This window comes from Rattus rattus, chromosome 5 (genome assembly GCF_011064425.1).
Source record: "Rattus rattus isolate New Zealand chromosome 5, Rrattus_CSIRO_v1, whole genome shotgun sequence".
NCBI classification, from domain to species: domain Eukaryota; kingdom Metazoa; phylum Chordata; class Mammalia; order Rodentia; family Muridae; genus Rattus; species Rattus rattus.
In genome coordinates this window covers 8,811,918-8,884,006 of record NC_046158.1, presented here as the reverse complement: position 1 = coordinate 8,884,006, position 72,089 = coordinate 8,811,918, and positions in this window count along the sequence as shown.

The following is a 72,089-nucleotide window of genomic DNA, read 5'->3' as shown; positions in this document are numbered from 1 at the left end:
GAGGGGGGATTAGGGGATGTTGGCCCGGAAACTGGGAAAGGGAATAACACTTGAAATGTATATAAGAAATACTCAAGTTAATAAAAAAAATAAAAAAAAAATAAATAAAAAAAAAAAAAAAAAGAGCTTTGGTTGCTCTATGAGAGGACCCAGGTTCAATTCCCAGCACCACAAGTGCTCTCACACGCCTCTGTAACTTCAGCTGGAGGGGAGCCAACATCGTCTGGTGCACAGACATACATGCAGGCAAATCGCATAAAATAAAATAAAATAAAAACATTAAACAGACCAAAACCCAAAACCTAAGACTATGTGTGGGTTCCTCTGCACCTACATTCTATAGTCTCTTCATTTTAAAGCTTGTCAGGCATGTGACCTCGTCACGTCTGCAGGTCCTTAGTCATTTCACCTTTGAACTCTTAGTTTGGGTGTGTGTGGGGTTAGACAGCAGTGCTTGGGTGGTGTCGTGGCTCATGTAGCAGGCATCAGCAGTGGGCTAGGGTTTTCTGTTCATTTGTAGTGTTTTCAGTGCACTTTTGTGTGTGTGTGTGTGTGTGTGTGTGTGTGTGTGTGTGAGTGTGACTTGTGTGTGGTGTGTGTGAGATGTGTGTGTGTGTGTGTGTGTGTGTGTGTGTGTGTGTTTCATTTGGGACTATGAACCATTGGGTAGTGAACCTGCTGCCAGAATTTATTAATTTATAATTATTTCAACAATGGTGGGATGGGATTGGCAGTTTCAGGCTCCGACTGTCATGTCTTCCCCGCCATGATAGACTGTACCCTCTAACAGTGAGCCAAAACCAACCGGTCCTTCCTTAAGCTGCTCTGTGAGGTATCATGCTACTGCCCTCCACACCCCCCGCAGTCCCCCTCCCGATTTGACACAAGTTAGAGTCATCTGGGAAGAGGAAAATTCACTTGAAAAATGCTCCCGTTAGTCTGGCCTGTAGGCAAGCTTATGAGACATTTTCTTGATTAATAATAGTGGGTCAATAATGTGGGAGAGCCCAGCCCGCTGTGGGTGGCGCCATCCCTGGGCAAGTGGTTCCCAGTGCTAAGAGCCAGAAAGCAGCACTGTGCCGTGCGGTCTTTTCTTTAGTTCCTGCCTTGGCTTCTCTCCCCAAGTTGGTTTTGCTCACTACAGCGGACAGCAAACTAGGACAGGTATTTCATCCCAGCACCTGGGAAGGAAACTAATACGAGTGGGGTCCAGGGCTGATGAGGTGAGGAGTACGAATACCGCAGGACGGGCCAGCCCTGTATGTTGCGCACTCTGTGAGATGTAGAGAAGCTGAGAGACACCACTCAGCGGCGGCTGTTGAGACTGAATGCGCTGCCTGCTGCCGCCTGGCATTTTCTCCCAGGGAAGCCACTCATGCCCACAGGCTGTGCACGTATGTGTCTGCACGATGATATTCTAGATAGCTCACACCTAGAACCCAGCTGTGCACCCACAGGAAGGTAGATGGGTTCACAGAGGCCAAACAGCATGAAGAGGAGTTCTTTACCTATGGACAGACACGTGAGACTTTAGCTCATGCGCAGAATCATGGAGGAACACAGAAAGGTTCTGCCAGTCACATGAGCTTCAAATTGCCCACTGTAAGTCCTGGGCTCTCGGGGGAGAACACTGCGGGGAAAGCTAAAGGAAGCTCATAGGACACCACAGAGTCTGGTCTCTGGTGAGAAGCTCCAATCTGCACTGCCTTGTGGCCGTCCTGTTCCACAAGAGCCACCCGGTGTTGAGGCTGTTCCAAAGAGACACATGGCTCTCCCTTTGCCTATCAGACTATTGGAATATGGTTGTATTAGTCAGGGTTCTCTAGAGTCACAGAACTTATGAATGTTTCCATATATTGAGGGAATTTATAGTAATGGCTTACAGTCTGTAGTCTGACTAACCCAACCATGGGCAGCTGTGAATGGGAAGTCCAAAAATATGGTAGTTGCTCAGTCCCACGAAGTAGATGTTTTACCTGATCTTCTGTATAAGCTGGAATCCTGAAGAAGTAGGTCCCAACGGATGCTCTGGCAGGAAGTAAGTGCAAGCAGGTGAAAAGGAGTGAGTCTTCCGGGGTTGGGGATTTGGCTCAGTGGTAGAGCACTTGCCTAGCAATCGCAAGGCCCTGGGTTCGGTCCCCAGCTAAGGTTTTCATGGCCTCTGTGCCTCAAGATCTCTACATCCAGCTCCAGATCAGAAGCTGTGTCTTCCAGCCTCAGGATCTGGATCACAGGTGCGCCCTCCATTTCTAGGTTGTAGTTCATTCCAGATGTAGTCAAGGTGACCACCAGGAATAGTCATCACAATTGCCAATAAGGCATTGACACGTCCTTGGTGGAAGTTTGAATCAGGCCACTGGAGAGGCTGGAGCTGAGACTGTGACAAGGCAGCCCAGGAAGAGCTGGGCCACACTTTGACTGGCACTGTCTAGCTATGCGTGATCCAATTGAAACCTAAACCACACGCCAGGACCCTAAAGACGGACTTGGTCTGTGTGTGTGTTCGCTGAATTACTTTGTCCCCTTTCCCAGTGCAGCTACATCAAATACATCTCCTTTTTCTGCTTTTCACTGCTTTAAGCGGTTTATTAAGCATAGGTGGTTGAGTCTGGCTTATCAGGGCTGCCAGAGTAACTCAGCAAAATCCTTACAGAGGACAGGAGTGCCTGTTCATCAAACCATTGCGGGGAAGCGGTACGGACAGCCTTCCCCAAAGCTCTTTGTGCTAAATGGAGACCACAGCCACCGCGTGGAACACGCAGAAGTGCGCACGACACAGTGCTCCCCACTCTTAAATGCCCACTACCATACTTCCCTCCCTCCTCCCCCACTGCTTGCTGAGTGGATGGGGATGCTTAGGGTGACAGCAAGGCCTTCAGCTTGTCCTGGAGTCCCATGCCACACCTCAAGGTTCCCTGGCTTTGTCACCAAGACTTTGGGTTGTATAGGGTAGGAGGGGCCAGAAAACTGTAGGAGAACCGTATCTGGTCAGTTTCTGTGTGCTGTGTGAAGTAAACCCAAAATCTCTTTCATATTCATTCTCTCTCTTTGTCTCTGCCATTCTCTTCCCCCTTTCCCTTCTCCTCTGCTATTCTCATTCCTCCCCCCTCCCCACCCCGATCATAGGAGTCAAACCCAGGGTCTTTATTTTTTAAAGATGTAAGATATATTTATTTTTATATATTTGAATGTAACGTAGCTGTCTTCAGACACACAGAAGAAGGCATCGGATCCCATTACAGATGGTTGTGAGCCACCATGTGGTTGCTAGGAATTGAACTCAGGACCTCTGGAAGAGCATCCATTGTTCTTAACTGCTGAGCCACCTCTCCAGCCCAAACCCAGGGTCTTGCACATGGCAGACAAGCGCATCACCAATAAGCAACATCATTAGCCCCTCTTTTACTTTTTATCTTGAGATGATGTCTCATCAAGTCGAGAAGTCACTCTGCAGCGGGCAATCAAGGTCTGGAACTTGAGATCATCCTGTTTCAGTCTCTCCAGTAGCTAGGTCACAGGTCTGTGCCACCAGACACAGCTGTTTTTCATGGCTTCCAAGGAGTGCATTTCCAGCATCTCTGGGCATGCAGCTCCCCATGCTTCTCTGTCTGGGCAGGGAGAAGCCGGCAGCAGTGGTGTGACTAATTTAGGCGGAGTTCCCACCCAGGAGGCTCTGAGGGAGTGAAGACAAGCACGTATAGTTTGAGAAGATATGGAAGGAGGGTGAGAGGCACCATGGGCATGTCCGAGTCCAGTCACGGGGACATTAGAATGGGGATTCAAATGCCCCCTGGGGTCCCATCCAAGGACAGAGGAAGCTGTGATATTTACCCTCTAAGTTTCCCTTGATGGTCCAAGGATGCTTCTGAAGTACTGACTACCCTGTTCTTCTGACCTGGTTCTGTGGCAGGGGCTGAGTCAAGTCCAGGAAAAAAGTCCATCCTAGGCTCTGGGGACGGAGAGCAATAAAGGAAAAGACAGTTTTGAACTTCTGGGTGTTAGGAGTGAGCCGGGGCTACAGAGGCAAGAGGAAGATACAGAATCCAGCCCTGTTCAGCTGCAGGTTCATGGTGCCCAGTCCTCACACTCTGTGGCCTTGCTGAAGTCCTGCTGGTCCCAGGGTGGGGCAGTCATGGGAGAGTCTGGTCTCTCAGTGATAGAGATCTCTTGTGGCCAGCCAGGGCTTTGCTCCTCAAAGCTGAGAGACTTATCATTAGTTCAGGGGTAAACTCCCTGGCCTTGGACTTCATTATACTCTATCCAGACCCAGGGCCAGAGCCTAATGCATCCCAGATGATCAGAAGAGGCCTTCAGACGTGGATTTTCCATGTAAGGTCGGGCAGTCACAGCATCGTGCCAGGCCTGGCTGGCTGGCGCTGTGGGTGTGTGCATCACGTCTCCGCGGGGCTTCTTGGTTTTGGAACTCACTTCTTGGTCCACTGTGTTGGGAGCCGCAGAGTTTATCCAGGGATAATGACCATTGCACATGAAATCATAAGGTTTCTGGGGCTGGGCAGGACCTCAGAGAGCTCTCTATCTTCTTATTGGGCAGATAGGGAGAGAGCCATGGGAAGGGAATGGCACACCAGACGCCCGCATCCTCCGGTTCCTTTCAGGTGGAACTGAGACTCACTCACCACAGCCAGATCCCTTCCCCTGGGAGATTCCCCTCTGGAGTAAGACCAGGCTACCGGTGCCTATGGCATGTTGCCTCTAGCATCTTGTTGAAGACTCCTTCCGTGCTCATCATGGTCAGCTTGTCTACAGAAGCAGATGTCCTCATCATAGACAATCCATACATCTGGAACAGGTTTTCAAAGGATAAAGTGTGGCCCCCAATCATGGCCTGTTTGTGTGCATGAGTTCGGTAGCCATATCTGCTGTCTAAGGTAGGCACATCTCCACCCCATTCCTAGGTCCCCTTTCCAGCTCGATGGAGTGGTATTTGGGGGGTGGGGTGGGTAGGAGTGAGGTCTCTGATGTTCTCTCCTACTTTATAGAGACAGTGGGAAGCTGAACTGGACGGCCTTTCTGGACTTGGCCATCTCCCTGTGTTTTCTGCCTTGTGTTCAAGCACGCCAACCAGGCCTCTGCTTCAAGTTCCAGGAGCCTCTGGATGGTGGACCATCTCCAAGGCGAGGAGCCTGGGACGGTGGCTCCATTTTGGTATGCTATTACTTCTTCCATCGGATGGATGAAACTGTTACTAGTCCGCCATCTGGGGTCCACCCCATAGCTGCTGTGGGTAGGCAAGGTGAAGCTCTTTGAGTGTTGGTCCTTGGGAGCTTCTTCATCTCTCTGTTTGACAGCGGTGAAGGGTGTCAGTAGGCAGGCGGGAGCAGATGCAGGCGGTGCCCTTGTAGTGTATGGCAGCTGCCATGCAGGTCGTGGATATCCAAACTCTTAGCTTTGCAAGCGTTAACGTAAGTCTGGGAAAGAGGGGTTCCTCAGACCCAACACCAATCAGCGTTGTAGTTCCTGGCCTGGGTGGCTGAAATATTTGGCCCTAAAGACTTGACAGGTCTCTGGAGGATCTTTGGAAGACCGGGCACTTTTCCAGTGACCAGGGTCACTTTTCTCTGGGTCTTCACAGTTTTTCTCTGCCTCTCTTACAGCCAAGTCCTCCACCTCTGCTTCTTTCTCCTTCCTGCCCCACCTCTCACACTGTTCAGCTATTTCTTTGGCTCTCACATAGCCGCTTGCCCTGTCCTTTGTGGCTAGGCCTGTTGACAGGGCAGCCTCATTACCGCTGCTACTTTCTTCATATCACCGGCTTAGCCCACACTGCTGAAGGTAGGCAAGAGAAGCCATTTGTAGCATCTGATGTTGCAACAAAAGGAGAGCTAGCGCCACAGTGTCTTCCACGTATTGGAGGAATAAGCTCAGTGTCCTACAAAGGAACACACAGAGGGAGAATAGCATGGCAAGGCATTTTTCCCCTTACAGGGCTGTACTAGAGCCCAAACGGGGCTCACAAACAGCACACTTGGCTAAAGTGGCCTCTGTCTTTTATACCTGACACAGGTGGGAAGCTGGGTCTCATCCCGTTGGTGGCAGTGTTTGTCTTTATACTCCGATGCAATCAGCTAATGATTGTTCAAGGGAAGGGTGGGGTAGATCTTGGGAATGTTTAGGGGTTGGGTAAACAGGTACATCACGAGGGGTGTGTGTGTGTGTGTGTGTGTGTGTGTGTGGTTTTACAGATTTTGGCCCTTGTCCAGTTAGCCACCTTTGATAGAAAAAAAATTCTCACACACCAGACTCGTTCATTGAACCTAAACAACCTGCCTGATCGATCACAACATGTAAATTTGTTTGGACCAATCCTAGCAGTTATTTGGTTTGCCATCAGGAAGGGACCCTCTGGCTTAGGTGAAAATGGTTTCAGAGCATGGGACTTTGAAAGAGAATGTCCCCTACAGGCTCAGTTTATCTGGCCAGGTGGTTCCTGTTGGAGGTGCTGTTTAGGGTCTGGTGTGGTTCACCGAGTGGACTTCGAGAGGGCACAGCCTCACCCTGCCTCCAGCTCACTCTTTCAGCTTCCCACTCATCGGGGACCCAAGTTCTCAGCTTCTAACTCCTGCCACCATGCAAACTGCTTTTGGCCGTGCCTGTGCACCACAGTGAACTTATCCCTCTGCACCCACAAACTACAAGAAATTCTCTCTTCCCTAAGCTGTCTTTGGTCAAGGTGTTTTACCACAGAAAAGGGAAAGTAACTAACACATGGGTCAGGTAGAGTTTGTGGAGGCTCGTGCTAGCAAAAAGGTCTTGGAAGAACTGCTTGGAACAGCCTTGGCTGAGGTTGCACCTCCAGGAATTGGGGTGGGGAGCTGCAACTGTGGGCTTCCTCAAGACACCTGGTAATTCCTGTTCAAGTCAGCTGGTGAAATAAAGGTGTCAAAGAACTGCGACTGTGGAGTCTGGTGGCCATAGCCCCCAACTGCTGCTTATTTCAGGAAAAAAAATACACAGGAAGGGAATTATAGTAAGAATCTAAAGAACACAGCGTTGAAGTATACAGCAGTTCAGTGTTGTTGAATAGTGTTTATCGTCTTCCCAGTGCTCCAGGGTGATGTGGGTCTGTGCCATCTGCCTCAGAACCAAAGCCAGACTAGAAACAGGCACACAGAACCTCACCGGCTTTGCACCTTAGGGTCCTCTCCTTCCGGGAGGTGGGGTGAGAAGCTGGACTGGACTTGGATGTGTCTATTCTCCCGTGTATCAGTTTGCTTTCCGTTGCTGTGAGAAACATCATGATCACAACTAGTCAGGAAGGTTTTTGCCTCATACTTTCCCATCACAGTTGACCATCGAGGTAGGAATGGAAGCCACGGCCGTGGAAGATGCTTCCCATGGATTGCTGCTTTTGCTCTTTTATGTACCTGGAATTACCCGCCCAGTAGTGGTACCACCTAAAGTGGCCTGGGCCCTCCCAAATAGTCATTAACCAAGAACATGCCCACAGACTTGCCTACAGAACAGCCTAGTGGAGGTGTTTTCCCAATTGAGGTTCCCTCTTCTAAAACGATCCCAGCCCCACGCAGAACCCGACCGATGCCCTTTGCAGACATTCACCTTCCATCTATTACTCTGATCCCAGCTCGCTATGTCCAGGGCTTCCCCAAGTCCTTTCTGAGGAGAGGAAAAGGCACCCATGCCTCCCAGAAGCACTTTGACCTGGAGATGCTCCATAACACTTCCTCTGTCTTCTGCCCTTTGGTCTTGGGAAGCTCCCCGTTAGGTCCTACACCATGAACTGAACACCACTGCCACAGATCCAGCTCCTGGATTCCCAACCTGGTAGCGCTTCTTCCTGGAGGTGTGAGTTACCTGTCTCCTTTGCGTTGGCTTCATAGTCAGACGGTTTGAATTCTGGGACATCCACCTCTTTCCTCTCATCCCAGTGCAGGCTGAAAGGGGTATGGGAAACTCCAGAGAACTGGCCTGTCTTCTTGCCTTGATGCTGTGAGTGAGTGAACATTCCACCTCCCCTCTTTAGATATTGTACAGGACTGAGCCAAACGACCACTATCTTTGAGTATTCAGCTGTGTCCTCCTGGAAAAGATCATCCCAACTAACTGGGTCACTGGAGGGTGTGCCTTGGGGCTATACCTTAAGTGTGTGTGTGCGTGTACATGTATTTGTGTGTGCATGTGTGTGTATGCTTGTGTGTGTATATGTGCATGTGTGTGCGTGTGTGTGTGTGCATGTGTGTGTGTATGTGTGTGTGTGTATGTGCATGTGTGTGCGTGTGTGTGTGTGTGTGCATGTGTGTATGTGTGTGTGTGTGTGTGTGTGTGTGTGTGTGTGTGTGTGTGGTCTGTCTGTGTCAGTCTATTCATGTGGAGGCCTGAGTTTGATATCAGGTATGTCCCTTGATTGTGCTTTAGTTTATTCATCTAGGCAGGCTTTTCTCATTGAACTTGAGCTCACACACTAGGCCAGTCTGGCTAGCCCACGTGTCCTGGGACTCCTTGTCTCTGTTTCCTGCACCCTGAGATTACAGGTCGGCTGCCGTTCCCGTGTGGCTTTTCCACAGGTTCTGGGGATCTGATGTGATCAGGTATGTTCAGGGTGGTGTGGTGGCAGAGGTTTTTGGGGATCTGAATCCAAGTTTGCAAGTTTATGCAGAAACTGCTTTACCCACCTGGGCCGTGTCCCACCCTTTTATCTTCTTGTGGGTTCCTGTCTGCCAAGGAGTGAACATCTTCTTCGACTTCATGATCCCACCACCACGATGCTCTCTCTAAGCCCATGGGGCCAAGCACTCATGGACCAAACTCTTTGAAACCAGGAGCCAAAATCAATTTTTCCTCCCTTAATTGTGATAGAATTTGGTCATTTGGTCACAGTGAGACAGACAGACAGACAGACAGACAGACACACACACACACCCCCAAACACCTCCTCTGTGACAATAAAGTCACTTCTTCCACTGACTTGGCCCTCCAGTCTCTCCCACTGTGGCAAAAATAAGCACAGAAAGTTTGTGGAAGGTTTTTGTTGAGAATAACTCATGAGCAGTTTGTATGAATTTCTGTGAGTTCTGAGTTGGGAGAAAGGGCCAGGGCTAAGGGTGTCATAGAAGGTTCTGGGTCACATCTGAGCCACTTCCTGCTGTCCCTACTGTGAGAGCTGGTACATAAGGAGGAAGGACTCCAAGGAAACCCCTGGCTCAATGAGAGGAGAAGGCTCCCAGCTGAGGCCTGAGCAGCCGAGCCCAGAGTTGCCTTTGGAGAATTCCCCGTAGCTTTAACTTGCTGTTGGCTGACGCCCTGCCAGGCATTTGCTGTTGGAGCAGAGTCAACTACAGCTGTCCAGCATTCCCAGGGTGCAAGGGCTCTGAGTCAGGATGAAGGCACTTCCCAGGGGCCTGCACAGTCTCTTCAGATAAGCAAAGCACCTGGGATCTGGAGCAGAATTCCCGAGTCAACGTGGTTTCCCAGAGGCATGCGCCAGAGCGCAGTCATGCTTCGCACTCCTGCCTGCTGCACACCATACTTGGGCAGGAAGCTGTTGGGAGAACCAGACCAGCAGAGGATTCTATTTCTGCCTTCATTTGTGCCCTGGGGCCTTCAGGGTTCCCTTCTCACTTCCTTCCGGGCTAGTGTGCACTGCAAGCAAACAGGTGAGACCAAACAGACAGACAAACAAAAAGTCAAACAAAACCCAGGTGAAAGGGTAGACTCCTGGTAGCCCAGGGACCCAGGACTCCCTGGGAGGCTGCAGGTGGCTCTACCACAGTGACTGACACTGAGTGGGAGAAGCCTGGGAGCCCCTCTCTGTTGTGGGAGGGAGTAGCTGCCCCTTACTTGCTGAGCACCCTGTCCCTTGGCTGTGTTCATAGCAGTACCCAGCCCAAATCCTGGCGAAGGCCAGCACCCTGGACCCACCCTCTCAGGTCATTAGCATCTCTCCCTAAGCCTTCCATAGCCAGCTTCCCAGTCTTTCTGCCCAGACTGCCGACCTCCTTTCAGTCTCTTGTCTGTATCCAGGGTCCTTGCAGATCCAAATATCTGTGACTACTTCTCCTTTCCCCTCAGACCTCGTGGTTGGCACATGTCCTTCCAGGTCCAGTTCCAGGGCCACCTCTGGGAAGTGCAGCTGAACTGTAGTTGGTGCTGTGGCCTTTGGGGCACATGTCACTAATCGGAAGCTGGTGGGCAGGGCCTGTGGATTTATGTAGTAGGAAGACACAGAAAGATTTAAGGTGGGGAGATTTAAGGTAGGACAATCTCAGCTTCTTCTGTGGACTTTTCACTTATTGGCTGCTCTAAACTCATAAATATACTTTCCTTCAGTAATGCGTCTTTAATTTTGCAAGAACTCCACCATTCAGTAGCAGGCAGCAGAGCATGTCATGCTTAAAGGTGAGGTAGAGTTCCTGTTTTTCTCTGCGTGAGTCATGTGCATGTGTGTACACTGTGCGTGCACAGGTGTGCTTACGTGTGCATGGTGTGTGTGCATAGGTCAGCCAGCAGTTGATCTTTATCCTTCTCTGCTTTGTCAACATGTATTTTTATTTGTGTGTAGGTTTGTGTGCTTGTATGTGTATGTGCCTGGTGATGCCTGCGGAAGCCAGAAGAGGGCACCAGAGTCCCTGGACCTGGAGTTAGAGCAGTTGTGAGCCACCCGATGTGGCTTCTGGGATCTGAACTCTGGTCCTCTTCAAGGAAAGCGCGTGCCCTTACCTGAACATCTCTTCAGCCTGCTACCTTATTTCCTTTGAGAGAGACTGTCCCTCACCTGGTGTGGAGTCGCTGTTCTGGTTGGCTAGGTTGGCTGGCTGATCATCACACCCCAGGGGCCCTCCCGTCTCTGCCTCCCCAATGCTGGGGTTACAGAAGCACACTGCCGTGTCTTTCCTTCAGTGTGGGTGCTGGAGACCTCGAGCCTTCTGATTCCTGTGTGGCAAGCGCCTTACTGTCTGCGCCATCACCCCGGCTCCTCCGTGAATGTTTGGATGTGCTGCAGACGCATTTACAGTCAGAAGCTGACTGGAACGGAATTGAGACCGCTCTTCAAATGAATATGTGGAGACAGCTCGTGTCCCCAGCCCCACTCTGCTTACCCTGTCACCTGCTCCTGAGGGGCAACTTGGCCTGTGGATTCTAGGAATTCTTCTGGGGCGTTAGACAGGGCTTGCTGAAGGCATTTAAAGGACTGATCTAACAGAAATCAAACATTCAGTCTCCCAGCTTCCATCTTTGTTCTCACATTCCCTACTGTTAGGTCCCAGAGACAGCTAGGGCAAATGGCTGAGGTACCTATTACCATATCAAAGCAGGCTCTGGCTGCAAGTCTCTTCCAGCATCTCAAGTACCACACAGCTAGAGTCCTGGCTCCTCCAGCACTTCACACTCCTACCCCTAAACCTTTCCAGCCCCGAGCTCCCTTTCCTCCAGCTTTTCATTCCTATATAACATCTATTTTTACTCCCCCTTGTTTCTCTTCCCCTCTTGCCCCGCCCCCTTAACCGTCTACTGGGCCATGTTCAGTCTGGACCCTTACAGCTGCCTCTGGCTGTGCTCTCCCTCATATCTGCAATAAAACCTTCTTCCCAATCCAACCACAGAGCCATCATGTCCACACACAAGGGCTGGCAGGGTAGGGCAAGCATTTGAGCTAGATGAATGAAGAAGGTTGTCTCTGTCCCCCCACCCTCCTACCTCTGTTTTCCCCAAGTATGGGAGAAGAGGTCTAGGGAAAGAGCCCCAGGGGTCCTTGGATGGGATGCGTGCCTGCTTCTCATCTCACCGGTTGGTGCTCTGTGATGGGGGCAGTATGGAGGTTAAGACTGTTACACACCCTGAGTTCTCATAGTACATCCTATTGTCTTGTGAGCATTACCGAGGAAGACCCTGGGAACTCAAGGCTCTGTCAAGGTTTTTAAGCTGCTATGGGTGTTGGAGAGGTGATTCAGTAGGTAAAGGCTCTTGCTGTTGGGCTGACAGCTTGAGTTTAATACGCAGTGTTTTTAGTTAAGGTTTTACTGCTGTGAGCAGACACGTGACCAAAAGGCAACTCTTACAGGAACGACATTTAATTGGGGCTGGCTTACAGGTTCAGAGGTTCAGTCCAGTATCATCAAGATGGGAGCATGGCAGCATCCAGGCAGGCATGGTGCAGGAGGAGCTGAGAGTCCTACATCTTCATCTGAAGGCTGCCAGCAGAAATACTGACTTCTGGGTAACTAGGATGAGGGTCTTAAAACCCACAGTGACACACCTACTCCAACAAAGCCACACCCACTCCGACAGGGCCACTTCTAAGAGTGCCACACCCTGGGCCGAGCATATACAAACTGTCACACGCAAGACCGCGGGATGGAAAGAGAACAGACTCTAGCTAATTGCTATCTGGTCTCCACATGTGCACCGTGGCACACACCCTCTTCCTCCAACTAAAGAAAGTCAATAAAAATGTAAAACGTTCAATCCCGTGCTTAAAAATAAATAAATAAAAGCCACCACGGAGCCAGCACACACAAATGTGTCCTTAGCAGTGTGGCCTCCATCCCCCGCTACACAGGACACCACCTGGGCCTCTTCTGTCTGGTATGACCCAGTTTCTACTCCGCATGCTCCTTCACCTCACCAGGAGAAGCCATGGCTCTTCCCAGGCCCTTGAGGAACTGTGGAGGGCTGAGCCTTGGGCTGTGGTAGACAAAGGGGTGGTGAGCTCAGTCCCTCTGGGAGAGCTTTGTGTCCCACCATGTGCACATGGCCATTCACTCTAGGGCAGACTTTTCTCTGGAGGTTTGAGTAGGCTAGCCGCAGCCCTGAGGTTATTCATGGGCTGCCTCAGAGTAAGACTGGCTCACCTATGCAGGCAACCATCGACTATTCCATGTGGGCATGTCTGTGGATAAGCCCTTAGAGGGGATGGACAAAGTGTCATGGACAGACGTGGCTGCATGCCTCTGGGACTCAGCCTTCCTCTTAGGCCCTGGGTTGACCTTTCAGGGGCTCCTTTGCTCCTGCTGTTGCTGGGTACTGGGCCCCGCTGAGGACAGACGCCATCTTTGGATGACGGGGTGGTCCTCAGGCAGCCACAGACTGGGGATGAGGACGTGGCATGTGTACTCTCGCTGGCCAGCCTCGCCTGTGGGAGGCCCGGCTGGCTGACTCATCGACAGCAGAGCTCAGAGCAAAAGGGCGCAGCTGTCTGCAGAGCTTCAGGGAGCTGGTGTGTTACTGCAGTGGGGTGGGGAAGGAGAGAAAGGGCCACGGCTCACAGCGGCCCCCAGTCTGGCAGTGTCTGTCCAGCTGCACTAACTGTGCTAGAGTGGCCATTGCCCTCCCTAGCCTGGGACTGAGGGGCCTCGCAAGTCAGGGGCTTTTTAATACAAAAAGAAGTCCTGGGCAAGCCATAACAGCTGTCTCCCAGTGGGGGGCAGTCGCTACCTTGCCAGATGCAACAGCCTGGGGTGGGGAAACTGAGGCTCACAGGAACATTGGGGGCACCCCCTAAGTTTTTATTCTCACCAGCAAGATGGAACCGCCTTTGGAATATTCTGGTCGGGTCCTGACAGTCACTTCTATGTGACAGGGACTGGAGGACATGACAGTGTTGAGGGCAGACAGCGTACTTCCACCTCAGGGGTTCCAGGCCCTACCTTCATTGGAAGGGCACCCTCTCAGCCCTTCTGGGAGCCCTTCTCCTCACATTCTGGGAGTCTGTTACTAAGTCCAATCTACTTACACAAGTCTCTTCCCTCAGATCTCTCTCTTCCTTCAGACAGGCAGCTATCTGGCCAATTCATGCTAAGGTACCTTCTTCCTTCCACGGTCTTCCCTGCCTTGGTTTCTTCATCCCTGTAAGCAGCAAACAGATACCAGTCACCCCAGGTACTGTGACCATGTTTCCCCATCCGCCTCAGAGGTGGGGGGTAGGGGGGTTCCCTCCCACACCCACTCTATCATGGACTTCCAGCCATGGTCCCATCTTGACAGGCCTCACCCTCTGTCCCAGGCAGTCAACACTGTCTCTGCTTTTCCTTCGGACTGCTCTGCAGTTCCTCCTGTCAGGAGCAAGGACTGCAAAACCAGATGGTCTCTGGTCTAACTCTTGCCCTGATGCTTCCACATCAAATAGCAAGGTCGCAGGTGGCCCCTGTTGTTCTGTTCACTGTCCCGTGAGACACCAGGCATGCCTCGCCTTTACTGCATCACCTTCAGACGGCCTTACAGAAGCAAATTATCTGTCTTCCCATTTCCAAGCCAGGAAACTGAGAACCAGAAACGGGAGGAGAGACATCTCCCTAGTCAATCTCAGGGCAAACTCTTGTTTCCAGAAGTAATCTACAGGCACATACGTATTCCCCACCAGACTCCTTGCGGTGTCTCAGAACACCTGTGAGGCTGGCTGCAGGGCTTCCTCAGTAGCCTCTCTATTATGTGGGACGTCATGTTTCTCAGCCTGGAGACCCAGTTTTCACCCCACATCTGCTTTGGGCCAGCTTCTGTAGGAGAGGAGTTGTTGACTGTAGGCTGGAGACAGTGGTGACCATTGTGGTCTCTGAAGTTCCAGCTCATGTTTCCCTATTTTCTTAAGTAGTATTATTTTTCTCCTTTAAGCACAGTCTGGTAGTGAAAGTCTGGGATTTGAACCTTGGGGGAGAATGTTTTCCTGCCAGACCCTAATTTAGCCACTTCTCAATTTAAATCTCCCTGAACCCCTGACCTGTGAATCCAGGGTGACCTTTCCATGTAGGTGTCGGACAGACCCCCAAGGGCACGTCCCTCTTAAACTCTGTGTCTGTCCCATTCCCAATGGCCAAAGTTACCAGGCAGCTAAGTAGCAGCCAAAGGCCTGAGTCACTTTTTACCCTTCCTGGGCTTGTGGGCGACTAGATGTTACTTGATTTCTTACTCATTTCCTGCATCGGTGGGGAGCCACCATCCTGAGGGCCAGGCGAGCTGAGAGCCAGGGATGTAGAGATGGATTCTATATTCTCTGGCATCTTGAATGGCTGATGGGGCAGTAGAATCTGGTGCGTGCGTGCATGCGTGCGTGCGTGTGTGCGTGCGTGCGTGTGTGTGTGTGTGTGTGTGTGTGTGTGTTTGTTTGGACAAGGTCTCTCCATGAAGTCTTGACTGTCCGAGAGCTTGCTGTGTAGACCAGACTGGACTCAGACTCAGAGAGATCCTCCTGCCTCTGCCTCTGCCTCCCGAGTGCCGGGATTGGTGTGTGTTAATGCCTGGGCCGGGATAGAATAATCTGGAACCTTGGATATTTTCTCTTTGTATCATGGAGGGCCACGGTGTGTGTGTGTGTGTGTGTGTGTGTGTGTGTGTGTGTTGTATGTTCATGTGTGTGTACATCTGTGTTTGTGGTTGCTTGTCCATGTGTGAGCAAGTGTGTGGAGGGTGTAGGCTAATGCTGGGTTTTTCTCTATTGCTCTTCACCTTTGCATCTTTAGATTTATTTCTGATTATTTATGCGCGGGTGTGTGTCCTTGTGTGAGTCTGTGTATTACGTGTGTGTTATGTGCCCACGAGATCCCCTAGGACTAAAGTTGCTGGCCGTTGCGAGCTGCTGGATGAGGGGGTGGGAACCGAACCCACGTGCTTTACTTTGCAAGGGCAGTAGGCATGCGTCAGCTCTAGCCCGAGGCAGGGTCTCTTACTGGATCTGGAGTTCATCAATTCTTCCAGCTCTAAGGACCTGCTCATCTCCCACACCTCCACCCCAGAACTCAGTTACGGATACATGCCACCGCCTCTGGCTTTTCCGTGGTTCAGAAGATCCAGACTCAGTTATCATGCTTCACCCACTCAGCCATCACCCCAGACCCAGCGCCCATCTTTTAGAAAAGAGTTGAGCAGTGACTAATGCATTCTGATTTCAATGCACGTCACGCTTAGGATAGAGTGTATAAATACATGGACTTTAAAGCTCAGATGACCTCGAACTCATGACTTGATTTTCAGCCTTTCAACTAGACCATGGCTCAATCCCTCTTTCATTCCATAGGACCCCTCCTGTGAAGTGGTTCGCTTTGCAACCACTCAGGGTGCAAGGGGTATCTGCCGCAGCACCAGGACCCCACCATTGCCCGAGGAATGACCTATAATCTTCAGCACACTGTTCCTAATCTACGAAGTGTGCCAGGTTGGGAATAACAAATACATTAGTAACTACAATACTTTAAACTCACTCCCGGCTCACTGGAAACTCCGTTGTAAACTGAGGACTATTTGGACTGGCAAAGTGAAAAATCCCAGCAGCCAGTAGCTCAAGAAAGCTACTGTGAGAACACTGCTTATCTCAGAGGCAAGCCTCCCCTCCCAACACACGGTCCTGTCACTGCCCAGTCCTGTCACTGCCCAGAGCAGCTGACCTCTTGTCTTGAGTGATGACTGTATTTTGTTTTTTTTACCTTTTATTCACAGGCAATTTTACATGACCAATGTCCAGTTAAGGTATGTACAGAATAATAGGGCTCTAAGGACTCTTGGCGTATCATTGCTTCTTTAGAAAATGTGTAGCATACATGGACACACAGTATGCATATGTGTGCGTGGGTGGCAGGTGAGTGTGCAGGTGAGTGTGCAGGTGAGTATGCACACTTAACTGCGTGTCTGGCATTAGGTGGCCTCCTCAGCCATTTCCCGCCTTATTCTTTGAGGCAAGGCCTTTCACTGAACCGGACGCTCACTGGTTGTCTAGGATGGCTGGCCAGCAAACCCCTGGGGTCCCCCTGTCTCCTTATCTGAGTGACACACACGATTGGACCTGGCTTATACATGGCTTCGTGGGATTCGAACTCAAGTCTTCATGCTTGTATGGCATGAACTTTACCCAACGAGCCACCTTCCTGGCCCCTTACTGCTTCCTTTGCTTGACCTTTTTATTCATTCACTTACTTTGCAAGGGTGTATGTATGCATGTATATATATATATATATGTATATTTTATTTATGTATTGAGCATGTATGTCTATCTGTGCTTGTATGCCAGAGACGGTGTGGAGGGAGGTCAGAAGATAACGTTCAAGAGCTAGGTTTCTTCTTCCATGATTGTAGGTCCTGGGATCAAATTCCAGTCAACAGCTTGGCAGCAAGCTCCCTTATCCACTGAGGCATCTCGCCCGAGGCCTCGTTCTGGGTAGGATTGTCTGACACGTTTTAGTGTGACTCAGCCATGCAGTCCCGTGCTTTCTGGCACACTACTTTTCTTTGCTGGGTAGCGTTTCATGCTATGACTGTCCTTGACTTCACCTGGCTTATTTTCATTGTGGGACACAGTGAAATAGCCTAACAGTGCTATACAGACTGCAGTTGCAGATGTAAGGGGTGTCCAGGATTTGAGAGACTCCAACAGGAGAGGGCCCATCCAGTTGTTCCAGTATGCATGTATAAACACACTGGTGCTCGAATCATCGGTGAGATCTCCCGCGGCTATGAAATCTTACTGAATCGATATTTATTTATTTTTGTCAACCTAGCGGTGGGTATTAGAATTCTGTAGTTTGAATATTAAGTTTCTTTGCTCAGTGTGATAGTTCTATCTGAGGTGTTTTTTAAGTCGTTAGAGAGTTTGTTTGACAAGGTCGTTGTTCAATTATTACTCATTTTTACATTGCTACCTTTTCCTTCCAAAAGTCTTGGCTTGGGCTACAGATGTAGCTGAGGTGATAGACCCCTTGGCTCACTACACAAAGCCCGAGTTCCATCCCAAGCACCACCTAAGTCATGTATGGGGTCACATGTCTGTAACCCTAGCAACTTGGGAGGCAAAGGTGGGAGGAACAGGAGTTCAAGGCCAGCTTCAGCTACACAGTGAGTCTGAAGGTAGCCGGGGAAACATAAGAGACCATGTTTCAAAAAATATATAACTAGAGGGGGCCAGAGAGATGGCTCAGTGGTTAAGAGCTGCTCATCTCTGGACCTGAGCTTGGATCTCTGGGCAGGTCACCCACATTGGCAGCTCACAACTGCCTATGATTCTTCCTCCAGGGACGAAATCTCCTCTTCGGGCCTCTTTGGGCATCCCCCATGCTCCAGACATATGCATGCATAAGAACATAACACATCTTTAAAAATACAGAATAAGCTAATGCAGTAACAAAATGAAGGAAAATGTTGACTCTTTGCCGAGTCTGGTGCTGTGGTTACGTCTATAGTCCCTTCTCCGTCCCTGGTCTTGGCCTTAATTTTCCTCATGGTTTTTTGATATTGCTGTCCCATGGTTTCTTGCTTGAGAAGAGCAGGTGATTTTCTAACTCACCATCTTAACATTTCAGGGCCGCCTGGAGTGGATTTTCATATCCTGTGACAGATAGGGTACATGCATTGGTGAGCTGTCAGTTATGGGCAGGTTTGTTCATGGTGTCTCTTTCCTGTTGAGCCCAGTGGTGGCATGGGGAATATTGCTTCTCTTCTTGAGTTTTCTGTTTTGTTTCTTTAGAGTTTCATCTGTTCTTGCTCTGGTTTCACACCTCCATGGTTATTAAAGTTTAGGGCCTCATTTTAGTGATTAGAAGGAAGCATATACTCTTTTTATCTTGCATGTCTTCAAATAGAAGTTAATTTGATGTCTGATCTTATAATCACCTGTTGTGATTGCATATTGACAAGGCCTAAAATCAGTTGGGAAGAAAGGCATAGTAAGGGATTGTCTACATCAGGTTGGCCTCCAGAAAGGTCTGTGAAGGAGTCTTGTATGCCTTAATTGATGTAGGTAGACTATGGGTGGCACCATTCCCTAGGCAGAATTTCCTGAGCTACATAAAAGTAGAAAAAATCAAGCTGAGCACAAACACACAAAAGAGTAAGCATAAACAAGAGTGAGCATATACAGGAGTGAGCATACTGAAGAGTGAGCATACACAAGAGTGAGCATACACAAGGGTGAGCATACACTGGAATGAGCATACACAAGAGTGAGTATACACAGGCGTGAGCATACACAGGAGTGAGTATACACAGGAGTGAGTATACACAGGAGTGAGCATACACAAGAGTGAGCATACACAAGAGTGAGCATACACAGGAGTGAGCATACACAGGAGTGATTATACACAGGAGTGAGCATACACAGGAGTGAGCATACACAAGAGTGAGCATACACAGGAGTGAGTATACACAAGAGTGAGCATACTCAAGAGTGAGCATATACACATTCACTTATCTCTGCTCTTAGCTGTGGGTGTGATGTGACAAAGTGACTAAGTTCCTGCCTTGACTTCCACACACTAATGGACTATCTACAATCTAGAACCAGCAGCTGAAATCAACCCTTTCTCCTCTAAGTTGCTCTCTGTCAGGGTGTTCTGTCACAGCAACAGAAATGAAACTAGGGCATCTTCCAATTCCTCAGGTGACCAATCTCAATCTATCCACTTTTTAGGGGACAATTCACATATTTATAATATGGAGTCCTCCAAACCATTAGCACATAGTAGGATATATTTACATATCCTGCATATACAGTTAAAAGGCTTATCATATTTTCCAAGTTTCTTACTAAATATGTCTTTGGCCAGTGCATTCTCCTGTGCTTTGTTTTTTGATGCTCCTGTGGTAGCACCTTTAGTCTTTCTTTGTTTATAAGTTGCTATTATACGGAAATTTCAGCTAAGTCGTGTGCATTAAATCTGTCAGTGTCCTACTACTCTGCTAAACTTACTTTCCATTCTCCTCAAACACCCATAAGATCTACATGTCGCAGTATCAACACGTGGTGACTGTCTTTTCAGCGATTGTTTCAAAGTCTCATTAGTAAGCAGGCTCTTGCCGAAGAGGTTTGATCAACACTGTGTTGGGTTAAAGGCCTTTCCCTCTGTTCTCTCTGTGTGTTTTATTAAAGAGAACTTTCATTTAAAAATATTTCTATTTTAAGTGTGGGGGACACTCAAGTGCCATGGTGTGCACACGGCAGTCAGAGAACAAGATCGGGAAGGTTTTTCCTCCCACCTTATCATGGGTCCTGGAGATTGAACTCAAGTAACTCGTCTCACTGGCTCTAAAAAATAAATCACATTAAATATATGCTAAATCCAGAGAATTCTTTTCATACACAGAGAAAAGCCACCCTGTCTGAGTGTATGAGGGGGTTATGCACATGTGTGATAATATATGCTATACATGCACATTAGGGGGACAGAGTTCAGCATCAAATCTTTATCACTTCCTACCTTTATTTATCTATCAATTATCATCTATCTATCAATGTATTTATCTGTGTATCTATGTATCTATACATCTAGTTATGTATCTATGTACCTATCTATGTATCTATTTACCTATATAGCTACATGTATGTATATATGTATCTACCTACCTATCTATCTATGAATCTATCAATGTATCGATTTAGCTATCTCTGTCTCTATGTTCATGTATATATGTGTGTATATATGTATCTATCATCTATCTATCTATCTATCTATCTATCTATCTATCTATCTATCTATCTATCTATCTATCTATCTATGGAGACACCTGGTATCCAGCTGGCAGGAGGTTTCTCTGAAGTTTGGGTTACAGGTACTGTCATTCCTGGCTTCTACATGGATTGTTGGGGACCTGAACTTGGGTTCTCACGTTTGTACAGCAAATCCTTTCCCCACTGAACCCCCTCCCCCAAGCCCAGGATTGGGCCTGCGTTTTTTATCTATAGCTGTCAACATAGCAGATAGCAGGCTGTCTTCTGATCGTTAATCCAGCCAGCTTTGCATTCCTTAGTTAATCCCATCGTGGTCATGGCGTGTTGACCTCTATACGTGGTTGGTCTTAGCTGATTAAATTCCGTGTGTACTTGTGTTCCTTGGTAAATCTGGCATGTAATGGCCATGGACGTGTTGCTCTTGTCTTGCCTGTTACATAGTGAGTAGCACTCCCTTTTTTCTGATTATTTATGAGAGATGACTGTTGACTCTGATTCTTCTCATCCTTGAGGCTTCAATTGTGGAAGGATTCTTGGCTGATGATTCAGTTTCTTGGGCGATTATGGAACCATTTAGATCTTTCCTTCTTGAGTCAGTCTAGGAATGAGTCCATTTGTTGAAAATTTAAATTTATTAGCACTCATTCCATGATGTCACCTCATTTATATATATCTCCTTATTATAATATGCATAGTGATATTTCTGTTTCCTTATTCATGGTTAAGTGATTCATAGCCACCATTATTTTTCTTCTTATTAGTCTTGTCAGAAGTGTATAATTTTGTTACTTATATCTTCTCACTTTGGTTTTTATTCTCTTTTAAAATATACTTTGTGTGTGTGTGAGTGTGTGAATATGTATGTGTATTAGGATGAATGTATGTGTGTGGTGTATGCGAGAGTGTGTGTGAGGGAAAAAGAATGTGTGTGTGTGTGTGTGTATGAGGGTATATATGTGTATATGTGAATGTGTGTGTACATGTGTGTATGTGTGTATGTGTGTATGTATATATGTGGTGTGTATGTATGTGTGTATGTGGTGTGTGTACAAACATGTGTATGTGAGTATGAGTGTGTGTGTGTGTGTGTGTGTGTGTGTGTGTGTGTATGTGTTCATGTCACCTGCCTTGGAGGCCAGAGGCATTGGATGGCCTTGGATTGCAGGCGAGTGTGAGCCACCTGATGTGGGTACTATAAATGAACTTTGACCCTCTGCTAGAGCAGTACATGCTCTTAACTGCTGAGCCATCTCTTTTGCCCCTGCCCACCCCCTTTTTGAGACAGGGTCTAAGCTGAGAAGATCCTGCCTCAGGCTCCTGAGCATTGGGAACGCAGGACTGCACTCCAGGCCTGGCCTCTCTCACTTCTTCAGATCTGGACTCAGCCTTGGTCACAGCTAACCTCTCTTACTGTTACATTCCCTGGTAGAACTCAGCAGACTGCCTTGCGTGGGGGTTGATGTAAAGTGTTTTACATATGGTATATTCCTGGGCATGGTCTTTGGTAAGACTGTACTTGAATTTTCATGTGTGGTTTTCTTGAAAGCAAGCTGTGTCACAGTGCATGTGAACTCCAGCCATAGGGGCCCCCTCTAGCACCCCCTGGCTATGTCAGATCCTTGGGATGTTCGAGATGTTTGCTTTTTCCTGGGGCAGAGCCAGTTTCACCAAAGCTTCCACAAGAGCTTCAGAACCAGGCAGCCTGCAGCCACCAAGGGCCTACCCACCGGGGCCATAACTACTGGAGGCCACAGCTACTGGGGAAGGGGCAAAGCTATGGGGAACACAGCTCTAGGGAACCACAGCTACCGGGGACAGCCCCTGAGGACCACAGGCACTGGGAGTCATACTAACGGGGCTACAGATGCAGAGCCCCTGAGTCTGGCTGTTCCTGATTTCCTGCAGACTTCTTGTCTGGTAGTCTGCTCCACGAACTCTCCTGGGAGTAAAGATGTAAAGGGTTTGGGATTTTACATCTGATTTTGAGGATGCCTGAAGTTTACGCAGATTGCAGAGTGCTTTTGTTTGCTTTTGTTGGGTGAATTGGTCTTAGCATGGAGGACGAAGCATGTGTGCATTTTGTTTTCACGCTTGGGATCCCTTTCACACGTTGCTCTTTTTTGTTGGTTTGTTTTAAAGCTACACATCCCAGGCTGCCCTGGAACCTATCATCCTCTTGCCTCAGACTCTAGGATGGACAATCTCAATGTCAATGCAATGTCTAGAGTCACCCGGGTAGTGGACCACCTCGGAGGGGATGATCTTGTTTAGGTGAACTGAGGAGGGAAGACCCGCCCAGCCCACTGTGGGCAGCTCCATTCCCTCTGCTGGGATCCTAGACTGTATGAAGAAGGACAGTGAGTTGAGTGCCAGCACTCATCACTGTCTGTTCACTGTAATGCAACATGACCAGTTCCCGAGGCTGTGCCTTCCCTCAGCGGTGGACTGTGAGCCAACATAAAGCATTTCTCTCCTAAGTCGCCCCTGTCAGACTATTTTATGAAAGCAACAATAAAGTAATCAAGGCAGCTTTCTAAGTGCTGGAACTCCAGGCATGTGGCCCAGCGTCTGACGCATGGCACCCAGAGTTCCCTCTCCTTTTGCGTTCAGAATCTTCTCTGTATTCTACTTCCTGTCTGCAGACCCTTCTGTTTTGGGTGCTTCCTGTACAATCTGATGTTTCAGTCTCTCCTACCCCAAGTCTGCCAGACTGCGTTTGCTCTTTAAATTTACTACGACCACTTAGACATCATGGTGCATATCTACCACAGTTTGTTACTTAGCAGGTCTATGTTTCTTTTTTCTTCAGTACTTACATATTTTTATGTTTTGTAAAATTTCCTGTCTTATTAGATTACGCTTAGTTGTGACATGGTGCTAGCCATTTTAGTTTTAAACATTTATCTATCTATCTATCTATCTATCTATCTATCTATCTATCTATCTATCTATCTATCTCTTCTATTTGTATGTACCTGTGCATGTGCACACATGTGCATATGCACACATGCATGGGTGCCACTGCATGACTATAGAAGTCAGGATTACCTTGTTGAAGCTGGTTATCTCCTTCCACTGTGTGGGTCCCAGGGATTAAACTCAGGGCTTCATGCTTGGCAGCAGACACCTTTACCCACTGAGCCATCCCACCAGCATCTACTCCTAGGACTCTGAGGATCCATTGAGGCCTCATGACATGCACCTTCAGCTTACTGTGTGAGCTGCCCAGGGTTTCTGTGACAGAAGACAGTGAATCAGGCAGCTTAACACAGAGAGTGTTTTCTTCAAGCTTTGGAGAGATCTAGTGTCAAGGGAGATCTAACATTAAGTGCCTCCCCACCCCCACACTCCCATTCTCACTTCCCTAACTCTTCAAAAACAGGGAGGAGACTCCTGTCATGCCCCTCCCACTTTTGGGGTTCCTAGGCATGCCTGGCTTGTAGATCATCACTCCAGACTCAATCTTCTCATGGCATCCAAGGTTCTGGTCTTCCCCTCCTCCTTGTGAGATTTGTCCTTGGGTCCAGGACTTATCAGGTCCAGCCCTTCACTGTCACAACTGCAAAGCCTCTTTCTAAACAGAGCCCCATTATGAGTTCTAAGTGGGGATGAAGTTGTGGGTGAACATCCTCCAGGACAGCCTTTCATTAGGCATTTCCTAGGACCTAAGCTCCATGTTAGGGACTGCCGTCCTGATACCTTGGATCACCTTGGGTCCACTCTGTGGATAGTGGGTGATCATGATGGACTGACTGTTTCCAGAAGTTTCCTAGGGTGCCCTGGCCCAGGACAGAGGCTGACATCTGCTTCTACTTAACGGCCTCACAGGCCAGGATGATGTCATCACAGCTCAGGCCTGGGGGAGTTGGCGTCTGGCCACCAGTGACAGCTCAACTGGGAGCCCTCAGCTAATGAGGAGGGGGCCCTGGCTGCTCTGGCCTGCATGGAAATGTTGTCTCTAAGCCCAGAATGGGGCCTCAGTCGTGGGATCTGGGGCTGATGTGCAGGGAGAGGGAGAGCAGGATCAGTGGAAGGGTAGAGTAGGCTGCTGTCTTAGGTAAAAATGGGGCTGGAATGAGTGGCCACTTTGGTGCATGGTTATGCTAGGGGCTCTGGCAGCATTGAGAATGCATTGCTGGGAGCCACAAAAGAAAAGCTCCTTCCACACCATGGAGCCATCTTCCTGTTGCCTGCTGGGAGTGGATGAAGCCGTTCATCTGGTGCTAGGTGCATACAACTGGCAGAAGTTTCAGGCTGTGGCTGGCTACGTCCTGCACAAAGGCAGAGCCCCCAGAAAGAACAAATAGCAAAAGCCAGGATGTAGAGTGTGAGGCCTCAGGAAGAAGAGAATACATGTGTGTGTGTGTGTGTGTGTGTGTGTGTGTGTGTGTGTGTGTGTGTGTGTGTGAAACCCCATTGGGTGGGCTATGAGATAGCCTACGTTAGACCTTAGGAAGCTCACACATATACGATGTTATTGTATTCATCGACCTAGTAGCCCCATAATGAAAGGATCCACTTTAGAGATGAGGAAATTGAGGCACAGAAACCTGAAATGCATGGTTAGCTGCCATTGGGACCAGGTTTGAGCTTTCTGACACTCGACTTTGCCCAACGACTCAGGATGAGAAGCTGAGTCAGGGATCCCAGGCCCTCTTCTCTTCTTTACTGTGTAGCTCTGAGGATTAAATATTGTCCAAGTCATTCTCTTCCTGTAAAGAGATGCTGGGAGGATGTGAAGGGGTAAAATGAAATCTCCTATGGGTCACACTGTTTCTTTAGTGAGCTTTAGGTCCTGGGAGGCATCTGGGAATCTTGCTGGAGTCACTGTTCGGTGTGGCAGAAGGAATCAGGAGGAACATAAAAGGTGAGGTCAGTCCTGTGTCCAGAATCTTCTACCCTCCTCTAAATAGTTACACAATACTAGCTGCCTCTTCCTCAGTTGGTAAAAAACACCTAGGTGGTCTCTGTCTGATGTATCTGGACAGGGTATTCAGAAGAATGTACCTCAGTGTAGACTAGATAGCTCTGGTGGGCACATGTCACCTTCCAAGGGTCTGGCTTGTTTCTGTGGGCATCACAGCTTGGTTATTAAAGCTGCTGGGCACACCACTACCTATCATTCAGTTTATATTACCTCATCAGGAAGCCCCCAGCCCCAGGTGATGCCAACAGCTCCCATCCCATTCTTCCGGTCTATGGAAGATGGCTCATAGACTAGCCAGCCATTCTCTCCTGTTAAATGTTTGTGTACTTGGATTTTTTTCTCTCTAAATAACACAGTAAATCACATCTTTGTATGATAGGTTTCCTGACCTCATCATTCAAGATATGATTCTTTCCTTAGCGGAGTTTGAGGGGCACCCACTCCTATATTCCCTTCAGGGTGTCATTAAGGGACTCTGGCTGACAGCAGTGTGGGTTCACTACAATTGTGGCTTAGCTTAGCAGCCTGGCACTTGACATGAGCTCTGAATGTTGCCCCCATGTTCTACACCATCAATGTGTCCTAGCTCCCTGATCTGTCTGGGTGTGTTCAAAGTGTCTCCTTTGTGTTTTACTTACTGATAAGAAAATACTTTGGCTTTCTTTCCTCTGAAATGGATAGAATGTACCTTTCACTGTTCTAGTCTTCTTGACTTGGGTGACCTCTCTCCTGGTCCACGGATGTGCTGCCCGGTGTGAGGTGCTCTGCTTGATGGAGCTCGATTGTGATCCCAGGTGAATTTTCCAGGCCTCTGGAAGCTTAGGTGTGATGGTTTGAATGAGAAGTGTTCCCCATAGGCTCGTGCATTTAGTCTCCAGATGGTGGCGCTGTTGAGGAGGTTCAGGACATACAGCCTTGTTAGCAGAAGTGAGTCATGTGGATAGCCTTCGAGATTTCATAACCACCCCACTTACAGATTGTCCTCTCTGCTTTGTGTTTGTGGTTGAAGATGTGATTTCTGAGCTTCCTGTTCCAGCTGCCTGCTGCTATGCTCCCTACCATGATGGACTCTCTCAAGTACCATAAGCCCAAATAAACCCTTCCTTCTTTAAGTTGTCCAGATTATGGTGTTTTATCATAGCGTCTGTGATAGGTGATTAATACACTGTCTGGGGACATATCCAAAGATGCCCATACCCCAGGGGGTCTCCACAGGAACACTTACCCCCTCATGCTTCTTTTAACAGGAATGAGAGACACAGGTGCATAGGAAAGGCATGGCATTTGGTGGTTTTTGAGGTCCCTTTAGTACCTTGTCCTTTCCTCTTAATTCTGTTTTCTCCAGGTCTAAGGCCACGCTGATACAATGAGGACAAGACTGGGCTGAGAAGTACCTGGCTCTCAAAATTGTGCCTGAGCATCTGCAGCATGGGGTGACCTGGGCCTGGGCCTCAGCATCTGTGGCATGGGACAACACTGGTCTGTGGGTTGGCATCTGAGGCATGCCCAGGCCTGAATTAGGGTGTGTGGAGGGTGGGGTCTTTGCCCAAATCCAGGCCCAGGTTGCATCTGTTTTTTTATTTGGATGACAGGGCACGGCACTGTGTGTGTGCATAGAATGTGTTCAGGATGCATTGAATCTGCTCTGCTTGGTGCCTTTGGCCCACAGGCCTGACAGATATTGCAGGGAGCCCAGAACAAGCGTCCCCACACTTATGTAATTTCAAATAAAAACAGAGCTAAACCATAAAACAAGTGGCAACATGGTTAATATAGCTTGGTATCGCCCCCAAATGTTTTCTTTGTTTTTTTCTTTTTTTCTCAAAAATTTCTTTTATTAGCATTTTCCTTCTGCTGGCCCTGCCTGTGGAGGGCTCCCAAGTTCTGGATCTGCCTCTGGGAGCTGAATACTTGGCCAGACCCAGCTGAAGCTGCAGATCCCTGGGCTCAAGCAGCCAGGCCTGTCCATTTTTTTCCAAACTGGGCCTCCTTCCCCTTCCTTCTCCCTTCCTAAGCTTTTTCTTCATTCCTTCCTTCTTTTATTTGTTTATTTTTATTTTTTATTTATTTGAGGTACTGGGACCGAACTGGGTTCTTGCCCATGTTAAAAATGCACTCTACCACTGAACTGTGTGCCTCCAGTCCTCTTTGAGATAAGCCTTGTCCAGGGTAGCCAGGCTGAGCTGACTCTGTAGCCCAGGATGCCCTTGAGCTCTCAATCCTCTGTCTCAGCTACCTAAGTAGCTGAGGTGGCAGTCCTGAGCTACCAGCTCCGAGTCCCATTTTTTTTTTTTTTAATGAAGAAAGCTTTCAAATACCAAACACCCAAGATCAAAATCAAAATCCCAGTGCCTAGCTCTCCTATGTGGCAGTGGCTAAGATTCAACAGAGGACACGAGGGTTTCTTAGGGGTCCCTTCACGCAGTGGCTAGCTGCTCAGGAAGAGGAGGTTCAGCTCCTAGCAATGGACCTTTTGCGTATAGCTGTGCTCAGCATCTAGAGGTGGACTTCTCCCCTTCAGATCAGAGCCTGGAGGACTGTCTTAGGGTTCTACTGCTGGGAGCAGACACCATGAGCAAGGCAACTCTTCTAAGGACAACATATAATTGGGGCTGGGTTACAGGTTCAGAGCGTCACTCCATTATCATCAAGGCAGGAGCATGGCAGCGTCCAGGCAGGCATGGTGCAGGAGGAGCTGAGAGTTCTACATCTTGTTGCAAAGGAAACAGGAGTAGACTGGCTTCTAGGGAGCTAGGATGAGGGTCTTAAAGCCCACTCACACAATGACACACTTCCTCTAACAAGGCCATGCCTGCTCTAACAAGGCCACACCTCTTAATAATGCCACTCCTTGGACCAAGCATATTCAGACCATCACAATTTGATGATGCCAACGCCTTCCTATAGGCCTTCCTCCCCTGTCTATACTGAGTGCACATGACTTTATCTGGGCCTCTCCCTGGAGGCTTATGATGCCTGTGTGCCCTCACTTCCTGTCCATCTCTCACCCAGCCCTCTCTTTGACATTCTGTGTGCTCCTCCCTCCTCCCCACTCCTTTCCCTTGTTTCTTTCCCCATTCTGTTTCTTCCTCCTCCTCTAAGACGGTTCCAATCCCCTTTATAACTGCGTTCTCAGCTCCCCCTTCCCATCTCCTCGCACTGGTGATGGGCAGCCACCATTTGAATGTCCTCAGTTGCCTGAACATGGTTTCTGGAGGGGAAGGATGTGATTTGTGTTTGCTGGCTGAGCTCCCTGTCACTGCCTGTGGCAGCCACTCTCTCTCCTTTCCCCCACAGCTGTGGCTTTCCTGAGGATCACCAAGTGAAAAGAATGGATGGTATCCTAGTGTCTGTTCTCTGTTCCTCCGTCCCCTGCTTGTCAGCTCCAAGGTCCCCGGTTCAAATCTAACCTGCTTCCAAGGAGGGCAGACAGATGGTGTAGGCTGAGGACCCAGGCCTGGGTATGGATAACTGTCATGGAGCCACAGGGACATCAACTGACAGAGAGATTTTTTCAGGTTGTTGGGTTAAGTCCCTAAAATATCAAGTATGTCTTCCTCTTATGATCCCAGAGAGGAGCCAGGGTACTCCTGACATTGAGTCTGGGACCAGCAGAGGATTAAAGCCTGGAGCCACATTGCTACAGTTTTGCTGAGATGCTGGGGACCAGTGCAGCCTAGCCCTGCTTCATTGCTCTGTGCCTCAGCACTGGTCTGCAAGAGGCCTCCCTCCTCCATGCATGCTCCAAACTCTGAGTGGCCTGCTCTGGTGAAGGTGACGGTAGGTGGTGTCACAACTAAAAGCATCAATAGGGGCTTTAGGGATGGCGGGGTGCGGGGTGGTGGGAGGTGAGGTCTGGTCTGTTTCCCCCTGTTCCTTCCTTCCCTCCTCCACAGGACCTACCTTGAGTTCCTGTGGGCTGCTGGAATGGGCCAGGATGATCTGCCTTTTATCCAGGGCCTCTTTCCACAGAGCTGCTGGGAACAGCAGCTCAAGGCACACAGACAAACGGCACCCTGGATCTGGGTCAAGGATGAAATTGTCGTGTTTGAATCTCAGCCTGAAGAGTCAGCCAGAGCTGTTCAGATGTTTCCACTCAGCTTCTGGCAGAGGCAGCACCAGGAAGGTAAGAGTGGAGGAGACAGGAGGCTGCCTGAGAGCAGAGGGCAGAGGGCAAAGGGTAGAGCTGCTGCCCTCAAGAGAGCTCCACAAAGCCCCCCTCCCGCCCCTGGCTACTCCAGGTCTACAATATCCTGTGGGTCACTGTGTCCTGGGAGCCCTTCCACGGTCCTGGCACACAGCCCTGGCTGTCTCTTCTGAAACTCATTATTCATGTTGCATAGAGCTAGTCCATATAGCCAGGGGAACAACACATTTATGGGTAACCCAGGGAAACAAGGATCCATACTTGTGGCTGACACAGGGGACCCTGAGAAAAGGAGCCTAGAAGATTCGAAGCATCTATGGAAAGAGGTGCTTGACTGCCAAGATCGAGCGAGAGGGATGTGCTCATCCTGCCAAGGGGCCTCCATGCTCCAGGAGTGCTAAATGTCTGAAACAGCTCAGATTCAAATCGTCTGAATTTAGATTGGATCATTTAAACTCAGGTATCCATCTGTGTCACCCCCTGGGGAACAGGGTAGCTCGCAGGAAGTAAGTTCAGCCGACCAGGGAAGTGGGGTAGATTGTGTTGATTGTCACACACATGCCCAGTGTGTTAAACACCCCAGAGTCCCATACTCCGAAGTGGTTAGGAGGGCAAATTTTGTTATGTGGATTTTTTTTTATCACAGTAATAAAAAGTTTTTTGTTTTGTCTTTTTTTAATGAAAAAAAGACAGCAGAATAACCACCCCCGAGTCAAGGAAACTAGAAGCTGGAGTAGAGAATAAAGAGAGGAGAGAAACTAGGCCCGGGATTCCAGACTTGTCATCCCAGCACTGAGGAAACTGGGGCAGGAGAATCCCAAGTTCAAGGCTAACTTGGGCTTCACAGTGAGTTGAAGGGTGCAGCTGGGAATTTAGGGAGACCCTGTCTCCAAATAAAAGGCAAGAGGAGTGCTGGTGGCCTATCCCAGTGGAAGAACGCTTGCTCAGCTCACGTGAGACTCTGGGTTCAGTCCCTGGCACAGCAAACAGGAGAGATGGGTAGAGTCTGAGGCCCCTCAATGGTACAAAGACCAGAGGTTTGCTTGAGCCCACTGCAGCGTCTAAAGGGAGAGGAAATCTCAGCGGCCTCAGCTGACAATGTGGATGGAGTCTCACTGTGCCAGCCCCACACACATTCACACTGTAGCCATGCAGTGTTGTGGAGTGTAAGCTTAGATTTTTTTTTCAGGCCCTATTTTCAATAAGGGTTCTTAAATGCTCTAACCTCCCTTCAGAGGTAGTGGAAATAAAGGTTATTAGGATACGGGGGAAGTGGGCCTGTTTAGAAATTGTTCTTTTGGAGCAAATCCCATCTGTGTTGTCAGGAAATCAACAGTTTAGTCCACAGGTCAGCAGCAGCAGCTCAATCCACTCACAACTGCTTCACGAATATGGTAATGTTTGGGATAACAAGCATGAATCAGCAAGGTGGCACTACCTACCAGAAATAGCCAGTCCTCAGCGGAATCGGCATGAGTCAGCAGGAGGGAACAGGACCATCAGGGGCGCCAGGAGCAGTTCTTCGCTGTGCCTCTCTCAGTGAAGATCAGTGTAGACTCGAGACCAAGAAGCGTCACAAAGCTACCTATGCAAGCCTCTGTCACTGTCCACTGAGTCCTAGTTATACCCCTTCTAAACATCACGTGTCCTCCACGGATCTTGCCTCACCACGTGCCGCATGTGGGTCTGCCTTAGCAAAACTCCATGTGAGTCCATATCAGCTGACATCACTGCCAACCGACCGGAGTCTGCAGAAACAGCAAGAAGCCACCAGAACACCACCAGAAGTTTTTTTGGTGCATTTCTCTCTGTGGAGTCATGACAGACGGAGATGAACCAATACCTGTGTGTGTGTCGTTAGCGAAGTTCATCTCACATTCTTTTAGGTGTGTCTGCTTCAGCAAAATGTACCTTCACGTGTTTGCCCCAGCCAAACATTGTCCAACACAACTGAATTTCCAAAAAAAAAAAAAATCAGAAGTTTCTGTTTCAGTGGGGGGTGGTACTGGTCGTCCATGTGGGTGTGTTTCAGGGAGAGCTTCTACATGAGGGTGAGTGAGGAGAGAAGAATCCCCAACTGTGAACAGCTTGTCTGCTGTGCTGGGACCCTGAGTGCATACAAAGCAGAAAGTGAGCTGAACACCGTCGCTCATCTCTTTCTGCTTCCTGGCTGTGGATGCAATCCTCGAGACCCTGGGCCGGGCCTTGCCCAACCGGATGAGCTGTAGTCTTAAGTTATGAGCCTTGACTCTTTGTGTCTATTACAGCAACAGGAAAAGTAACGTATACAGAAAACTGTTACCCAGGAGTGGGGTCATGGCTCTGACAAACCTGACCATGTTGTTGGAACTGGTTTATGGGAGCAATGTGGAAAAGTTTGAAGCTGCAGGCTGCTACAAGCAGAGGCAATGGGCCATTGGGGTGGGATCTTGGAAGAGCAGGATGCCAGGAGAAATGAGAACTGTGGAGGTCCTGCCTGTGAGGTTTCAGGGGTGAACAAGGAGTCTACCAGGAATTGATGACTGGACTGTTTGATACTTTCTGGCAAAGAGTTTGACTACATTCTGTTCATGTCCTAAGAACTTGGACTAGGCTGAATTAAAAAATAAGAGATTAAATCTAGCTTAGTGGTGATTCTGTTTAGTCCCAGCACTTGGGGGCAGAGGCAGGCAGAGTTCTGTGAGTTTGAGGCCAGCCTGGTCTACATACTTCGAGGGCAGCCAGAGATAGATAATGAGACCCTGTCTCAAAACAAACAACAAACAAACAAACAAACAACGAATGAATGAACAAATGTAACAGGCTAATTTGGAGCTCAGAAACACACATCCTCAGGATTTCATTTGCTGCAAAATGTGACAGGTAATGGGCTTCTAGAATTAGAACATCTCTGGGGGCCATCGTGATGCCCGTCACGTGGATGCATGATAAGTGTGGTCTTCAGGAGAACAGGGCTGAGGGAATTGGATCAGAGGTGGCACATAGAGGGCGGGGTAGCTGGTTGGACCGCTTCATTCTTACTGTTCTTTCAAGAGACAAGGGCAGCAGCCTCTGTCCCCAGCACCCTCAGGGTCCCTCTCTGAAGAGAGACAGAAAGATAGGGAAAACTTGCAGGATGTAAGAATGGCAGTGGAGCCCCCTCACCTGATCTGGATGAAACCTCGTACCAGCAGAGACAGGAAAATTCCAGAACAGAAAACAACTGCTTAGAGCATTTCTCCCTTTCTAGCCACAAACCTCCAAATTTTTAGGAATCTCACAAGACAATCCATTTATAGGCCAAGGACACATTCCAAATCACTACTGGCTTCTGGTTTTACCTTATAGGATTGTACTTCCATCTAAGGCCTCCTCAAAGCCCCCTATAATGTCCTCTATCAAGAGAGACAGGTAAGAAGAAAGGGTTTCAAAGCTATCCTTTGAGATGAAGCCTTGAGAGCCACCAGACAGTGTTTATGGCTAAGGCTAAGCCAGTGGATCTGGACTCTCACTTGGGGAGCACTCACCCACACTTGGGTCTGTCTTACTCTCTGCCTCCTCTCTGAGGACCCTCACCCATGCGTTTGGGTATGTCTTTCTTTTGGGTGCTTCTCTTTCTCTTAACCCTGGTGATCACGACTGTGTTGAAGTACCTTTAAAGCCCAAGGGTCCCTCTCGCAGTCTCTCTGTCTCCCCCATCCCCTCCCTCTCCTCTCCCTCTCCCTCCCTCTCCCTCTCCCCTCCCTCTCCCTCTCCCTCCCCCTCTCCCTCTCTTACTTCTTCCCCCCTCCCTTCCTCCCTCGCTCATATTTCCTCTTTCCTCCCTCCCTCCCTCTCTTCCTCCTCTCTCTCCTCTCTTCTCTTTCCCTCTCCTTCTTCTTCCTCTCTCTCCCACTCTCTAACTTGAGGTACTCCTCACATAGCAGCACAGTTAATCATTTTAAAGCAAACAATCCTGGAAGCTGGCGTGTGTGTGTGTGTGTGTGTGTGTGTGTGTGTGTGTGTGTGTGTGTGAGAGAGAGAGAGAGAGAGAGAGAGAGAGAGAGAGAGAGAGAGAGAGAGAGAGAGACTTGCAATCCCAGCACTGGATGGCTGAGGCAGAAGGGCTACCAGTTTGAAGCCAGCCCCAGTTACCTAGAGAATTCCAAGCTAGCCTGGGATCCACAGAGAAACCGGTTCAAACAAACAAAGGAGACATTCCCAGGATGGGGGGTATTCCCAGGATGGGGGGGATATTCCCAGCTCTCTGAAGTTCCTGCCACTCTGGTTCCCAGACATTTACATCAGCCAAGTAACCGCGCCCCCAACAACCCCCCCAGCCAGTTAATTCTAATTGTCAGCATGGTACAATCACTTGGGGAAAGATTGTCTAGGTTGGCCTGGAGGTGGTGGTGGGGGAAGGGTAGGGGTTGTCTTGTCTGTGTTAGCTGATCTGGAAAGACCCAGGCCATTGTGGGGTCACCGATGTCTAGGCAGTAGATCACAGACTGAATAAGAGTGGAGTAGGTGATGGACTGGAGAGTGGCTCGGTGACTAGGAACTCATACCCTTTGCAGAGGACCCGAGTTTGATTCCCAGAAGCCCAGATCAGGTGCCCACAACCACCTGTAACTCTAGTTCCAGGAGATCTGATGCTCTTTTCTGGCCTCTGAGCGCCACTCACATGTTCAACCTCCACCACCACATATACACGCAATCAAAAACAAAACTTCTAAAACAATGTTTTAAAACGAGTAGAGCTGGTGAGCTGGGCAGTGGGCACACATGCATTCATTTCTCTCTCTGTCCATTGTAGATGCGATGAACTGCCACAGGTTCCTGCCTTGACTTCTCCTAAGTCAAGGCAGTGATGACCTGGAACCTGGGATGCCTCGTTAGCATGGGAAGGCCTTCCAGGAGTCTCGGGTGCTTGCTGTCTGGTTGTTATTGGGAGAGAGGAAACTGTAGCTGTAATCTATTGAAGGCTAGTGACATTTCGAAGATGGAGGTGATGGGGGTTTTGAACTCCCAAGACAAGTCAGAGAAGAAGAACCCTTGCTGGTAAAGGGAGTCCCATTATGCGCCCGGCCCAGAAGATTATCTGGCCAGTGGCAGACTTTGACCTTAGCTAGGTGAGCAGCGTTCCAGGGTCAGTCCAGTCCTTTGCAGCCACCGATCTGTTCACTGTCTCTCCAATTTCCTGCTTTGAACTTCTCATGAAAATGGCATCAAACAGTAGTGGCCTCTTGTGTCTGCCTTCTGTTCTTGAGGTCTGAGTGTGACACTCCCAGTTGCACTCTCTTCCTTTTTGGCTGAGCTATATTCCCAAGAGCAAGCACCTCGCCTACTAAGCTGCTCATTGGGGTGGACACTGAGGATGGTCTCCCCTTTTGGCTGCTGAGAGCTGTGCTCTGTGGAGATTGGTCATGTGAGTTGTTTAGTCCTGTCCTTAGTACTCTGCAGGTGCACCAGGTGAAGAATTGTGTGCTCTTTACCTCCCTTCCCCTTTAAAAAATTGTATGCATGCATGTATGCATATGTGTGTATGTATGTGTGTGCATGTATGTATATATGTGTATGTATATATTGTATGCATGCATGAATATATGTATGTGTGTATGTATGTATGTGTATGCATGTATGTATGTGTGTATGTATATATGTAGGCATGCATGAATATATGTATGTATGTGTGTGCATGTATGTATATATGTGTGTATATGCATATATGTATGTGTGCATGAATATATGTATGTGTGTTTGTATGTGTGTATGTATGTATGTGTGTATATGTGTACATGTGTATGTATGCAAGCATGCATGCATGCATTTCTGTGGAGTCATGTGTGAATGCATGGGAACCTGAAAAGGGCAGAGGCATTGGATCCCACAGAGCAGAGCTAGGGTGGTGCTGGGGATTGAATTCCAGTCCTTTAAAAGAAGAGTGCACACTCTTGGCCTCTGGGCATCTCTCCAACCCTCTCCTCATTTTGGTGCTGAGGAAGGAACCCAAGGCCTGATGCACGGCAGGCAGGCTTTCCACACAGGCTGCTTCTCAGCCCTGCACACACATTGCTAAGCTGCTCTCTCCCCCTGCCACCGTCCTCTCCACTCACCAGCAGAAGAAGCCTGAGGGATGCTGAGTCTGAGCATCTCTCTGACCTGGTGCTGTACAGCAGAGAGGCACCTTGTCTGCACCACCTATCACGGAGACAGGCACTGAGTCGGGCTGAGCCTCACAAGCAGGTCCTTAGGCACACGGTGCATAACCTCACATGGCCCATCTCTGTGCAACTGGACATAGAGGACCTCAAACATCTTGAGAAAGTTCCAGAAGACAGTGATGCTTCTCTCTATTGTTTAAAAGATTTATTGATTTTTATTTTATGGATAAGGGTGTTTGGTGGCATGTATGTATGCTCACCAAGTGTGTGCAGTATCCACAGAGGCTAGAAGAGGGTATTGTACTCCCTGGTACTGGAATTACAGTGATTGTGGTTCCCCTGGGGATTCTGGGAATCGAACCCAGGTCTTCATCACAAGCAGCGAGTGCTCTTAATCTCTGAGCCATCTCTCCAGTTCCTGATAGTCACTATTTATGTTCTGTAATAGGAACACTATCTGCTAAAAGAAATATCTCAAAGAACCCCAAAACAAATGACAGATGAATCATACAAGTCTGGAATCTCTGAACGCAACAGGCAAGGCCAGGCAAGGCCAGGCAAGGCCAGCTGGCTGGATGCTAGGAGAACTGGCCCGAGGAACAGGTTCAGAGATCCAAAATTAGGGCTCAGCCCCTCATCTGGGCAGTCGAGGGATGTGGCTGAGGCTGGCCTGGGTGGGGCTAGCATACACACTGCTCTGAGCTTTCTTGGAACCAAGTCCAAAGGCCATCCTGAGAGCTGCACAGAAGTTGGCCCACTCTGGGCAGAAGCCAGTAGTGCCAGGAGGCAGTGCAGACCCCATGTGGGAGTCATTCCTTCTTCTTGCTTATAAGACGGAGTTTTGTGCCTGGGCTGGGGGTTGCCTTGTACCCCTTCTGCAGGAGTATCTGGTCTAGGCAGGCAACCCAGCAGGCTGCAGAGGCCTCGGGGTCTGGAATTCCTTGTATATGAAGTCAGTGGGTTCTTCTGGCGCCTGCAGGGCCAACCCCACCCCTACCCTGTCTCTCTCCTTGAGTATTTTCTTAACCCACCCTCTGCTTCTGGAGAACCTGTGTCCTGCTGCTGCTTTAACACTCGTGTGCCAAGTTTTAGCTCTTTGTGGCCACATGACAACTCTACAGTAAACACTTTTATGAAATCCATTTCACAGATGAGGACGTTAAGGCAGAAAGGAGAAAGGATATTCCTGAGGTCATGTGATGGGTAGTGGGAGGGCTGTCTCAGGGCTCATAAGTCTTACTGCTAGGTTCATGACCCGTAAAGCCACAGTCTGGTTCCCACATTGCTGTCACGTGTGGACACCTGTCTTTGAGCAGACGTCTTAAGGTGACGGGCCAGCCTGTAGCCCTCCCTTTCCCCAGCACCAGGCTCAGTGACCATGATCTGATCAGGTGGGGGCTGCCCAGGGCAGCCAGCTTTGTGTCCAGCAGCCCAGCAGCCCAGGCCCTATGACTTCATCCTCCTCACGCCCTGTCCACACCCTGAGAGTGACCTGACTATCCCAGCATTTAGAAGAGGTCTCAAGGAACTCGGGAAAGCACAGAGCTATCAACACAAGGAATTACACAAACAGTGCGTTCAAGATTCTCCCTCCTCAGGTTCACGGGCTGCAGCATCCTCCCCTGCCATGGGTATCTCAGTCATATACTCCTAGAAAGAAATTTCCACCCTTCCAGGGGCCTTGTTGTCCTTTCTTTGTAGGGCAGCGATCCCCCCAAAACTTGGGGCTGTCAGAATTTGGATGGCACTCCAACGGGGAAAGCACCATTTCCACCTGCGTGCTCCCTGCCTTCCTGTGCTGCAGTGTCAGGCTGAAGATGATTAATCGGAGAGTGTGGGAAACCATCAGTACAAGGGTGCTGGTGCTCCCGAGGCCCAAACGTGTGGAAATTAGAATACCGTCTTCCAGAAAACTAATGAAAAACGCCTTTACGAGGCAGCTGTTCTTGGGTGTAAACTTTTAAAGAAGCCAGAGGGTCCGGAGAAAAGTCGGACCAGCCCCTGCTCTGGAGTCTGCAGGCCAAATGAGTCCTGCAGGCCTTGGTTCAAACAGGCAGAAGGGCAGGCCCAAGTCACACGACTTCCATGTAGGAGATGACCTCTAAAAACCTGGCTGCTTTTGACAGACATGGGGACCACAGGCCTGGGAACCACCCTGACGTGCCAGTTGCAGCGGGTGAATGAGTAAGGCTCCTTTTGTAAGAGCATCTCCTGGATCAGCCTCAGCAGTGGGCTGAACATGCGATCTTGGTCTTGTTTGCTTCAGAACTTGCAATAATTTGTGGAATGCTTCTCATGTTTATAGAAAGGGAAACCAAGGCTCAGAGAGGTCAAGAAGCTCTGAAGGTGGTCCAGGGGCGCTGTCAACTGAACACAGTGGTACTGGAGCCTCAAAGGAGTGTGCCAGGGTAGGGACAGACTGGGTTGCAAAAAGGCCTTCTGTAGACTGCTGCTTCCTTATGGACTGACATTGTCGCCCCTCGCCTCCCTCAGAGAAGGGCTGCTAGGAGCAGAAGCAGGAAACAGGTCTTCAGCTTACCGGTGAGACTCTTGGCTAGCTTGTCTTCCTGGATTCCTACCCAGAAAGGACCAGAGATATTTCCTGTCGATGTCAAGCTCTTGACTACACCAGTGTGACTGTAGACTCTTATCTTCTTATTGGTAGAAAGGTAGATGTCAGGCTGCTTCTGTTTTCTAGATACATACATCACACACACACACACACACACACACACACACACACCACACAGTGCACACACATATATTCATACACCACACATATACTCACATACAAATATACAACACACACAACACACACACTCACATGCATGCACATGAACATACATGAGTGCACACACATATACAAATGTACAAATGCATGTGCACAAGCAAGCGCAAACACACATGCACACACATGCATGCACATGCACATACATACACACGCACACACATACTCATGTGCTCTCACTCTGCCTCTGTTCTCTGTCTCTCTGTCTCTACATCCTCAGAAGGAGATTCCTGCAGAGAGTCTCTGGTCTCACAGTGTGGAGGGCCTGGGGGGTCTGCTGAGGGAGGCCTCTAGGTCAGACCATAATCACCTGGGCCTCCAAAAAGGGCCCTGGAGACCCCTCTACTACATTCCTCATGGCTCTGAGGATACCTGAGATTCTCAGATAGGAACCTGGAGTCTTCTTGGGAGTATGAATGAAGAGTCTCTAATGTCCCGTTTGCAGTTGTCAGGCTGGGACTGTGACTTTACAGGCCATGACCTCATGTGACTCCTGTTCTGCTAGAGAGGAGGAGGCAGCCACTGTCCTGGGGCCAGGACCCAGCACCTCATGGCTGGATGAAGTCTGCATTGATGGTCTGGTTTTAGCTAGAGGGAAAGAGCCTGACTCTCCACACATCTGCTGAGTTCTTCTGGAAAGACACCAATGGGGACTGGAGCTGGAGGATGTGGTGCTGCCTACTGGTAGCCTGTTTCAAGCCACAGCCTAGGAGCCCCATCCAGTGGCAGTGGTACCCCATCTGCCAACTCTGTATCGGGTGTCCCTGCTCACCCTGGAGGGTGTACTCTGCTACTTCCTGCTGTGTACCCTCCTGCAGTTGCCTCGCCTCTTGGTGCCTCTCTAGGCGCTGTGAGGGTGTGAACTGATGCCCCTCAGAGCACGTGGGGCAGACAAACCCTTTGTCAGCACTGTGAGCACCCGGGCAGCAAGCCTTTGTGTGCCTTCTGCTTCACAAGCAATGGTGGGCAGATGTCCTCCCAAGGATACAGTGGAGAGAAGTCTATTCACCGTATGGATCCTTGGTGTGAGGTGGGGCATCAGTGTGCCTTAAATGCCCATCATCTGCTCAGATATGCCCTCCAAGGAGAACGCCAGGCCTGCCATGGTGTTGGTGATGTCTGTTGCACTATCACCAACACCAGACATAAAATGCTCTTTATGAAAAATAATTACATGTACTTATTCTCTGTAGTGTGTGTGTGTGTGTGTGTGTGTGTGTGTGTGTGTGTGTGTGTTCCCCTTCTACCATGTGATCCAAGGGACTGAACTCAGGTGATCAGAATTGGTATTGAGCCACCTCATCGACCATAAGTGCGTGCGTGCGTGCGTGTGTGTGTGTGTGTGTGTGTGTGTGTGTGTGTGTGTGTGTGTGTCCTTAGAGAATTTTATACATGTTTTGATCATATTCACCCTACCTCTTCCAACCTTTCCACCAACATTCCCAGATTTGTTAATATTCCGACACTAGAATATAGCAGAAATGATTACTTGGCTCCACACTTCTTTCATATAGTTGTAGTTTTTGTTCCTTTCTCAGCTGGCTGGTTTTATGTCAACTGGAAACAAACCTCAGTTGGGAAGAGGAAACCTCAGTTGGGAAGAGGCCTCCCCCAGATTGACATGTAAACTTGTCTTTAGGGCATTTTCTTGATTGATGTGGGAGGGCCTAGCTCACTATAGGTAGTTCCACTCCTGGGTGGTATAAGAAAGCAGGCTGAGCAAGCCACAAGGAGCAAGCAAAGTAAGCAGCATCCCTCCAGGGCCTCTGTATCAGTGCCTGCCTTCAGGTTCCTGCCTTGGTTTCTCTGGATGCTGAACTACTTCCTCATCAGGACCCATAGGTAATGGATCCTCTGGAGCTGGAGTTATAGGTACTTGTGAGCCACCTGGCTTGATTGTTGGGATCGCTCTCTCTCTCTCTCTCTCTCTCTCTCTCTCTCTCTCTCTCTCTCTCTCTCTCTCTGTGTGTGTGTGTGTGTTTGTATTTATGTGTGTCCACATATATTCATGCATGCATGTAACACAGGGTGCACCACACTGAAACTGTCTTAATTGAAAGGGTTTATTTTAGTTCACAATTCCTGGTTCTGTCCATCATAGCAAGGAAGACAAGGTGGCTAGCTGCACCACATCCACAGTCAAGAGCAGAAAGGATGACTGCATGTGTGTTTACTTCTCACCTTTGACTTTCTTATATAATCTAGGATCCAAACCCAGGGAATAGTGCTGCCCATAGTGGGCTGGGATCTTCCCATGTCAATGCAATCAAGACAGTTTCACACAGACATGCTCACAAGACAACGTGATCCAGACAACTCGTTATCGAGACTCTATTCCTAGGTTATTCTATAGAGCGTTGGTTGATAATTAAAAATAACCATAATAGACACACACATATCTTTTGCAGCTTTTGTAGATACAAGTTGTGTGGAAACTTCAAGTGTCATTTATTAAGAGGACTGGGGAGATAGCTCACTGTGTAAAGAGTTTGCCACACAGCATGAAGACCTGAGTTTGATTCCCAGTACTCATAGAAAAAGCAGGTCATGGAACTTACACTTGTAACCCACCCCATCACTGGAGGTGGGAGAGAGCTAGGCAATCCCTAGGAGTCTGTGACCAGCCAGTCTGGCTGAATTGATGTGATAGTTTGAATGTGCTTGGCCCAGGGAGTGGCACTATTTGGAGGTGTGGGCTTGTTGGAGGAAGTGTGTCACGGTGGGTCGGTCCTAGTTGCCTGGAAGCCAGTCTTCTCCTGTTTGCAGTCAGAAGAAAACGTGAAACTCTCAGCTCCCCTGTGCCATGCTATGCTTCCCACCATGATGATAATTGACTGACCTCTGAACCTGTAAGCCAGCCCCAATTAAATGTTGTCCTTATAAGAGTTGCCTTGGTCATGGTGTCTGTTCACAGCAGTAAAACCCTAACTAAGACAAGTGGTGAGTTCGCTATTCAGTAAAAGACCCCATCTCAAATAGTAAGATGGAAAGAGATTAAGAAAGATACCCGGGTTGGGGGTTTAGCTCAGTGGTAGAGCGCTTGCCTAGCAAGCTCAAGGCCCTGGGTTCAGTCCCCAGCTCTGAAAAAAGGAAAAAAAAAAAAAGAAAGAAAGATACCCATCTTTCTGACTTTTACGTACACACATGTACACATATACATGTACATACATAAACACACATAGTTGTGTAAGGTCAGGCATTAAATCTTTTCTGACATGATGGTGGGGTATGTAGAATGTTCTGTTTCATTCTGAGACTGCATTATGAATCCGCATGTGGTTCTGTCCTACATTTCTGTGGTTTCCTGTGTGAAGGTCTGATCTTCTGATGTACTGGTGTGAGGAAGAAGGCAGAATCCAGTTCTTCCTAGAACTTTCTCCCTCCAAATCACAAGTCATTTGCTCCATAAGATTTATAAAACATGCTATCCTCTTCCACTTTATCAACAGGGAAGACCCTACAGTCCCTTGGGTCATATTTGTGGGCTCTGCTCAGTTCCATGGAGGGTGCAGGTGTCCAGCTGTGTGAAGTAGCAGAGAACACTGTTCAGTCTGAGGATGTGGTTCAGGTGGTAGAGTGCTTGCCTAGCACGCATGAAGTCCTGGGTCTGATTCCCATACCCCTTAAACTGGGCATGGTAGTGCACACCTCTAATCCCAGCTCTGGGGAGGCTGGGGCAGGAGGATCAAGCCTTTAAGGTCATTCTTGAATACACAATGGGTCCAGTGCTAGTCTGGGCTCCATGGGGAAAAGACAAGGGGAGAAGAGGGAGAGGGAGAGATATGATTAAGTAATGTTATTTCTTCTCACAAATAATGACTTTGTTTTCACCAAGAATCATCTCAAAAGGATTGGAGAGATGGCTGGGTGGTTTATTGCCAGCAGTTGAGTTCGATGGCTCATAATTGCCTATAAGTCCAGCTCCAGGGAACCCAAAATCTCTGGCCTCCAAACACACACACACACACACACACACACACACACACACACACACACACACACACACATACACACACACACACAGATACACACACAGAGACACACACACACACACGCATGTATACACACACACACACACACACACACACACACACACACACACGCAGTCTGCCTATATCCACCACTATGAAGAATGTTAGTGGAATTTTAGTCTAGAAATTGAATCTAGATAAGGAAAGGATACATTTATATTTACCATTTCTGTGAGGATATACCCTTTTTGCTTTTGTTTGGCATGACTTAGTATCTGCTCCACACATACATGTTTATTGTCTATATACTTAGCCTTTCACTGTCTTCGTGGGTTTATGCTGGCTCACTGCATATTTATGAAGTGGCTGATTGCAGTACATTGGTTTGGGGTGGGTTCTCTGGGTGTAGGCGCACATGGCCAGCCCTCGGGCTCTGCCCATGCTAATTCTTTCGTGCATAAAGATGTGTTGCTAGCTACTTTGCTGTGATAAAACACCACAACCAAAAGCAACTTACAGAAGGAAGATTTAATTTCGGTTTACCGTCCCAGAAGGGAGTCCATAATGGCCAGAAAGTATGGCAGTAGGTGGCCAGAGCGGGAACTGAGAGATCACATGTGTTTACTAATAATGTCATAAATAAATTTATTTTCAAACAATACTTTAATATATTTTTGCCATTTATTAAAGGCAAAAGCAAGTTTGCATGTGAGTGAGATGAATGTGCTTGTATTTTTTTGTGTAAAGATTAAATCGTGGCTGACTAGTTGATAAGACACAGTATCTTCTCGGCTTTGCAGAGTTGACTGGCATTTTGATTTTACAAGCATCAAGGCTGAGAAGTGCTGTTTCATATAACGTTATAGTTTAAGAGAAAGCAGGAGTGTGTTTACAGCCATTTAGAAGATTGTTGGCAATCCCATCCTTGTCCCATGCCAAAATTCATTTAACGGTCTAAAAAAAAATTGAAACTCAAGTCAGCAGTTCAAACAGCAACTTTTGGAATCAAACATTCTAACACATTACAATCCACAGATACACTGAATTGGTACTTACAGTGAGGGACAGGAAATTCGATAAGTCTTTGTTTTCCATAACGAAGCCATCATGCTTCCATAAGAACAGACATCGTCGCACATTGCTAGTGATAAACACTGCAGTTCGGTTAGGGACAGGGCTCAGCCTGCAAAAGCCTCCATGCCTGCCAGCCTGGGTTCTTTCCCTGGGTCCCATGTGGTGGAAGGAGACAGCTTCCAAGATTGTGCCAAGATTGTTCTCTGACCTCAAGTGTATACACACTCACTTGCACGCACAACCAAGTAACTACTTTAAAAACTTCACTGGAATCCGTACGGTTTTCTTATGGAGCATGGAGGTGATCCGAGCTGAGGTGGTTGAGGAAGTGCTCGCTGCTGTGGTGTGGCCTGAGACCACGCACAGTGTGAAATGCTTGCATGGTGCGTTTGCAGTCAGGGGTGCTGTGCTGTCCTGCATGCAACCCCAACATGCACTGATCAGAACGACTTTGAATGAACTTTTATGTATTCAGAACCCTTCTCCTGTTTCCAGGTTTTTTGTGACCTCCTTTGGGGTTGTGACCAGCAGTTTACAAAGCTGTGCTGAAGGTGGCAGGGAATGAAGGAGAGCAGGAGGGACAGCCACCTTTAGATACTAGCCTGGATGTCATTAAGATGGAGGAGGGCTGGAAAAAGGGCCCTGTGGCCCCACCTTGGCCACAGGGTAATTAGCACAGTTTGTAGAAACCGTGGCTTCTATACTCCCACCTCCATTGGAGTCAGCCTAAAAATACCAAGGGCTGAGTCATACAAGGGGCCCTTCATCTCTGAAGGGCAACAAAAGGCGCCCTTTTGTCACATCCCAAGAGCCACCCTGGGGTCTGCATCCTTCTATATAGAATGCAGTTCCTGTATAGCTTTGTTGGAGGGGGGCGTCATAGTTCTCAGAGGCCTCTGACTTGATGGAGTCCATCGTTGCAGTGATCAGATCCCTCCATGAGTCCTACGTGTCTCCTGGCCCTCGGCATAAACTCTTGTCTGACTCAATCCCAGTTCTCCCTTCCTGAGAGACTCCCCAGCCTGTTTCCCACAGCATTCTCTCAAAGCTGTCTCCCCGAAACTCGCCCAGCCCGTGAGCTCGGCTGCTCAAGGTGGGCAGACTTGCTAATCTTTTCTACTGCCGTAGGCATTGGAAGGATCAGAGAGCAAAGGGTTAAGGAGCCCCAAGAGTCACACCCAAGCACATGGGAAAATCTGTTCACAAGGGGAAACAGACACCAAGCTCACTGGGTGCAGGGTTCTGACAGGCTGCAGCACCAAGACAGGGCATCAGTCCCTCAAGGGAGGGGATGGAGATCCTGATGGGAACCGATTCAGGGGCCTGGAGAGAGGCCCTACTTCAGTACTTGACCTGCCCTCATTCATGAGCTTCTGCACACTGGCATTTTGTTTAATTGGATAGTGGTTTGTTTGTTTGTTTTGTTTTTAACATGCTTTATGAAAGAAAAGGGTTCTTAAAGTGCTAGCATAGAGCTGGAGAGGTAGACCAATGGTTAAAAGCACTTTCTGTCTTCCAGAGGTCCTCAGTTTGGCTCCCATTACCCACTTCAGGCAACGCACAACTGCCTGAGATTCCAGTTCTTTTGGCATCTGTCTGTACCTGAAGAGTCGTGCAGGCACATACACACACGCACACGCACACACATGCACACACGCACACATACATACACACGCACACACGCACACACACATACACACACACACGCACACATACATACACGCACACACACACGCATGCATGCACACACACATACACGCACACGCACACACACACATGCACACATACATACACATGCACACACACACACACGCACGCACGCACACACACGTGCACGAATATAAATAAAAATGAGAAAATCTTTTTTATAGTTATAGACTGCTTTCTGCTGAGACTCATCTTTCTAAACTGTGCCGTTCAAACCGGAAGCAGCTGCCTCTCCAGGTCTCAGGAAATTACAGGCCGCATTTGGAATATCAATGACATGACGGTTGCTGCCATCAAAGGGGCTCAGGGATGGAAACACCGCCTCAGAGCCTGGCCCCACAGAAAGTCATTTCTTTTCATTTGAAGAGCCCCCATGGATTATTTTTAGCATCTGAAGTTCATCTTCCCCCTTCCTAAACTTAAACTTCAAGGAAGCAAATGTGTGTGCCTTCCCCCAGAGCACCAACCAAATGCCTGTGGCCTCTCCAGGGAGGAGACAGACACCCTTCACCATCCAGTCTGGGCTGAAATTTCACTCTGACGAATGAGCGGTGCGCCATGGTGGTTTGGCCTGATTACGGATACCAGACCCACAAGGAGGCACAGTTGTGTGGTCTTTGGGACTCAGGAGACGCCGGGTGGCATCTCTAGAACCCTTCTGGGATGACAATGCCTCCCGCAGTGCACGGTGGGCAGGAGACCCCAGCCATTCTGCTCCACAGCAGCCAGGAGAAGACTCGGCTGACAGTCGGTTGGGGAAACTGCAGTGTCTGCTCCTTCTGGTGGGCTCTGCATTCTTTCCTAGTAAAGTAACGTGCTGGAAAACCAGAGTATACGGTCAGCATTCTTCCTATAAACAGAGCGATTGTACATTGTGAAAGAGTCACTTAGCGATGCCTGGAGGGTTGCCATGGTTACCCTCCCCCAGCCATGTGGTCCCAGCGCACTGTGGACGTGGAGCTGGGCGGTTCCCCGAAGGAAATGTGGCAGAGGAGGCACTGGATGGCTTCTTCGATGCTCTGGTACCCCTCGAGAGCAAAGCTGTCATCAGTGGGAAATTCTGCCCTGGCCTTCCTCAGCTACGAGGTCCTGTAATCACAGAAAGTCACGCATAGGATCCAGGGTGTGAAGTAGACCGAGATGAGGAGGCCTGGGCAGACACTGGGAGAGCATGCTTCTTACCCCTGTGTGCTCCCTCCCCTAGAGCTTCCCTGAGAGGGCTCAGTGGACTCATTTGCCCCTAGGAAATAATGGGAAAGTGATTAAACCCGTCTGCATCCACTGGAGGGCTGGCTTCTCACTCATATCTGCATCTGAGACCTCACCCCAAGGCCCAGGAAGCAGCTCAGTGGGGAAAACACTTGCCACCCAAGCCAATGGACTGGAGTTCACACGCCCCCAGCAGAGGCAGGAGCTGACTAAGAGTTTGCATTATATGCTACAGGGCAACAAGGGGGGTTCAGGAGCCCCTTCCAGTGCGGCCTCCTCTTCTCCAGTGCGGCCTCCTCTTCTCCCAGTGTGGCCTCCGCTTCCTACGGTCTTCTGTATTCAACTCCTCCTCTGCAGAGCTGACACCAACAGGGATTCCACAGAGCAGACTAGCCGGTTTCTGAGTTCAAGTGAGAGACTCTGTCTCCGTGTGTAAAGTGGAGAGCTATCAAGAAAGAAAGACACACACTGATGTCACACACACACACACACACACACACCCCACACACACACACCCTCCCATGTACACATATGAGCATGTACAAACACATCATGCTATTTTTCTTTACATTTAAAATTTTCTCTTTCTTTTGTTTTATTTACTGTTTTGATACAAGGTCCCTCTACACAGCCTGTCCTGGAACTCTCTGTGTAAACAAGGCTGGCTTTAACCTCACAGAGATCTTCCTGCCCTTGCCTCTCACGATTGGCAATGAAAGGCATGTGCCACCATGCCCGGTCTAAGGTTTTTTTCATACAACATATTTTATTCAAATTCCTTTCCCTCTACAACTCGTCCTAGGTCCTCCACACCTCCCTGAACCCCTAGCTTCACGTTCTTTGTCTCTCTCAAGCATAACCAAAACCAAAACCAAACCCAAAGTCAAAACAATAAGACAAGAATACCAAAACAAAACAAAGTGAAGCAAAAGCCCTAAAACCCACCACTACCACCATCACCATCACCACCACCACCACCACCACCACCACCACATCACCACCACCACCACCACCACCACCACCACCACCCACCACCCCCCCCCACAACCACCACCACCACCACCACCACCACCACCCCCACCACCACTACCACCACCACTACCACCACCACCATCACCACCACCATCACCACCATCACCACCACCACCACCACCACCATCACCACCACCACCTCCAAATCCATTTTGTGTTGGTTAACTACCCCTGGGCTTGGGGCCTGCCCTGAAGTGTAGTTGATATCCCCATGGAGACTCCTTTGGAGGAAACGGATTTCCCGTCTTTTCCCAGTGGGTATCATTGCAAATATCTTCTTGGTTAAGGACAGGACTTTGTGTCCACTTCCCCATCTCAGGGCCTCCATCTGGCTTGAACCTGTGCAGGCCCGTGCATGCTGCCACAGTCTATGTGAGCCCTGTTGTGTGTGGAAGACAGTTTCCTTGGAATCATCCACCACTCTCACAATCCCTGTCTCATCTTCCATGCAGACCCTGAACCTTGGGACGAGGGGACAATGAAGTCGTCGGATTTAGAACTAAATGTTCCGCAGTCTCCCCCTCTGCACATGTCCAGCTGTGGGTCTCTGTGCTAACTCCCATCTTCTGCAAGGAGAAGCATCTCTGACCTGGGTCCCCACCTTCAGTAGTCACTGTAAGCCAAATAAAGACATAGGTTTAGAACAGAAACTTTACCTCTGGCTGTCCCAACACACACGGGTCCATGGGACACATGCCCGAGTAGAACACCGGCTTGTGAACACGGAATCCATTCTTCACTGGATTTCAGCAGGAACCCACATGTTTTTGAAATAAAAGCCTGGCTCTGGGCTGTACTGAAAATCCCAGGCAAGAATTCCATCCGCACTCTGAGGATTGGTTTTGCCTCTCTGCACGGCCAGTTTCCACGCAGCCGGTTCCTTCAACCACCCGTTGAAATGGAGTCTCTGAACAGTGAGCAGTCAGTCCCACGTAATCCCAAATAATTAAAAGCACACTTGCCATTCATCGCCTTGGAGCCATCTAGACAAGCCCTCTGCTGCTGGGACTTACGGTGGCTGAGGCTGAGAAGCAGCAGGCCTGGTGGTAGGCATAGTGGTGGAGTCACTGCCCGTGGCTGGGGGACGGCGCTGAGAAAGAGGCTGCTTCAGATGCTGCATGGTGACAAGGGCCTGCCAGAGGCCTTTGCAACACGGCCCCCTCCTCATACAATCTTCCGGACCTGCTTCTGCTTCACAGCCTGTTGGAGCTTTCTGGTGTTGGTTTCTGGTTTTGCTGTGTGTGCATCTGTGTGTGCATCTCTGTATGTGTGCACGCACATGCATGTGTGCACGTGTGATGCTAATACCTGTGTTTGCATGTGTGAGGGTGTAGCTATGTGCATGCATGTGTATGTGTGCATGTGCACATGTGTGTAGATATCACGTGTTGAGGCAGGGTGTCGTAATTACTTTCTGCTCTATGTAGTGAGGTCTTGCTACAGAGGTCTATGCAGATGGGTTTCCTGGAAGCCTTGGAGTTGGTAAACTATGCCGTTTGGGCTGCGCTCCTGGTAACAGGGTCAAAAAGGCAGCAAGGCGCTCAGGCCTGGAAAAGAGGGAAGCTAAGGTGTGACGCAGCTCCGTGGTCAGCTCCTGAATTCGGGGGTCCCTTGGAGCAGTTCTGTGTCAGGTAAGGGGTTGGACCTCTGTCACCAGTAATCAGTTGCCTATCCCTGAGAAAGACATGGTCAGGGGTCCCAACTGGGAGTCATTGGCTGCCAAGGTCCAGGCAGGTACTGAGGGAGAGCCTCAGCTTTGAAGGGCACATTGGGTAACAGCAGCGTCACCGTGGCTGCCCTAGTTCAGCTCGCACCACTCACTCAGTGGTGCAGTGGGCCATTTGGACGAGCAGGGTTAGGGCTGACCTCTTTCCCCATGGCCCGCCCCGCCCTTGCCCCACTGCAGTTGGCTTCGGAGAGGACATCCTGGGCCGCCGCTTTCACAGGTCTAGCCTTCCCTGTGCAGATGACCCTCACTGCCATCTCCTCAGGTTGGTGCCCTGGTTGCCAGGCTGCCCATGTGCTGTGGTCAGGAACGGATGGAGGTGACAACTACCTTCTCTCTGTCCCCTGGTGAGGCCAACTGTTTGAAGTCTATAGGACAATTTCCCACTAGTGAGATATTGCGGTAAAAATTAAAAGAGATCATTGTTTGCTATCAGTTCCCGCAAGCCGGATCCACTCGCTCCGGCTACTCTGCCACGCCATCCGCAAGCCGCCCTCTCCTGGCTGTCTCTCTCTTAGCCGCCATTTCTGCACAGTCCCCTAGGCAGTAGTTACCATACCTTACACACACACACACACACGCACGCACATACACACACGCACACACACACGCACACGCACACACACACGCACACATCTCATTCTGCAGGCCCTGCATGTTCTCCCGTTCTCACTTTTGATCTAAGTTCACCTAAATCTGAACCTCCTTAGACTCCATCTTGATCCCTTGCTTTTCCTCTTCCCCTGTCTTCTAGACTTTTTCCAGGCCTACCCTTCCTTTTCATCCAGTGACAGGCTTCGCCTTATCCTGGACCTGCCTTGCTGCATAATGACATCGTCCTACAGTGGCACATATGGGTTTCAAGGGAAGGAGCCCCATGTTGCCAGAAGGCAGCTGTCATGGGGGCTTGGAAGGTGCCTCCTGCCTCTCACCAAAGCATTTCTGTGTGAGAACCTGGATTTGTAGGCACAGAACTATGGAACGAAGACAACAGGGGTGGGAAGCTGACTGCAGGGAATGGTAGGTAGTGTATATACATATGTGTGTGTGTGTCTGTGTGTGTGTGTGTGTGTCTGTCTCTCTCTCTTTCTGTCTCTGTCTCTGTCTGTCTGTCTGTCTGTCTGTCTGTCTCTCTCTCTCTCTCTCTCTCTCTCTCTCTCTCTCTCTCTCTCTCTCTCTCCTCTGTGTGTGTGTGTGTTCCCCTTCAGCCATCTTGTTTCTTAGACCCATGAATTGTTCCCCCAGGGAACACAGTACCATCTGATAGTCACTGTCTCATTCTCCTTGTCTTAGTCTGCTTCTGCGGCTATAACAAAATGTCTGAGACTAACTAGCTGAATAACAACATATACTTATGGCTAACAAAACCAGATACTGGAAAGTTCAAGGCCATGTGTTTGTAGGTTTGGTATACGCAGAGGGTTCAGTCTCGGTCCACAGTGTGGTGCCTTGAGCTCTGTGTCTCTTGGGGGAACAAGAATGGTGTCCTCACTTTGGAAAGCAGAAGGTCCTTTATAAGGCCGCTGATCCCATTCATAAGAGTGGTATTATCCTGACTTAATCACAGTCCACAGGGCCACCTTCATTCCGGTTACATCTGCCTTAGGCTCAGCATAAGCATTTGGTGGCTGGGAAGATGGCTCAGTGAAGTCTTCTCCACTCAAGCATGAGGGCCGGAGACTGGATCTTCAGAGTTGTGTTAAAGCCATGTAGGCATTCTCTGTAATCTCAGTGCCCTGGAGGCAAAATGGGGGATCCCTGGGGCAAGATGGCTAGCTAGACTGGGGGGGCAATGGTGAGCTCCAGGTTCAGTAAGAGACCTCACCTCACTAAGTACAGCAGCACGTGATTGAGGAAGATGGCCTGCCTCAACTTCGGGTATCTGCATACATGTGCACACATGCACATAGCTACACTCACATGCATGCAAACATGGATATACACAGGCATGAACATCACACACACATACACAGAGAGAGAGAGAGAGACAGAGAGACAGAGCGACTGAGAGAGAGATAGAGAGAATGAATACTGGTGAAGAACAGAGAGCCCAGAAGCAAACACACACACACACAAACAGAGAGAGAGGGACAGAGACAGAGAGACAGAGAGACAAAGAGACAGAGAGAGAGATAGAGACAGAGAGACAGAGACAGAGACAGAGAGACGGAGAGATAGAGACAGAGACACAGAGACAGAGACAGAACAAAAAAAAAGAATTGAGCAGGCACACATTCAAAGCCCAGCCCTGGCCTTTACAAGGCATGCCTCCAATGGCTACCCCAGCTGCAAGGCTGGAAGGCCCTCGCTGGCCCTGCCTGACCAGCAGCTGTGTCCTTCTTATGGGAACCCATTGTGCCTGTCACTTCCCATCTCCACACCAAGTAGGAATTTTCTCGCTGGCCGCTGGCTTGTGCTACCCAGGGACACGCTGTGGCCCCTCAGAGAGAGTGACAGGAAGACCGGTTTAAAGGCTAGGTGAGACTCAGACAGTTCATACAATCTGGGGATGGAACCACCTCTTCCTGCCCACGCTCGTCAAGTAATCCACCGCCGCCGAGGGACACCCCTGTCCAGGGGAAAGCAGAGGTTTACTGGGTTCCCTTCCAAACCTTCTGGCACACACGCATGCTCTATCCTGAACTGCCTGCTGAGTGCTGGAAGAGGCACCTGCTCTCGGCACTTGGGCCTCAGAAGGACTTTCCCGGATGGCTTGGCTGTGCTCACGACCTGGGCTGTCCTGGGAGCCTCATGGAGAAGTGCCTGAGCTGCCTTCCCAGGAGCAACTCTGAAGGGTTCTGGCCGAGTCTCTTCGTTGCTCTCTGGGTGTTTGGAACATTCATTTAAAGGAACCGAGACAGATATATGTATGTGTGTATGTGTGTGTGTGTGTATATATATATATATATATATATATATATATATATATATACCTCCTCACTATTGAGAAAAGAAATGGAGGAGGAAGAGGAGGAGGAGGAGGAGAGAGGAGAGAAGGGGGAGAGGGAGGAGGAGGAAGAGAAGGGGGGAGGAGAAATCAGGAACTTTTGTTTAGCCAATGGCCTTCACCTCTGGTTTGTTCCAAGACCCTAATGGAGCCTCAGGTCCCACCCCAGTTCTAGCACGGTGTTGGCCTCCGTGCTTGTGGCTCACCCATGAAGCCCGCCTCAGGGTGTGGTCATCCATTTCAGTGTGAGCTCCCTTACTATCTAACCCTCAGGTGTCTCCAACCCTGCTCCTAGAACCAGACTTACACACACACACACACACACACACACACACACACACACACACACACACACACACACACACACACACACACACACACACACACACACCCATGCGACTCCCCAACTTACCGAATGGCCTCAGAGAGACCTTGTCTCTCTCTGAGCTTTGGTTTCATAGAATATGTGGAAAAACAGCAAAGAGAACTTGTTACATTGTCTTCATCAGTTGCAAGAGGCGGCCTAGGCCATGGCCTGGATCGACGGGAAGGAGAACTACGGCGGATGGATGCTGGCACTGGAAAGGCGAGGGAAGCAGGGTGAGTGGGTGCCTGTTACCGGCTTTCCGCTGAACTACATTTCATCTCCAGTCTCCCTCATCACTTCCACACCTACCTCGTGCTGGTTCCTCAAAGATGAAGACACACTATGTGCTTGATTAGAGCCAAGGAGGCTGAATCTAGAGAAGCTGGGTTTCCCACTGGACAGGTAGCCAGGTTGGTGTTGGCAGCAGAGCCCGTGTCTCCTTGTGGGAAAAGCCTTCTTCATCTTGGAGGAATGGAAAGTCTGAGTGACTCACTGAGTTTTGGGGTCCTGGGTATCTGGACCCCCACCTTCAAGTGGAGAACGTGATGGTGCTAGAACTGACCTGCAGAAGCCACTGCGGCCATAGACAATGTCTTCTTCACTTGTGGGCCTGTCTCTTGCGTGAATGGAGGTGTGGAGGGTTCAGACTACCTCGCCTCCCTGCAGCTCAGTGGGCAGCCCCTCCCTGGCTGGCTGCTCTACAGCTGAAGGAGTATCGTGTGTGGTGTGTGCTTATTCTAGAAGCCTAAACCTATACACAGTGTGATCAGATGGGACACTGTCCACCAAGATCCTGTTCTGTGGGGACAGCTGATGCACGGGCCATCTCCATAGTCCAAAACTTTCCTTTTCACACATACTGTCCTTCCTTCACAGATGCTTGTCCAATTCATCCTTAATCCTCCCACGGATAGATATAGAGTAGAGTCCAGAAAGGTTTAGTGACGAATGGACTTTGTTGTATGCTAGGAGCTGAAGTGATAGTTACATAGTACGCACGATCGAGCTGACAGAGGATCTGAATGGCGTCCTACTTTGTGATGAGATAGCCAGTTCCATCTGGCTTCATCTTAGAAATCCTTATGGAAAATGGATTAAGATGTATAGCCCTCTGACCTAACTCACCACACTCTGCTGGCTAGTCTGGAGGTGGGGGGTGTCCCGCTCCTCTCTGGGTTACCAACCAGCCCTCTCCAGAGTAATCGCCCTCCATTTACCCTTAAGGGAAGAGCTATTGGTCAGGCTTGCTCACTCAGTTAACTGTTGACTCACAGTCTGAAAATGTGCTCAGGGCCCGGTTGTGGCCAGCGAGCCTCAGCGGACTTCGGTGGGAGGGCTCCCTTTCCACGCACGTGCCACCGTCCGCACCTTCCTGCCAGCTGCACAGCGACCTTCCTAATGGGACCCTCATGTTCCAGCTCAGTCTTTAGCCATAGGCTTTGGCTCAAGACCTGGTAGAGGGGGACAGAGGGAGAAAGCCATCTGGAGAGGAATCAGTGTTCAGACGAGAAAGGAAATTGCGTTCGGATGGTCGAGACAGCAAGAGGGAGGGAAGCTTGCATGGCCAAGTTCAACAGAGGGGGACTGGAGGGAGCAGGCTGGGGCCCTGCTCTGCCGATGCTGGGGTCTTGCCCAACCTGACAACAGGGGGGAAGTGTCTCTCCTTCTTCTGCCTCCTTAAGCATCAGGAGTCTAGGCAGGTCTGGATTGTCACTCCAGAGATGTGCTGGGTCCCCACACCATAGCAGGGAAGGCCAGAGTGAATCTTCCTGGGTCTTTCATGTAACCTGCATGGCTAAGTTGCCCAGACTGGCCCCCAGCTTACCTCAGTAGGCATCCTTGGGTATTTTGTAGCATCCTTTAACAGTCCTTTGGGTCACTAGGTGCCATTGTCCCTTTAAGCAGTTGCCTGAGGGCAGGCCTGGCCCTTTGCTCCAGTGTCCCTGTGGCTGGCTCAGAGCTGTTGGTCACACATGAAGGTCATGGCCATGTCTAGAAGCTGAGGTTCTGGGTGCAAAAAGCATTCATCTGAAGCACCTAGCCAAAGACACTTCCCCCGGGCAGCAGCAAGATAGAGACTTTGCCCTTTCTGTTGAGTGGAGGCAAATAGGCAGGGCTAGGCCAGGTGATAGAAAGAAAGAGTAGCCAGGGCCAAACCAAGCTGCGGTTCATAATGTGGTACCTAGTGGTTGTTGTGGGCCTCCCAGCTCAGCTGTGGGCCAGTGGTGTCAGGAGCCTGGACAGCCATGGGTGCATTTCTAGCAGCATCCCCCTACTGGATGCTACCCAGCTTTTCCATAGCTCAGTGGCTCAAGCAGTGGGGGTGACAGAGGGCTCAACAGTGACACTTGTCCCCAGATGCATGCAGAAGGCCCCACTTGAGTGCCATTGTGTGTCAGTCTGAGTGCCTGCTGGGCAGAAGGAATCTGAACGTGGACCAGCCTCTTGGACTGGGGAGCCATTCTGCACCTTTTCTGTTCCCCCATGGATGCCAGATGCCTTGTGACACCTAGGATGGAGAAACAGGGCACCTCCGCCCTTGGTGATCTCAGGGGCTTAGTGGGGATCTCAATGTGATGGCTAGTCAGTATTGACTGTCCTCGTGGCAGGACGCAGAATCACCCAGGAGACAAAGCTCTGGGCATGTCTGGAAAGAGGATTTGTAAGTTGTGTTAACTAAAGACCCAATATGAGTGTTGCCGTCATGGGGGATGCAGTCCTGGACTGGATGAAAAGAAGAAAGTGTGCTGTGCACACCATTACTCGTCTCCCTCTGCCTCCTGACTGTGGGTGCCATGTGAGCGGCCTGCCCCATTCTCCGGCTTCATACTCATACGTGATGCCATCCCCATCATGATAGGCTGTACCTGTGAACTCTGAACCCAAATAAACGCTTTGGTGTTAGATTTTTCCTTAGCACAATCTAGGGTTCTTTGGGAATGCCTCTGTCAGACCAGCCTATAGACAGTTCAATGGGACACTTTCTTGACTGATGATTGCTGTGGGAAGGCCCAGAACACAGTGGCAGTGACATTCTCGGGCAGGTGGTCCAGGGTGCTAGAAGAAAGCAGGCTGAGCAAGCCAGTTAACAGCATCCCTCTATGGTTTCTGCTTCAGTTTCTGCTCCAGCTCCTTCCCTAACCTCCATGATGGACTATGAATTATAAGCCAGATAAACCCTTCCCTCCCCAAGTTGCTTGTGGTCATGGTGTTTCTCACAGCAAAAGAAGCCTAATGAGTCTCAAACACACCTTTCCTTGTGTCTGTTATTCCATCACACCAGGAAGAAAAGTAAAATATAGTGTGGTGGTTTGAATATGCTTGACCCAGGGGAAGTGCTACTTTTAGGAGATGTGGCCTTGTTGGAGGAAGTGCATCACTGTGGTGTGGGCTTTGAGGTCCTATGCTCAAGCTCCACCCAGTGAGGAAGAGATCTTCCTTCCGGCTGCCTGTGGAAACCCAGTCTTCCCTGGTTGCCTTCAGACAAAATGTTGAACTCTTGGCTCTCCAGCACCAAGTCTGCCTGCACAATGTCGTGCTTCCCACCTTGATGATAATGGACTGAACCTCTGAAACTCTAAGCCAGCCCCGATTAAATGTTTGCATTTGTACAAGTTGCCTAGGTTATGGTGTCCCCTCACAGCAATAAAACCGTAACTAAGGCATTTGGAATGCTGTAGAACATGGTCCTCTGAGCAAAATGGCTGCCAACTTCATTAGATCAGCTGTGTCTGCCAATGACTGTCTATCACTGTGGGATCTGTGGACTGTTGACATTCCCTTGTGGAAGGAAGCATGTGCAGGGTCATAGGACTCTTTCCTTAGTATCAAGCCACTCTTCCCACCATTTGTGTTACTAATTACATGTGACCTGGGAGGTCTTAAGAGGGGATAGAGTTTTTAGACTGGGGAGGCTTAACTGAGGGGCTTCCATCTAAGTGGTATGGAGACACTGTTATGGTTTATATATGCTCGGGCCAGGGAGTGGCACTATTAGAAGGTGCAGCCCTATTGGAGCAGGTGTGGTCTTTTTGGAGTAGGTGTGGCTTTGTTGGAGTAGGTGTGTCACTGCAGGTGTGGCTTTAAGATACTCATCCTAGCTGTCTGGAAGTCAGTATTCTGCTAGCAGCCTTCAGATGAAGATGTAGAACTCTCAGCTCCTCCTGAACCATGCCTGCCTGGATGCTGCCATGCTCCTGACTTGATGATAATGGACTGAACCTCTGAACCTGTAAGCCAGCCCCAATTAAATGTTGCCCTTATAAGAGTTGCCTTGGTCATGGTATCTGTTCACAGCAGTAAAACCCTAACTAAGACATGCCATCATTCATGCAGGGTGAGACCTTCCATTGTAACTGCTTTGGGAATCACCTATGCTCCAGCCCACAAACCTTTACCATGTTCTGTGAGCCCAATAAACTCACTGGTTCCCCAGGGAAAACTTTGGTTTAGCATCTCCCTAGGGAATTCTACAGTAGGATATGACTGACCTTTCCACTCGAGCCAGTCCTTAAGTAGCAATGCTAATCCAGAAGGGGCTCTTATGACTAACACCTCTGAAAGGACTGTCTATTATTGTTCCAATGGCTTGAGCTTCACAGGGACCCTTGAACCATAGGCTGCCCTTACAAGGCTGAGGATGTGCTGCTGGCTGGATTGCTAGCCTTCCTCGGTTACCTCCGTGCACGGGACACTGCCTGGCAGAGCTCTGGACTCCCCAGCTCTGTCTAGACCAATAAGCAGCCCCTCCAAGTGGAATTCCAATATTGGTAGGTGGGCTCTATCCATTGGCAGGTATCACCAATCCATTGCTGAGCTTGGTCCCCACTGAATGGAAGTGGTTTTGAGTTCTCTTGACCCTAAGTCTTCACGTTCTGCTCTGGAGTCGGCCGTGTCTACATCCCAGGTGAGACAGATTCTCTTGACTGTCCTGGCTGAGGGTCCCCACATTCCTGACTGTCCTGGCTGAGGGTCCCCACATTCCTGACTGTGCGTGAGGAGCGGAGGAGGCAGCAGAGCCGTGTGAACTGGCCTTTGTCTCCTGAGGACAAGCTGTGGAATGTGAGTCCTGGGCAGGGGCCAGAGGATCGCCTGTGAAGGAGAGGAGGTCCTGGCTGGGCATCTGGACACCAGACGTGAGAGGTTTAGCTCATCCAGGGGCAGGGCCAAGCTCTCCCCTAGGGTGCTGGAGCCAGCCTTGGGGGCTGGTGGAAGGTCAGGCTGAAGTCTGAACTGTCCGGAGAAGCCTAGAGGATCAGTGGTCCACAGATGTTATGCCTTACTGGGCCGAATATCCTCTTGCCCTGGCGGTGCCTGGTCCTGGGTTCTTGGGCACTCTGAGCACAAGAGGATTAGGAATTTCTGGACATCTCTATACTGGGAGATTCTGATTTTCAAAAGACCACCAGTGAAAACTGCATAGAGGGAGGGTTAGCCAGGGGAATGTGACACGGTGGTGTGAACATGCATGGAAAGGTACGAAAAGAAACAGAAGAAGGATCACAGGAATTTTTCACTTAATCTCAGAACCTTGTGCACCCTGTAGTAAACTACCAAGGCCAGGAAGGAAGGCCCCTTAACTTCTGACAAAAGTGCCCCTGTTCATGTCCCAGAGTTCACTCTGCTGGAGGCTGTGATTCTAAGCCAGTGGTTCTCAACCTTCCTAATACTGTGGCCCTTTAATACAGTTCCTCATGATGTGGTGACCCCAACCATAAAATTATTCTTGTCGCAACTTCATAACTGTGATTTTGCTTCTGTTATAAATGCTGATGTAAATATCTGTTTTCTGACAGTCTTAGGTGACCCCTGGGATCTTTTGAATCCTAAAGGGATCAAGGCCGGCCAGTTGAGAACTGTTGTTCTAAGTAGTTCTCATGGAACCTTCTCTCTCCTCTCAATAACCTCCCTGGGATGTGAACCTCTCTCAAGGAGTTTCCAGTTTCATGGGTCAAGTCCAAGTCATGTGAGCACGATTGGGGACCACTGGGAACCTTTGTAGGGACTTTCTGCTCCATTTTAGGAAAAAGTGGCTGAACCCACCTGGGTAGGAGTCCTGCTCACCCATCTGGAAGTTGGTGACTTCTGCTTGTCAGCACTGGGTAGGGCTGGGGTGCCAGTTCCAGAACCTACAGGGGACTAGGTAGACAAGAGAAATCAGGACTATCCCAGAGCACAACCTCAGGCAGCTGCAATCACCCTTTTAAATAGCTGGGGAGACCCCAGGATTCCCAACTAGCTTGCAGTGTTCATCTCTGAACCCCTGGGTTAGGCATTCTACAGAGAAGATCAGAGGTAGAGCTGGGGAGGGGGCTCTCACAGATGTTGTTGGACTTCGAACAGCCAGGGGAAGTTTGCCAGAATGATTGGGTGTGGAGCCAATAGCCTGTCCAACTTTCAGACCACGTCAGCCCAGGCTGTGGACTCCGGCCCAGATGGCCTGGCCACTTCTATATGTTATCCGTCTGTGAAGATATGTTTCTGCAAGAAAACAGATTTATACAAGAATGCTGGGCTCTGAGATCCCCCTGGGGGTGGAATGTTCTAGCAGAACAGGAAGTAAGTGGGGGCTGGGCCGAGTTCCTCAGGCACCACACCAAGATTAGGAGGTCCCCGCCCTGCCAATGGATGGGTGGAAGAGCCGCTTGGCTGACAGATGTGTACTGGGGCCTGAGAGGGACTGTGTAACTGTAAGTGTGTCAAAGGAGGCTCTCATATTCTTTCTGTCCACAAGCTTAGCTGAGCCTGGGCTGTCACACTGAAAGTACTCTGCCTCCGGCCGCCATATGCAATTGAGTCTGTTGTCTGTTTTCTGTCTTTCCTGGGATTTAATTTCTTCCTATAAACAGACCAATTTGCTGGACGAGGGTAGTGTGGCTTTTTTCTGTAGGCTCTTGTTGTTTTGAGACAGGGTTTCTTGAAGCTTGGGATGGTAGATTGATAACCTTTAACTGGTTCTCCTTCCATGAGGGTTGGGATCACAAGTGTGCACCAACGTTCCTGGCTACTTATTTATTTGCTCATAGACTTTATCTTTATTTATTAACTTAAACATTTCATCATAGGAAGGTTTTGTGTCTCGTTGTACATATTTGTGTGTTGTGTCTGTGTGCATACAAATGTGCACACATGTGTTACGTGAATGTGGGTATGTATTTGTATGTATGCATGTATGGATGCACATGCACGTGTGGTGTACTGGCCTCTGTGTGCACATGCGCAGGCTAGAGATTGATATCAGGGCATTTCTCTATGGCACCCCTGTTAGCAATCAGGCATCTTCATGGTCAGCCCAAAGGAACTTCAAGGCAATGTGAGCAATCAGGTACCTTCATAGTCAGTCCCAAGGGGCAAGGTGACAAGACACATCATCACTAGCTGACAGAGGTGACTCATTCCCATTGTTACCCATGTTGCATGTTCTCCCGATCATGGTCCGTGGCCTGATAAAAAGCCAAGTTTTTCCTCCCCCCCGTATCCCTTCTTTCCTTCCTCCATCCAGAGGCAGGCTCTGTACCCCTGCCTTTTGGGATAAATCTCCCTCGTGAGACCTGTTGCACGGTGCGATTTTGTCAGAATTCGCTGCTTAGTTCCACCAACCTCCCCTTAGTTTTTGAGACAAGGTCTCTCACTGTCCTGCATACCATCTTAACTCCAGTGGATGGCCAGAAATACACTCGTCTCCACCGCCTTTCCCCGCCGAGGCCACCTTTGATTTTAGGTTGGTGCTGGGGATCCAGACTCATGCTTGCACAGTAGGCACTTTACACACTGAGCCATCTCTTTAGCCTGCTTTGTAAATAAAAACTATTATATTTATTTATCTGTATGCCACATCTAACATGTGGAGTCAGTTCTTCCCACTACATGGGTTCCAGGGATTGAACTTGGGCCATCAGTCTTGGTAGCAAAGCATCATTACCCACTGAGTCTCTCTGCCTTTTTTATTTGTAGATATTTATGGGATATGGTGTGACTGTTGGGAAGAGCAGGGTCTCAATCTGTAGACTGAACTGTCCTTACAATGATCATCTTGCCTCTGCTTCCGAAGTGGTGGAATTACATGTATACCCACCATGCCTGCTCTAGGCAGGAGGACCCGGGCAGCTTAACAAAGATAACTAAGCAAGCTAGAAGGAGCAGGCCAGAGAGTAGCATCCCTTGGTTGGTTTCTGGTTAAGTTCTTGCCTTGAGTTTTAGTTGACTTCCTACAGCGATAGACTGTAACATAGGAACACAAATTTAAATAAACCCTTTCCTCCCTGTGTAGATTTAGTCATGGTGTTTATTGACCAAGAGAAACCTAACTAGAACAGAAATTGGAGCTAGAAGTAGTGTTGCTATGACATTAGGTTTTTTTTTTTTTTTGTTGTTGTTGTTGTTGTTGGTGGTGTTTTTGTTTTTGTTGTTGGTGGTGGTGGGGGTGGTGGTGTGTGTGTGTGTGTGTGTGTGTGTGTGTGTTTCAGAATTGTGGAAGCATTTGAAATTTGAGCTGGGAAATTGAGCTTAGTGCGCTCAATTCTGTGAGAGTCTGGAAGATAATGCAGGAAAAAAATACAGATGGTGGAAACTTCGCTTATAAAGTTTCAAAAAGGAGGTTTGAGACTTCCTCAAAGATTCTCTGCGCCATCCCTGTGATATTTTAGAATGAAGGATCTGCCGTTGTGGTCAGGTGGGACTGAACCATCGGCTGGGGCTAACAGGAAAGCAGTACTACTGAGGTGAAACCCTTGCTTTGTTGGAACAATCGATGCAAGTCAGCTGGGCATGTAAAATCAGCTGCGATTAACCAGCACGGGGCAAAATCTTCTGGGAAGTATTTCCTCAGGGTGAGTGTTCAGAAGCTGTGGTCTGGGAGGGTGGGAGTCAAGATGCACATCAAGTTGGTAGCTTGGAGAAAATGCACAACACAGTGTTGGTTTTAAAGGTATAAAGGGGTCATTTCATTGAGACATTAGGGCTTGGGCTCCCATGTCAAGGTCTCCCTGCAGGGAGGAAATTGGTGAAGGTGAAGTTCAAGTTGAAGACAACAGGATTGAAGGGGCCATGATGGAAAGAAGCTCGGGTTCAGCATTGTCTCTCTGTGGCCATAGGTACCTGAGTGAGGAGGCCAGAGACATTGGATTGGAGCCCTCTGTTTTCATTTTTAAAGATTTATTTATTACTTTTATATAGCCATCTGAAGACACACCAGAAGAGGGCATTGAATCCCATTACTGATGTGGTTGTTGGAAATTGAACTCAGGACCTCTGGACGAGCAGTCACTGCTCTTAACCGCTGAGCCATCTCTCTGGCCCATTGGAGTCCTCTGGAGGCAGAGTTACAGGTGATTGTGAGCCGCCCACTGCGGGGGCCGGGAGTGAAATTCAGGTCTTTAAAAAAAGCAGCGATCACGTTCCTTATGGCTGAACCATCTCCCCAGCTACTGCAGAATACAACGTAGTAAGGTACAGTATACATCATTTTGATATCGTATGCAGTGTATAAAGAGTGAGTTTCATTGTTCTGGGTTATTCAAAACTTCCAGGATCTATACCAACATGTGCAGATGGTTGAGGGCAGGGATGGCTACTCTGCCAGGACACTGGCAGCTATTTCTCCTGCCATCTGGAAGCTGAGCCATCGTCTCTCCCTTGCCTCCTCATTCCCAGCCTCTGGGAGACACTCCTGTTACCCACCACCCTGGGACCATTGGAAGTAACAGAAATAGTCTGGGTGTGGCGTCCCACACCTGTAATCTCAGCACTTAGCAGGTGGAGGCAGAAGACCGGGAAATTCAGTTATCCTTGCTTATATAGCAAGTTCAAAGCCAGCCAGAGCTATGTGGGATCTTGTCTCAAAAATAATAAATAAACAAATGAAAGACAGAGGAGCAGGAAAAGAAGAGGAAGGAGGAGGAGGAAGAAGGAGGAGGAAGGGGATTAGAGCAGTAAGGAGGAGAAGCCTTATGACCATAAACATACTTCTTGAGTCTGAGAGGACTCCTGTTTAGGACTGCCCTTGAAATTGGCCTGGAACTGTGAGGAAGGTTAAAATCACATTGAAACCACACGAATACCACTGGGCTGGTGAGAGTGAACACATTTGGCAGGAAGCAGTGTTTGGGGAAATGGCCTTCCCCATGAAGAGGAATAGACAGGATGGGCCTCGCTCACCCACCCTGGAGTTGACATTTTGCTCCTCTGGAAAGAAGTCTCACGAGCACTAGGCAGTAAGGACTGTTGCTCCAAGCAGCTTGTCTAGTGCCCAACGCATGTCAGAGGATGGCATGTTCATGAGGTGAAACACCATGCTACGAAACAAAACAGCTACAACAGAACAAAACCCACAAAGCCACATGCATCTAAACAGGAGTAAGCCGGACTGAGGAGATGACAAACCCAAACACGTAACTTTGAGGACGAGAAAAGGGATCAAAGAAGCCTGACTTCGTGAGTTCATGTATACGTGGTTCAAACACAGACAAAACCCAACTGTGTGGTTAGGGCTGTGTAATTAGACAGAGCGACTCAAAGGAAGAGAAGGAGGCAATTACCTTAGCAGCTGTATCAGGCCAGGGCTCAAAGGCTATGCTGGACTGCCTGGTCAGTGTGTGTGTGTGTGTGTGTGTGTGTGTGTGTGTGTGTGTGTGCTTGCAAGCGCGTGCACAGAAGTCAGAGAACAGCATGCAGGAGTAAGTTTCCCCTCTACTCTGTGGGTCCTGGATATTGACGTCAGTCTTTCAGGCTATCTTACTGGCCTGGCTGTGTCTTTAGAGGTAAGAGTTGGATCCATGGATAGTGCTCTAGAACAATCTGTGCATTCTTTATATGTATGTGTGGACATGTGTAGATATATATGGAGGCTAGAGGACAATAGTCAATGTTACTTCTCATCCAATTCTCCTATTTATTATTTGTTGAATGACACAGGACCTCTTATTGACCTGGATCTCTCTCATCAGTCAGCCTGGCTCGTGTGGGATCCTCCTCTCTCCAACCATCCTCCCTGCTCCAGGCACTGGGATTACAGGTGCGTGTCACCAGGCCTGCCTTCAATGTGGGTGCTGGGGGTTACACTCAGGTTCTCATGCTTGAATGGCAAGCACTTTACTGACTTAGCCATCTCCTTCAGGACTGACACTCTCACGGGTGATGGGATCAGGGAAACCAGAGGGTGAGTAAGCTTCCCCCTGATTCTGCCCTGCACCTGCAGACAGACAGGGGCTATCACAGCCTCAATTCCATCACCCAGTCTGCCCAAGCAGTTGTGCACACACAGAGTGGTGCCCTGCATCCTCACATCTGAGGTAGGAGAGCAGCCTCTTCCTTTGTCTCCTGGCTCAGCAGCCTTCCACTGAGGCAATGCCATCAGTTCAGTCAGCATGTTATGTGCTCATGGTGTTCGGGTCCCAAAGGAGGATCAGAGGCACTTTTGGGTACCTACTGTGTGCAGACCTTTAGCAAGATATTAAAGATCACCATGGAGTCACAGGGCATTAGCGCTGAAAGAAGGGGCCTGCTGTGTCTGTTCCTCACAGATAGGGGAGTGCATGTGGCATGGGCAGGCCAGGGGAAGTGTGATGGTGAGTGACACTGTTGGCTTGTGATGACTCCATCAGTGTGTCCTAGAGAAGGCCTGCATAATACATGAGCCGGTCCCTCCCAGCCTCGGTTGGTTTCCTCCCGACAGTAGACACCTAATGCTTGCTCTTGTGATACTGGATTGGGCAAGGCATTCCTGGAGGCTCTGAGGCCTCTACCTGAGCTCCTGCTTTCTCAGACAGTCCAAGAGCACTTCTAACTCTCTGGCGGGACTCCCTTTGTATTTCTGCTCAAACCCTGGTGGTTTCCACACAGAAGGCCTTCGGAGAGTGTCTGGGGCCATGCAAGGCAGATGTGTGGGGAGAGCTCCCCGTCCTGTTGAAAACCTTCAGCCGTAGGTACTGTTGGCACCTTTGCCAATGCAATATTCCCCAGCCTCAGCAAGTCCACTGGCAGCCTGCAGGCTCGCTCATCCAGGGGGACGTTGTACCCTTCAGAGACCTGACCAAGAATGATCCACGCCGATCCTCTCACCTGCCCTCCATAGTTGATGCTGCAATCTGCAGGGAGTCTCTGTGGGACGCCTACCACAGTCATACCAATGAACTCTAATCACCAAATCAACTTGGGTAGCACAGTGTATCTGTGTCAGGGAACCACAAGGTGAGGCCAACACCAGCACTGGTTTTTGCAGGGATCTCTGGGCAGGAAGACAAATTCAGAGATCACCACAAAATCATTTGATGGCATAAGCCAGGCAATATTCCAGAGTGAGGGCAGCTAGTCTTGTGTGGAGGGAGAGGAGGCCTATCAGGGACTGCACTGCACAGGTGTGTGTGTGTGTGTGTGTGTGTGTGTGTGTGTGTATGTGTGTGCGCACGTGTGCAAACACGTGCATTGGGGGTTAAGGGTAGGCACACGGGTGTTGTCAGAAAAGAGGAGGAAGGCCTAATTCCTTGTCCATCTCTCCTTGTGACTGATGCAAAAATTCTGAGCTGTACTTACGTAGATCCCAGCTTGCTCTCAGTGGACATTTCTATGGAGTAGTTCCAACTATTGGACATTTGCTATGAATCCATAGGCCTCCAGCCTGCATTCAGAAATTATGTTATCTTATACACATGTATACACATGAACATTATACACATGTGCTAGGAAGAGAGACCCAAACTTGCCACCATTGTGGTCCAAGTCTTTTCACACACACACACACACACACACACACACACACAGGCTTCCATGGCGTCATGATCTTGATGACATTATTAGAAGGCCCTTGGCCTGGCCCTCTCCAGTCAGAGCCTCCTCTCTTTTCCATTCCATTCTTGGGGAACAAGATCACAGTTCCGGGACAGGCTAGCTTTCCTTTGGTCCTCCTGCCTTAAACGCCTTTCTCCCTCAGACCCAGGGCTTCCCTGAGTATGAGAACACCTAGCTCATGCTCTCATGGCTCTAGGATGAGTTCAGCCCTAGTCTTTCTCCTTCCGCTGTAATTGCTGTGGCCCCTGATGGCTTCCTCCTGAGATGCTGTAGACTCTTAAGAGCAGGAGCAACCTCCCCATGCATGCACTGCTGGGGCCAGCTCAGGAGGAGGCACGGAGCTGAGGTTTAGCAGGGGCGTGTTGTGTGCAGACCAGTGACTTCACTGTGCCCCAGGACATGCTAATGTGCTAGCTGACAGACGGACCTCGCACCACTTAGCCTAAGACGTGATTTGGCCTCTGGCTCCGAGAAGCAGTGGGGGCTGATAACTGAAAAAGATGAAATCCCAAAGAGAATCCATGGTGGAATCAGACAGGGTCCTTATTGAACACAACATTAAATATACGTGACCGAGAATTTTGGGGTAAATTCCAGACGCTACTAAAATAAAAGCGAGTTGAAATGAAACGCGTGCCCCCAATCCTTCCTAGATGAGTGGCAGTGTGCTAGAAGACAGGCAGGCTCCATGGTAGGCAAAGGGAGAGAAAATATAAAAATACCAAGAAGGGATCAGGAGATGGCTCTGAGGGTCAGAGCGCTTGCTGTGAAAGCACAAAGACTTGAGTTCAAATCCCGAGCACCCATGACGGAAGCTGGACCTCTGTAGTGCTGGAACTATGGTGGGTGGAGACTGCAGCTGGGGCTTGCTGGCTGCCTGCCGAGCTCCTGGTTTAGCGAGAGACCCCACCAAGGGAACATGATGGAGAGAGATAGAGGAGGATACCAGACATCCTCCTCTGGCCTCACATGCATACACACACATGCCTCTCTATCTGTCTGTCTGTCTCTCTGTGTCTATCTGTCTGTCTCTCTTTCACACACACACACACACAACCAAACACCCACCAACACCAGGGGCATGTAGTCTACATTGAAATATAGCAACACTTGGGACTGCACTCCTGAGATGTGTGAAGGGACAGAAAGAGCTGCAACTGGCATTGGATAAGAATGTCCCTGACTTCAAAGGCAAGAAACCACATATGTAAGAAGCAACATAGTAAATCTACTGAAATCCAAAAACAGAGAAAAATCTATTATTTATGATCAGCCACAGGAAGACCGTTAACCATACGGAGGTAGCCAAAGTTCTCACCAGAGATGGTAGAAACCAGACACAGTGGAGGGAGGACTGCACGGGGCCGGAGGGAAGTGTAAACACTGTTCAGATATTCCCTGGCAATGAACAGGAAACAAGAATGTTTTAAGGCCACGAAGCTGAAGAGAATTATAATCTGATTAACACTAAATAAAATACATGGCTGTGAAAACATCTTCCCCAGGGGACATGGGAACAGTTCCTACCCACTCCTCCCAGGAAAAGCAAAGCAGGATCCCACTTGCGTTTCTCCAGGGGGTGGGTGAGTTTATAGGCCTTCCTTCTAGAGCATGGGTGAGGATTCCTGACAGGAGGGCAGGTGATCCCAGAGCAGCAGTGGGAAGTCTTCACCCAGCAGGGATGGTGGTCCCGAAAAAAGCTATAACTTATAAAAAGAGGTGCAAGAAACAACAAAAAAATTTAATAGAACATATCAAGAAATTGAATTTTTAATTTAAAAATCTTTGGGTCTGCTGGCTTGATGATACAATTCTTCTAAATATTCATTAAGGACTAGTGCTGATCACACACGAATTCTTTGACGGAATAGAGAGAATGTTCCTAAGTCTGTTTACAATCTGACAAGAATTTTACACAAAAGGAAAAGCGAAAGCTGATATGCCCCACGGACAGAGATATAAAGATCCCAAGCAAAATATTGACAGATTTAATTTGGTGAAATAATACAAGGCCTGCTACACAGGCATGTTTTAGTGTTTAAAATGGCCAAGCAATGGCATTCACCCCGTTACCAGGAAGGAGCAGACCAAAGGAATCAAAGGGAGCCTCGTCTATCTAGGAAGGGAAGTTACAAAACAAACAATGAAAAATACTAGTGGCAGCAAATATCTGCCACCATTGCGCAATACTGGAATCCTTCAGAGAGGGGAGCAAGAATGCTACGAGGCAACAGTCCTGCGGCTTTGGAGGGACACGAGGTGCCAGCATCTGCAGAGAAAAAGGCGTCTCCCATCAGCGCCCACAGTACAGTGTGCAGCCAGAAGCCGAAAGATGGCCTTGTGAAAGTATCAGAATTAGAAGTGAATCTGCCAGCTGTAGGGCTGTGCGTCAGTAAGATGCGTTAGAGAGGCGGAGACACGAGATTCGAAGTTCAAGGCTGGCCCGAGCTACACATTTGAGAGGCTGGGAGAGATGATGGCTCAGCAGTTAAGAGCGCTTGTTGTTCCTGTGGAGGACCTGGGTTCTGTTTCCAGATCCCACATGGGGACTCAAGACCATCTATAACTGCAGTTTGAGGGGATCCAATGCCCTCTTCTGGACTCTGAGATACTGCATTCTTGTGGTGTATATACACACACACAGGAAAATAACACATGCAATGAAATAAATCTATTTTTTAATTGAACCTGTCTGGAGTATGACTATAATGTCAAGGTAAAGCGATTAACTGCGTGGGGCTGGAGAGGTGGTTCAGGGGTTACTGGCTGCTCTGCCAGATCACCCCTGTTTACTCTCAGCACCCATATGGCAGCTCACAACGGTCTATAACTCCAGTTCCAGGGGGGTCTGATGCTGCCTTCTTGCCTCCATGGACCCTGCACACACATGGCGCATGTGCATACATCCAGGCAAAACATACATATGCATAAATCACAATAAAGAAATCTATAAAGAAGAAAATGAGAGAAGGAAAGAGGAAGGAGGGAAAGAAGGAGGAAAGGATGGGAGGAAGGAAGGAAGGATGGGAGGAAGGATGGGAGGAAGGAAGGGAGGAAGGAAGGGAGGAAGGAAGGGAGGAAGGATGGGAGGAAGGAAGGGAGGAAGGATGGGAGGAAGGATGGGGAGGAAGGAAGGGAGGAAGAAGGAGGAGGGGAGGAAGGAAGGAAGGAAGGGAGGAAGGAAGGGAGGAAGGAAGGGGGAGGAAGGAAGGGAGGAAGGATGGGAGGAAGGGAGGAAGGAAGGGAGGAAGGATGGGAGGAAGGAAGGGAGGAAGGAAGGGAGGAAGGAAGGATGGAAGGATGGGAGGAAGGAAGGGAGGAAGGATGGGGAGGAGGAAGGAGGGAAGGAGGAGGAAGGGGAAGGAAGGGAGGAAGGGAAGGAGGAATGAATGGTGGCAGTATGGGAGGGAGGATGGGTGGAAGGAAGGGAGGAAGGATGGGAGGAAGGAAGGGAGGAAGGATGGGAGGAAGGATGGGAGGATGGGAGGGAGGGGAAGGAATGGGAGGAAGGAAGGGGAGGAAGGAAGGGAAGGGAAGGAAGAAGGGAGGGAAGGAGGGGAAGAAGGGGGAAGGAAGGAGGAAGGATGGGGGAAGGAGGGAAGGAAGGAAGGGAGGAAGGAAGGAGGAAGGATGGAGGAAGGATGGGAGGATGGATGGGAGGAAGGATGGGAGGAAGGAAGGGAGGAAGGAAGGGAGGGAAGGATGGGAGGAAGGAGGGGAGGAAGGAAGGGAGGAAGGATGGGAGGAAGGATGGGAGGAAGGATGGGAGGAAGGATGGGAGGAAGGATGGGAGGAAGGATGGGAGGAAGGAGGGAGGGGAGGAAGGAAGGATGGGAGGAAGGATGGGAGGAAGGATGGGAGGAAGGATGGGAGGAAGGAAGGGAGGAAGGAAGGGAGGAAGGAAGGGAGGAAGGAAGGGAGGAAGGAAGGGAGGAAGGAAGAGGAAGGATGGGAGGAAGGATGGGAGGAAGGATGGGAGGAAGGACGGGAGGAAGGACGGGAGGAAGGATGGGGAAGGAAGGGAGGAAGGAGGGGAGGAAGGATGGGAGGAAGGAAGGGAGGAAGGAAGGGAGGAAGGAAGGGAGGAAGGATGGGAGGAAGGATGGAAGGAAGGATGGGAGGAAGGGAGGAAGGAGGGGAGGAAGGAAGGAAGGAAGGATGGGAGGAAGGAATGGGAGGAAGGAAGGGAGGAAGGAAGGGAGGAAGGATGGGAGGAAGGATGGGAGGAAGGATGGGAGGAATGGGAGGGAGGAAGGATGGGAGGAAGGATGGGAGGAAGGATGGGAGGAAGGAAGGATGGAAGGATGGGAGGAAGGGAAGGAAGGAAGGAGGAAGGAGGAGGAAGGATGGGAGGAAGGAAGGAGGAAGGAAGGGATGGGGAAGGATGGAGGAAGGATGGGAGGAAGGATGGGGGAGGAAGGAAGGGGAGGAAGGAAGGAGGAAGGGAGGGAGGGAGGAAGGAAGGAAGGAGGAAGGAAGGAGGAAAGGAAGGATGGGATGGAAGGATGGAGGAAGGAAGGAGGAAGGAAGGATGGAAGGATGGGGAGGAAGGAAGGAGGAAGGATGGAGAAGGGGGAGGAATGGGATGGGAGGAAGGATGAAGGAGGAAGGAAGGAAGGGAGGGAAGGAAGGATGGAAGGATGATGGGAGGAAGGATGAAGATGGAGGGAGGAAGGATGGAGGAAGGATGTGGGAGGAAGGGGAAGGATGGAAGGATGGAAGGATGGGAGGAAGGAAGGAAGGAAGGATGAAGGATGGGAGGAAGGAAGGGGAGGTAAGGATGGGAGGAAGGATGGGAGGAAGGGAGGAGGAAGGATGGAGGAAGGAAGGATGGGAGGAAGGATGGAAGGAGGAAGGAAGGAAGGGATGGGAGGAAGGAAGGATGGAAGGATGGGAGGAAGGAAGGGAGGAAGGAATGGGAGGAAGGATGGGAGGAATGGGAGGAAGGATGGGAGGAAGGAAGGGAGGAAGGAAGGGAGGAAGGATGGGAGGAAGGATGGGAGGAAGGAGGGAGGAAGGATGGGAGGAAGGATGGGAGGAAGGAAGGATGGAAGGGAAAGCTGCGGTGATGGAAGGACACCTGGATACATCATGTATCTGATGAAGGTTCAGATATAGAAAGCCATGACTCATTGCCTGTTTTTATCTTCTCAGAGAACTGAAGCCAAATCCCAGCAGAAAGGATAAGCTGACTCTAGAGTTTATATGGATGTGCAGCGGGGCAAGAAGAATCTAGAGAATGTTAAAGAAGAAACAAACCGTGAGACTTGCTCTGCTGTCTATTAAACACTGGAGACCAGCAAGAGAGTGAAGTGTTTTCCCAGAGCCGACCATCAGGCCAAGAGGCTAGAACACAAGAGCCATGTGCATGTGTGGCCCGGGGCCTGGTTCTGTGGACTTTAATATGTAAATGGGGTTTGGTGTTCACTTGAATGGTAAGACAGACAGCCTGACACTAACGTCATTCTCAAGAATGACTAGGGGCAGGACAAAGATGTGCACACTAGGCAGCGTGACCACGTTGATGAAGTTGGAGGGGGGACGTATGTCCTCACCAGAACATAGAACATGCTGTCAGAAAGCAAAAGACGGATAAACCACACTTCAACAGCATTGGAGAATACAGTTCCTCAAAAGTCTCACCAAGAACAACCCAGAGACTCCCAAGCGGATGAGAACATCAGTGATGGGTGGGCCCGACAGGACCTGAGCCCGGAACACTGCAATCGGACGTCTGACAAAACCGCAATTCACTCACACTGCAACTGGAACGTGGCGTTGGCGTAGGACCCTGAGGAAACGACATTTGGATGTGACGTTTAATACTGAATGCCAACTCGACAGGATCCAGCATCATGCAGAAGAAAGGCCTGCGCCATATTGGGGACGTACTCTTTGGAGTAAATGAAGTGAATTGATGAGTGTGGCCCCATCGTTCTACAAACCGGACCCTGCACTCAAGGAGAAAGGAAGCTCTCATCTCGCTGCTTCCTGTGTGTGGATGAAACGTGAGCATCCGGCCTCCTGCACCCGCTGCCCCGATGGGCTCTGTCCCTCTGGACCACCGTCCTTTTCATCTGCTTTGTCCAGGCGTTTCATCAGAGCACCAGAAACGTGACGTAACAAGCGGTGGCTGTGCAGGTCGTGAATGCAGTGACTGCTGTGGGATTGTCCGCTTAAAATGGATCATTTATGAGATCGAACTTCACCTCAATAAACATTTTAAACCAAATGAAATAAGCCACAGGACACAATGCGCCAACATGGCTCAAATTGAAAACAACCGACAAACCAGAAGTCGGAGGGAATGTGAGTAGCTGAACTCCCTCCCGGTGGGGATGGCGGGGAGAGGAGGTCTGCCACCCCTTTGACTCAAAGCTGAGAGTACACAAACTCTGTGATGTTGCAACTTGGCTCCTTGAGAGCTCGGGAGGGAGGTGGATAGGAAGTCCTTCCACACGGACCGAGAGTGCAGAGGAAGGATACAGGAAATAGACACCTTGGACCAGGGAGAGATGTGTCCCTGGGAACTACTGAGGAATGAGTCTGAAGGAGATGGGAACCCATTGCCTGTATGTGTCACCAGGGAGGATTGGAGGAGGGGCATTGCTGAGCCTTCTGGAGAGGGTCCCCTGAAGGGCGGAGCTCTCAGCACCTAGTAGGGACCCAAAGAACTAACTGTGTGATAAGACTGAGGGGACCAGAGCTGTGCAGGGCAAAGCTCACCTGCTGTCAGTCACATTTGCTACATTTTGTTCTCTGATGCTTTGATGTTTCAAGGATTCTCATAAACCAAGAGGCTGATCCCTGAAGACAGCCAGTGGCTTGCCCGGGGAACACACCTTCTAAGACACACGCCAACCACCAAGGCTCTATAGCCCCACCTACCTT